General features: G+C 38.9%; 2 protein-coding genes across 3 annotated transcripts; both read left to right on the forward strand.

Annotated features, from left to right (window-relative positions):
- Positions 1–25,658: 25,658 nt before the first annotated feature.
- On the forward strand, positions 25,659–32,676 carry glrx2 (glutaredoxin 2). Of its 2 annotated transcripts, none has more exons than XM_041790717.1 (4): positions 25,659–25,861; positions 27,062–27,125; positions 27,813–27,989; positions 31,840–32,676. In XM_041790717.1, the coding sequence occupies exons 1-4, from the start codon at positions 25,752–25,754 to the stop codon at positions 32,002–32,004; spliced, it is 516 nt and encodes a 171-aa protein (XP_041646651.1). In that variant the 5' UTR covers positions 25,659–25,751; the 3' UTR covers positions 32,005–32,676. The 2 variants fall into 2 exon arrangements, with proteins under 2 accessions (XP_041646651.1, XP_041646652.1); XM_041790718.1 differs by lacking the exon at positions 25,659–25,861 and adding an exon at positions 26,639–26,965.
- A 684-nt stretch (positions 32,677–33,360) lies between these two features.
- On the forward strand, positions 33,361–53,391 carry uchl5 (ubiquitin carboxyl-terminal hydrolase L5). The gene is made up of 11 exons (XM_041790644.1): positions 33,361–33,552; positions 34,009–34,072; positions 34,151–34,256; positions 40,294–40,419; positions 41,063–41,124; positions 45,047–45,177; positions 45,396–45,459; positions 45,760–45,862; positions 49,013–49,126; positions 49,413–49,511; positions 52,967–53,391. The coding sequence occupies exons 1-11, from the start codon at positions 33,477–33,479 to the stop codon at positions 53,009–53,011; spliced, it is 990 nt and encodes a 329-aa protein (XP_041646578.1). The 5' UTR covers positions 33,361–33,476; the 3' UTR covers positions 53,012–53,391.
- Positions 53,392–72,089: the final 18,698 nt, after the last annotated feature.

A 72,089-nucleotide genomic window follows, 5' to 3' on the forward strand; every position in this document is an offset into this window, starting at 1 on the left:
TGCAGCCCCTTACCAAGTTTGCTGCTTACAGCGAGTGAGAGGAAGAGCCACCGGTCAGGTCGGATTCAGTCAGTGTCAGTCTAATAAAGTGAACAATCTAAAGGCCTGCTTGGTGGTATATTTGAAAAGACCTGGGAAAAAATCTAACGATTCAGTGCTACTCAAATAAAACTCACCTGACATAAGGATTATTTGAAAAAATATTTTAAGAAGGGCTAAAACCACTAAAAAGAGAAACAGTCCAATGAGAAGTCATGGTTATGAGACGGTTTTAGACTTAATTTTTTGTATCAGCAGCAGTACCAGGGCCCAGCAGCATGTTGGGTGCTATTGTTGATTTCTAAAAGTGACCGTTTATGGTTTTTGAAATTCTTGAATTGTTGGAAAATATAATATTAAGTATACTAAATCCACAATTTAATAACTCCAGTTCAAGGTTGTGAACTAAAGTGGTCTAGTCTGAGTCATGACACTCCTGGGCTGAAAATGAGTCCCCCTCTAGCCCTGAATATGGGCCTTAAAAAATGTATAGAAATATTTGTACTTTAATGTGACTAATAATGCAGTTAAGCATGATTACCTGTGGATATTAGGTGATTCATCATGTTTTTAAAAATGTAACTGTCGGACAGCCCTAATTAAGTCACATTTAGTATGTTCTTACATATGGATTATGTAACGTTAATGTATTTTTCTCCTGTAGGCAGAAAATAGCTGCTACACAGGCTTTCTGCTCCCTTCTTCGAGGACAATGAGGCTCAGCATGCTGAAACCTTGCCGTCTTTGACTCCAGGCCAGCAGCACGGTAACCTCACAGAGCCAAACCTGCAGACCTGCTATACCGCAGCTCGTTTATTTCCTCGTTTTTTTCTGCTGATGCTTTCCCGCAAAGAAGATTATTGTGCTTCTGATAAAGTGTTTAAGTTGCCGCAAGGTCAACGTAATTCCTCCTCCAGATAAAACGACGAATAGAGACCTGGAGCGCTCTGCTTCTGGGCTCTGACGCCGGCTGATAAAACTGCACTGGTGGGGGAAAAGGATTCTTTGGAAAGATAAGGGAATGGGGAAAAGAAGACGAGGAGGAGGAAGAGTTGGGCGAAGATGGATCGCCAGCTTCTACGGCCAACAGGACGTCATTTGTGACTGCTGCAGGCCACCGACGCAGGAACAGAGGCAGGGACAGGGCGTTTACTTATCTACCTTGGCCCAGTGAGCCTTAGGGGTCGAGGATTATTACAGATAAATGCTGTACTTTCCCAAGACGTGTGGTACCACTGCACACTACATAACTCTCAGAGTAAACCTCATATTTATGCATGCTTTGCACTGAGAAATCTGCAGCTAAATGAGGAAAAAGTGCTTATCAAAGAAAGGTGAAAATGTTTCAAGAGTTTGTGCTTTTCAGTTTATAAGAGCCTTTATTAAACATTCAGTGTCAGGCTGTTCTCTGCACTTTGACTGTGGCAATACAACAAAGCAAATCTGCCCTCTACAGGACAAAACTACAACTACACCAAGCACCCGTTGGCTTTGACTCATTTTTGACACAGCAGTGAGGAAATAATGGTTTAAGTACAAGTAATACTTGAAAAGAATTAATTAATCTGTCAAACATTTATTCAAGCTTTTGCATATTTGAATAGCTTGTTCCACACATGTTATTTAAACTTGAATCAAGGTTACACATCAACTGATACATTTTAATGAAACCACTGAAAGTGTTACGTATCTCAGACTGTAGAACAGGAATATAATGTTTAAAAACAAAAGACTGCATTTAATTTTAATGTCAAATAAATGTAAAAGAGAGGGGAATATGCACAGCCAAACAAGTACACCGACAAGTATATCACCATCTAAAGGGAATAGCATGTGAAGTTTTCATAAAAATGTTCAAATGGATTGAAAAATTACACACAAAAAAAAAGTTTTTGGGCTTGTCACGCAGTGGAGAACTCCTGTTGGGGGGCAGGTAGTAGTTTCTGCATAGAGAAATGCCACCATAAAGGTCATAGTTTGAGAATTTGATTGCCCAAAACTCACCTCTGTGCCATTAATCCCCCACAATCTGCATTTCCAGCGAGTACAGACAAGCACTGATCAGCTCTGCAGCCTCCTTCTTACTAGCTTCTTTTGAGATGATGTCACATAGCAGTGGAGAACTTCCCTCAGGACAGGGGGTTGATGATCTCTGCATAGCAACATGCTACCAAAAAGGCCATATTTTGAATTGCTATGCCGAGCACCTAAAGTTTGAAGTACAATTCTTGCACGGCCTTATATGCTTGTGTATGGCCTGTTTCCACAAAGTGATCCAGTTTGGTTCAATACAGTTCTGACAGAAAATCTGTCTCTTTAAAGCAGTGGTTCTCAACCGATCTAGCCTCAGGACTCACCAGTCTTTTTAATGACAAATTAAATTGCAATTTGTATGAGCAGGCTGTAGCCTTCGTCTGTTTCACACTGCAGCTAAACATTCAGAAATTCATCAGATTGAAAATGATAAAAATACAGGAAAAAAAAAACAAAAACTTAAGAACGTCACTTGGCACACTTGCTCCCAAAATCTGCATGCCATGCCAGCCCTGTATCCTGGCTGCACAGCTCTTTGCTGCAGCCAAGTGATCTCGCCAAGTGATAGCACTAAGCAGTGCTGAGCACCTCGAGGCTCAAGCTCACAGGAGAACAAGTTCATGCAGGAAGAGTATGTCAACAACCAAGGGAAAATTATTCTGCCTTCCTGGGGGTGATTTGTCATTCATTCTGACATTATCCCATGATTTCTTTTTCTTGGATGTGTACCATAGGAGGTTAAAATGTTGAGGTTTGCTACAAAGGATGTGGTTTCATGTAAGATTCTGTGGCTGTCCTCCTCAAAAGGAATTTTTTACTCGTCAATGGTGCCATAGTCTGTGACCCTCTGACAGACTGGTGACCTGTTGCTTTACTATTGGGAGTCTGTGAATTGTCTTGAAGTTGACCAGAATCATTGCACATTTTCTGAATTGTTTGGATCAATCTGTTTTAGATGGATTGACGTGGTTTGGGAGCCCGAAAGTAGACCTGCTGCATATCTCAAGCTGTGCGGAGTGGCGCCTCTGGGACATGCCGGACAGACAGACAGACAGACCAGAGCACATGCAATGAAACTGCTAAGACTGACCAGAGAGGGAGGGAGGGGTTTGCTCCACAGTGTGCTGTGAATGAATCACAGCGCAGGCGGAGTATGTGGAAAAAAGAGGTAAGAGACACATTGAAATGTGCATAGGACTTCTTGTTGCTTTTGTCCTGGTGAACTGAACCTGAACCAAAACTACAATATAAACAGATTGTTTAAAGGGTCCCTGCATGTTTAGATAAATTCACTTGATTGGATAGATATTTGTATGTCTCATATGTATATTGAACAAAAAACTCACAAGATATCTGCATTTTGAGTGAATTTGAGCTTATGAACTCACGAGGAGGCCGCCATGCTTTGGACGGGACTGGTAGTGTGACGTCACTTGGCAAGAGCGCTCCTCGACTGGTAGCCCGTGTGAGCGCTGCAGCTTACAAGCTGATACGCACGTCTCATGAATTTTGAGATTTGATGTTGTCTCTCGAGCACGAGAGAGACACGAGGCTACAGAGGAAAGATGGCAGACTTAGAAAAAGACTGAATAGTCAGACGTGAAAGTGGGGCTCGAGGACCGGAGCAGGGACTGTTGACAACCCACTCTAATAGATTAGTAAAGGAAAGTGTCCAGTCTCCTGCCCATCTGGTGTGAGTGTGTGGGGTTAAGCTTAGTCACTGAAGAGAGGTTCTTTCCCGCAGGTGTGGGTGCGAGGGTCAAGGACGTCCAGACAGGAGCCGGGCCGCGTCGAGACATGGAAGAGGCTTGATACAACGCTCTTCATAGCTAAGTAAAGGAAAGAAATCAAGCCTACTTTTCTTAGAGAGCATGTGGTTCTTTTTATTTCCTTTTGTGCTGAAATTGAGCCACCCTACTTTCGAAGGAGCTGCAGCTAGGCGACAACGAGGTAGAGCTGCATGGAGGCCCAAGAAGGAAACGGCGCTTCGGCGCGGTCGTACAGACCCTCGTCTTCTGCTCCCCTCTAAAGCGCTGTGGAGAAGTGACTTTAAAAACTCTTCTCCAAAATAGTTTTAATCCATAAGACTTTGAGTTACTTTTAACTCTGACTTAATTTTAGTACTACAAAGAAAAAGAAGTTTTTATTTTTTAGCATAAGAACTTATTTTATCTTGTCCATTTTCAACCTTTATAAAAATCAACATTTTACTTATATGACCAAGTGGCCTTTTAATTTTTGTTTGTTTGTTTGTTTGTTTGTTTTAACAGTGGAAAACAGTTTTATGCTGGTGAAAGATTGAACCTTTTATCCATTGTGTGACAAAAACACTTCCAGTTTGTGCTTTTCAAAGTAAAAGCCTGCCATATTTCTTTGGATAAACTCCCTTCGTTTGTATATAATACTTTAATTTTGAAATGCTCCAGGCACAGCCCCACTTTACACTAAATCAAGTCACTTGTAGGGAGGTTTATTAAGGTAAAACTTGCTTTGCTTTGACGGCCAGGGGACAAAGCTAACATGCATGCCATCTTTTGTTAATGTCTTGAATTCGAGCCCCCTGGCTGTAGAATTTATGTACTATAAATTTAATATGCAGCTCACATAAAAACCTACTTGTTCAAAGTAGTATTTAATCATTTTAGAGAAAACAGCACCCTATAGCAAGGTGCTGTTGACCTTATTTGTGGGGGATGCGAGCACTTCACGTGGAGGAGCGATACAGATCAGTGGAGGTGGGTTCAGTAAGTGCTCCAGCTTCGTCCAGGGGGCCGTTTTATTTGCCATCTTGTATCAAGAGCTCCAGGATTACTGTGCTCAAGGAGCTGTGAAATCTCTTCCGACACCTCAAGCCACAGAAACAACTGGTGTCCGCCTCTCCTATCACAGAAGCACACACTGGCCGGCGTCCATCCTGAATAACAAGAAGACTACCTACCCTCTGTCTCTCTCACTCCCACTTTCTCTCTTTCACCACACACACACAGTCAAAAGAATTTGGACCTGTCCTTTTTAGACTCCCAAACACTAACCTGACATGCCACCAATCCAATTTGCGTCAACAGCGGGTCCCTCCACCCGTCCCTTCAATTGTTGCAACAAAAACAGCAATTCATGTTGACAGCAGTCAGGAGAATACTTAGTTGACACGTTGTCCTAACCTTCCCTAAAACAAATGCCGCTGTCAATCGTACGGCCCGTCTGAGCTGACATGTCCAATCTTTCAGCAGACTTTTAAAAACCAAAGATGACACAGCGCAGTTTCATTTAAGGCCTACAAATACAATTGTAGAGACATGTTTCTGATTTTCTTCTCTATAATCTCTCATCCAGATGACAACTTTCTGCAAAATAAGAAAAGCGTTCTGCCCTCACTGAACTTTTCTGCTCTTATCTCAAACAACTTGTCCACATTATTTTATTCGCCAAAGGCTCATATTTTGATCTTAAAAATCGGCTTGAGTTTGGTTTTCTTGATAACGTATGATTGAGAAGTAAAACAGAAAAAAGAAAACAAAAGCCCTCTCAAAGATGAGGAAAACTTCCAGATGTATAGAGCTGCCCCAAACATTTTTGTTATCACACAAAAACAGCACTCCTAGAACTAAATAAAAAAGGCCAATTCACCAAAAACTGTTTTTGTTAATTCTTGGCATGCAGTGCCTTACGCATGGGGAAGATTTGAACAGGCGCTATCCACGGTCCTGATCCTCTATTATGTCTATATGCAGGTAAGTAGATGTAATTCCAGGTGTTTGCTTCAGCAGAACCATCTCCTACTTAATCAAACATGATCTAAGATCTTTTAACACACTCTTTCTAGATAAATGTTCCTAGTATCTAACTTTATCATTCCAGAGATGTCAGCTCTTTTTAGGAACAAGACTGTTCAATTCTGCATGTCTGTCTCTTTAATTGCATCTTTAGACACTGAGGACTTTGCTTCGCCTCCTGAAGCAGCCAAAGATTACAAGCAAGGACACTGATGTTGTGATTACTCTTGAATTAGATTAAAAAGAAAAAAAAGAAAAATCTAAAAATGAACATTTTGTTATAAATATTGTACTGAAGATCTCTCTGGCACACGTCAGGAGCTGACAGCAGGTTGTCAGAGTTTAGTGCCTCATTCTGAGTCAGGCTTTAAAACCGGAGACGCTGCGATGCCATTTATAGGTTAGTTAATTTTAAGAAACGCTCTGAAGATGTCAGTGATAAGTCAGACCCAACAAGCATTTATGGAGATGATGAAGAAAGTTAAACTTAATGCGAACGTCCACTTACATGCTTAAATGTCAAAAGCAACAAAGGATTATCTGTTAAAAAGTCTTATAAATCCAAAGCAGGGTTTCTTGTTTTCACAGCAGTTGAAAAAACTTGAAACAAGATGAAATAAAGGCTCACCATAGCCACAGACAGTCTTTGCTGGAGTGTAAAAGTGATTCATGATGGCCAAAGACTATAATTGGATATGGCCAATGGTGGTCACTCAGGATGCACTGATTGACTGGGAACAGATCATTCTTGGTGTTATGAATGCAACTTAGACAACCCCAATTAATGGAGTTGTGGTCACTGCACCCAAACATGAAAACACAACTATGAGCTGAGCAATAAACCAGAGGTGAATAAATGGCAGCTGTGTGTACCTGGCGTGAGGTCTGGACCTCGACCACAGCGTCATGCCTTCTGTAAAAGTAGGAATTTAAGGTCGTTTGCACACCTGATGGTCCGAGGGACTTGGTTCAGTTTGAAACTCAAATTTGAATTTATTTGAATTCATTCAAGGATAGCCTCTTGAGATGCAGCATCTCATTTTCAAGGGGCTCCTAACACAAATACATAGAACAACATTGTTGAACTTTCCTATGGTTTGGTTCTCATTCACATTGCCCTTGGTCATACAAACCAAACCATGAGTTTGTGACACTGTTGTTTCAAACAAAGAGCAAGGAAGAAGAACAGGAGACATAGAAGACAAAACAGGATACCCATCTCCTTCCACTGCTCCTTTTTTTCCACATAAACAATAAAACAATACAAAATTCATGCTGTCCTGGGATTTTTGCTTTTGATTTGGGGTGTTATGAGCAGAGAACAAAGCAGCGAGCTGTCCAGCATGTTGTTTTTACACAAGACAAATGAATCAGAAACGAAGAAAAAAGTGAGCCAACATGTGAGCAAGAGACGATGAAATGTTGCTATGGGTACACAGATGCTGAGCAAGGTACTGTTGGTGCTGCAAGGTACATGTATTTAAGGGTATTACATCACATACAAACAGTGCTTAACAAATTTATTAGACCACCATCCAAAGTAAGGTTTATCCCACAGCTGCCCTAAATTAACAGCATTGGTAATTACCAAAATCATTTTTTATGTGTCTGCAATGGTTAATACACCAATATGTAGAAGCTCATAAACCAGAATGACATTTTTAATGCTAAAATATAATTATTATTGTTATCCATGAATTTTCAAATTTACTGATTTACAAAAAAACTGAAAAAATTGTAAAGCACATTATTATTTCCTGATTAATATGTCAAATTATAGTTATTTACTTGCATTCCTGAACAGAAAAATGAGTTTTAGTGGTTGAATGTTATGCTTGATTAATTCTGACTGCTCAGAGAAGCCTAGTGAGCCGGCTCAAATTTGGGTATAAAAAGGTGAATTCAGTGTAAAATTCCTCATTCCTGTTCAAAATGGTAAAATGTGGAGAGCTCACTGAAGCTGTTTCTAGATCTGGGGGGACCGTTAAACCAGCTGCACTGCGAACACTATTTTAGCAGATGGAATTTTTGCTTTCCCCCATCAGACTCATCAAATACACAATCCAACAATTCCAAAACGCTCTCGTGGACAAGTTGTGACCTGTATATTCACCACGCTATGAAATAATCATGGAACATTACGAGACCGAGATGTTTCAAAGTTAAATGCAAAGCCAGAACTACACTCCAGACATGGCTGCTGCACTGTGTCACTCCGCCCAGTGGTTCACTCAAGAAATAGTTCTTAGTATTTGCTTCATGTGTTGTAATGGTACATAATTATAGGTTATTATTTCATAGCGTGGTGAATGTGCAGGTCAAAACTTGTCCACGAGAGCGTTTTGGAGTTATTGGATTGTGTATTTGTTGAGTTTGATGAGGGAAAGCAGAAATTCCATCAGCTACCATAGCATTAGTGGTGCAGCTGGTTTAACGGTCCCCCAGATCTAAAAACAGCTTGCACCAACAACTAAAGGAAACAAACCTATTACTGAGACTATAGAAATTATGGCAATGGGCAAATTTGCCAAAATGGTAAAGTATCCCTTTAAGCACTGTAGATCTGTAAATTATTATTTTTTGTTCCACCTTATGCCTTTGGTTCAAAAGTTGGTCCACTTTGCTTTCAGACCTCAAACAAACCGCACCAGCATTTGCTTGGAAGTGAACCGAAACCCCCGTTTTTAAGCAGACCCAAGTCTGCTAGTTTGGTCTGCACCTGAGTTTGTGTGGGCTTTCACGCATCTCCAAATGAACCGGACTATCCAGGAAACGTACCAGAGTTCGTTTAAAGTGGACCAAACAGCTCTGGTGTGATTGTGCCCTAACATGCGGTGTGCATGTGACTTATAGGGCTTCTATAGCCTGTCTCAAGTGGACACTCCAGGAACTTCAGGTCTTTGCACTTACAAACTAACTTCATTTTTCCACATCTTAGATTGGTGCTCAGTGAGGACATGCCATTAGAAACAATGTAGGTTAAAGGAACGTGTTTTATTTACTAACCAAACTAAGAGGCTATTGACAGTTTTTAAAGGAGTCACATTCTTTAGGGGTTATGCCAATGTCATCAGTGATGGGAGAAAGTAAGACTTGGAAGCGACTGTATTATTCATGTGTTTGTGACAAATTTACAAGCTTATCAGGCAAGTGAAAGCAGGTACACATCCTGACACTTTTAATCCATATTCATCCACATCATATTTGTTATTTCAGGTTTAAAATTGCTGCCAATCAGCTCCATTGGTTTTTCCTCCCTCTGAATACTTTTCAGCTACAAGCAGAATAAATTCAGTCTTTTCTTCTTTTTTTATGCACAAAACATAGATTTGCATTTCAAAACTTCCCTCTCAATCACTTTGACAAAACTTCCAAAGACAATGATTAAAGAAAGGCGTGAAAAGGCAAGAAAAGAAAACAAACTGTATGCGTGATTGCACTCTGACAGCCAATCGGCACCTTGAGTCATGAGTGTAATCAGGAGTGGCTGCTGGATCTGCCATGTCCTGCTGGCGAGCCGGTGATTGTCCATCGGAGGACGAGGGGTTGGTGGGGTGGAGGTAACAGAACAGCCGATGAGATTCATGACAGCCTCTAGCAGAACCTTGTGGACTGATTGCACGTCCGAGAAAATGCATGCGGCAAACGGATATTAAATCAACACAGCTTATTGCTATGCCAGTGCGGGTCGGGGACCAAGCGTGGGCAAAATGCATCTGCAGCTCAGCCCTATAAGCACTTTAGGCAGTGGGAGAATTACATTTCTATGGGGGCTCTGGATGAGTTAGGCAATCTTCCTTTCCACAGCAATGATTAATAGTGATGGCCCCATAAATTGTTCTGTCTGAGAAATATATTGCTGCCATAGTATCTGTTGTTTTGCACTGGAAGGCCACTCTGCCTTTGAGGGCAGTGGTTGGATAAGCATTCAACAACTGGGTTCATATTCTGAAAAATATACTCAACCTACAGCAGAGCGGGCTCAATCCAAGGAGACTGATTGCTACTGGCCATATATATGCTCTTTAAAGTCATTTGATGTCAAATTTATCTTCAAGACACTGTCAACATCAGGAAGAACTCCTAAAGACATGCCTTTGTAGCCATTGCTGGAACATATTCGACTGTGTTTTGAGTTAAGTGGAGAGCTGTAGCTGAGCTCCGACTGGTCCCCTGACCATTTTCTAATGTTGTTAACTTGTCATACACTTGTTTTAATTTGTTCATAACTTGTAGAGCCTGAGTCATTGTCAAAAGTGTGGCCAAAAATACACTGGAAGGTTCAAGGAAAAGGTCAGACAGCGCTAACACAAAAACTAAATACTGCTGCAAGAAGGGACAACACACATTTTGGTCAACTTCCTCACTGCTTATCTTACAGAGTGTAGCGTAGTCTGGCCAAAGGGTCAAGGAAGGTGGTAGGAAGGCGACAGCAGACTTCTTTTCCCCAGCAGTGAGCTTTTTATTTACAGTGTTTAAATTAACACGTGTTAACTTATCAAAAACAACAAAAATTGAAGGAAAATCAAGTCAAATTAAACAAAATCATAACTAAATTAAAGTAAGGCATGTGTTAGAGGCAGCATGGCCTCCCTGTCTCTCCCCGTGCAAATGCAAACTCTCATGGCTTTATAGGCTGCTCAATTACAAGAGTGGCTGCAGCTGATAGAGAACTACTTCCTAAGGGTGGAAACCCACATTTCTCTTCATACAAAGAAATGAATCTAACTCTGAAATTAACCTTAACTCATTTACACAATTAAATGGCTTTTAAATAAACAAATGATACAAATCTAATTGCTAAAAGAAACATTACAAGTTCAAAAGAAAACATGAATCAAAAGGAAAATCCCCACAGTTATGGCCCAGGGATGTCTCTGATGACATCACCAACTCTATATATATAGGCAGGAAGTGCTGGGCCGGCCCTCTTTAGCTGCCAGACCTCATGGCACACTAAACAAAGGAACAAACAAATGTGAGTATACACAAAGAAACATGAAAATCATAGTTAATGAAACTAAGACTAAATAAAGGTGATTTAATCCACTCAAAACTGTGTGTTTGCTTTAAAATACTTTGTGCTTTGGTGTAAACTGTAACTAAATGCTGACACAAACAAACCTGGGATAGTAAGTGCTGCAATGTTACAAAAGCAGAAGTAAATTATAGCTAAATTAACAAATATGAGAAATGTGATATGATACTTAATGATATAAGTGACAATGTGGTGCATAAAGGAGAGGTCTCACCCACTTTGTCACACAGAGACCCATTCCTTTTGTTTCTAAACCACAGGGCAGTTGTATTTTTATGCATGTTCCTCACTATATCCCTTCAAAACTGCCTAACATGGCATGCCAGATTAACTGTTCATATATCCATTACTTAGGATATACGCTCTATGGATGAAAGAATTTGGCCGTCTGACCATTACACCACGATGGCAATCACATTGTATTCAAATAAATGAACTTTCATATGGAGTTGACCCCTTATAAAAGCCTCCATTTCTCTTGGAAGGCTTACCAAAAGATTTTGGAGTGTTTTTCAATCCATAGAGCATTATTGAGGTTGGGAACTGATGTTGGACGGGAAGGCCTAGCTCGCAATCTCCGATCCAGTTCATTCGAAAGATGCCAGACAGGGTTGAGGTCAGGGCTTTGTGTGGGCCAGTCAAACCATGTATTTATAGCCCTTGCTTTGTACACTGGGGCACAGTCATTTTGGAATAGAAAAGGGCCTTCCCTAAACTGTTGCCACAAAGTTAGAAGCATAGCATGGTCCAAAATGTTTTGGTATGCTGAATCATTAAGATTGTCCTTCACTAGAGATAAGGGGTCTAGCCCAAACCCTGAAAAAACAGCCCTATACCATCATCCCTCCTCCACCAAACTTTACAGTTGGCACTGTGCAGTCAGGCAAGTAATGTTCTCCTGGCATCCGCCAAACTCAGACTCGTCCATCTCTTATACCACTCCTTCATACATTGGGCAATGGACTTGGTGATGTGAGGCTTGCATGGCCATGGGAACCCATTCCATGAAGCTCCCCATGCACAGTTTTGAAGTTCTGAAATCACCAGCTCAGGAATCAGCAGATTGTTGGTGACTTGGCAGTCATCTGTTATTGTTGTGGTCTTCCGCTTTTTTGCTGGGTTGCTGTCGCTCCTAAAAACTTCCACTTTCTAATAATATCACTTACAGCTGACTTGGGAACGAACTGTCTTATAGCAAAGGTGGAACCCATCAAACTTGAAGTCACTGAGCTCTTCAGAACGATCCATTTTTGTATCACAAATCTTTGCAAATGGAGACTGCATGTCTAGGTGCTTCATTTCATACACCTGTGGCAACAGGTCTTATTACCACACCCGAATTCAATTAAAATGTGTGACCAAATGCTTTTTTCTGTATGGTGTATTTCACATTCATCTTGGAAACCTCCCATACAAAGTGTTTAGGAAGGGCAGGACTTCTAAAATAGGTCTCAGAAGGTGATTGGACAAACGTTCCTTCTGTCATATTCATTATAGGCCAATCAGAGTGACAAGACAAATGAGGTAGTAAACGTGCAGCTTCAGTTAGTAACGTAAGCTCAGCAGTAACAAGGTATTGTCATACTTAATCAATATAGAACTTAATATAGAACTAAAAGAAAATACGAAGTGCAATATAGCATGCCAAAAAAACTCTCAGAGTGGTTCTGTCTTTGTCTTCAGTGAAGAACTGCTGTCGAGATCTGATAAAAACTGTTGCTAAAGCTACATCTGAGCTAGGGTTTGAAATACAACTAAACACTGTCTGTAACTATCACAAACTCATGTTGAAGCAGGTCAGAAGTGCAGTTCTTTGCAAATGTTTCAATAGAGAGGTGGCTAATTTGTGATAAAACTGCCACTATAGCTACATTCAAGCTGACTGCTACACATCCAGCCATTGTATATTCCATCTTACAGTAGAACCAAAACCCCAGCATTAACTATTACAAACATATGCTAAAGCGGGTGGGGAGAAAGTGAAAGCAACTTTTTCATCATGAAACGCTTTCAGTGTGGTTCTTGGCTCTTTATTTGATAAAGAAATGTGGTCCATTACTGAAAACCTGCTGCTACACTATCCAAGCTAAAAGCTAAACCCACCTTGTTCTCCTCAAATGACACTGACTGCCCATTCTCAGACCTGGCACAATTATTTCAGACTTGAGCTTTGCAAGACAGATCTGCCTGATGACAAACATGGAATCTCGCCAATCCATATGCTTTGCAAGGTTATGCCATGACAGCAGATTCTGAGAAAGTAACAGCAACGTTCATACTCAGCCCCTCAAATCCAACAACGCTTATGCAGAGTGGATTTCAGAAACTAATCAACAATCTGACAAGCACTTCTGAAGAAGCAGTCACTTTAAGAAATATGCAAAGTCTAAATTGAATGTGAGAGTGATGAGTCATGTTCCCCCTCCTTCATTTCTGCAGAGAATAATGCAGAAAAGTGACAAATCCCATGTCTCATGAGGGAATTTTAATGACATGTATTTAGTTGTGATTCATCCCAAACACTGGCGGATCTAACAAGCATTCACACATTAACGTCTTTGATTGACAAGCTGATAGAGATCGACTTCTTTGGGGAGGTTTTCTCTTGTCACTGTCTTTGTGTTATAATAAGCAGATCTTACTGAAGCAGTAATTTGATGTAAGATATTAAAACATCTGGATTCATGAGAGAAAGTCTTACCTTCATTTATTTTGTATTCTCTGAAATAAAGAGTCCTCAGCTGTTTTATTTTTACCACACATCATTTTATTTCTGTCAGCTGTGCTTTTTGGACAGAAACAGGTAAGTTTGCTTCCTCCTGTCGTCTGTACTTTAATATATTTTCTCTACAGTTAGCGCTTGCTTCAGGCCACGCTGCCTGTAAAGAAAAATCTCAATTGTAGTTGCCATTGATCAAAGCATAGCTCTTGGCCATAGATTGATTGAGTGCTGTGGAGTTTCTGCTTAACAGGCAATTGGCAAAGTGCATAATAACTCATTTTTAGTCAGTTCGTCAATAAGCTAACACTAAAATCTATAACACTTATCATGCGGATAAGTAAAGTGTGTGTCACTCTAATTTTTCACTCCATGTGAGTTTCAGTCAGGAACAGAGCTGAGCTCAGCCACACTCTGGATTTTTATGTCGACAAAAGTGCAGAGTCAGGACTAGGTGCAGTCACGAAGGCCAGGGTTTATCCCCCGTCTGTCCTAGAAGGGGTCCAGAGATGTCCAGGATAAGCCAAGACCTATTAAAGGCTAAGACCGGCTGTAAAGCGGTACCATCAGGGATGTCAAATCCAAAAAGAGCTGTTTAACTCTTGCCTTAAATCAGATTCCCGACAGAGACATTCAGTTCAGTCACTCCACAGTGCAATGTCTTTTCATTCCCTTCAGAATTTATTTTTGTAAAGCTATTTTTGTTCTTTTTAATGCCTTAATTTAGCCAAAACATTCAATAGAGAAGAGAAGTAACGTCAAAAGAAGTGAAGGGTCAGGAGCAAAAGGAGTCAACGATATTATAGAAAATTAAACATGCTTCTTTTCCCTTCACAGTGTTAATGCTTGGAGTGGGATCATTTTAAGGTTGTTCTGTACTAACATTATTATTTGATTGGTTATAATTGTCCATTGAGATATGCCTCCTCTCAATCCTTGAAAGTTTGCTCCATATACTTTGACAATGCATAAATAGTGAGCAGTAGGGGTGTATCTCTATTTATTTGGTTGTTATGCTCTGATGCACATAGCCACATGACAAAAACACCTGTACGGAGAAAAAGGCAACCACATGTGGCAGTATTTACTCACCAATCTGGGTGGCAGTAACATAATCTTTATTAAACAACCATTAATGAAGAGGAAGAAATAGGGACAACAAAACCTACTATGAAGAAAAGTTAGATTCAGTAGCAAGAACAGCAGAGCTATGGACCGGTCAGCTTCTTATTCCTCTCCTCACCATCTCTGATCTGATTTTAAAAAGCCTCAGGATGTGAAAGCAGAAAGTCAAAGACATTACTGATTCTAATATACTTTAAAAGCTTTATGCAGACATGCAGGACTTAAGAACACCTGGAACAGGTGTGTATTTAAGTGCTCTGCTCAGGATCCATTACAGCGTCTCATTGTGTGTTTATGTAAACTAGTCTGGGGTCCATCAATAATGTAAAGAAGTCGTGATTTTGCATGATTAACCGCTGCACCAGCTATTTACTAACAATCATGTGACAGTGTCACGCACACAGGCAATCTATTTCTGTTACTTTTTATTTTGCATGTTTTTTCCTAGTTTTCCTCTTTTTTCATGTTTATTACACCAAAGACTGCACCAACTATAACAGGTAGTTATTCATATTTAATTGCAAGCTGCACTACAATTAGTTAAAATTGACTAATTGCTTGAATAACATCGTCACCTTTGTTCTTTGTTTTTAATAAATCCGTACTGTTGGTATCCTTTTACATCTTTCTGTGTGTTTTACTAATTTTAAATCAATTAAAAATGTCAAAAAGATGCTGACTATGACCATAAATTGTTACATTACTTGAAAAATAAAGAGTTTATTTCTTTCCCTGAAAAGTGGTGATTTCAGGGATAGGTTATGGCCCAACAGCTGTGAAATGAGGGGAACCTTGAATAATAAATCTGGGACTTTATGCTGCCTTTTCTAATCAACCAAATCTGTAGTGACCCCAAACCAAGGTAAGAACTGAACCATGACCTTTGTGAACCCTTGAGGCCTTTGCACATGGAGTCAGTTTTTAGTGCACAATTGCCTAACATAAAAATTGGAAATGATCTTGTGCTAGTCATGTTTGCACACTGACACTGAAACTTCCGGCTACCGCTAGTTTTTTCATAACAAATCAGATTTACTTCTGCATTTTTTGCATCCGTCCAAGTCATTTAAATGGGTGGTTGATTATTTAGAAACATGGCTGCAGCTCTTTCTCTCTCACTGCATTTCTCCCACTTGCCACAGCATGGTGAATAAGCTTGTGTCGTATGAAGATGTCTGTCAGGATGGAACCCAGTCTATACTGTCAAACTTCAGTTAAAGCTAGCTACATAGCATTACTACATAAGCCACCGTAGCAAAGTTAGCTTTAGCAAAAATAGCTAAAGATAACATACAGTTTACAAAGACGGTTTGTGAGCTTAGCTTTAGCTATGTAGCAACGTGAGCTTTAGCGAACATAGCTAAAGCTAACTTAGCTACGCAGATAACGTACATGTGTAGCTGCTTTCGTGAGCGCAGATTTAGCTACATTAGCTACATAGTTACGTTATGTGAATAGCTTTCCAGCAACCAGAGATATGAGCTATGCTGGCTGTGTTAGAATGTTTTAGGAGGGCAATCTTTTTTCTCTAAGCAGAATGCTTAAGTTACTCGGCTTTATTAAACGTTTTGTAATCAGGTTTTGCTAGTCAGGTTATGAAATTGTAACTTTTGCACCCTTAAGTTACGGTTACCCTAGGTGGAATTTTTATCTGATTTTATTTTGAAAGTTTTGGCACAAATTTCTGGTCAATAAGATATTCAGTGTCTCAGATGAACAGTCTGTGAGAGTGGCTACCAGAGATGAACAATCTGCTGCCAGACTGTCTTGAAAAAATAATGGAATAATGTTGAAATGAATGACAAAACAACCCCAGAAAGCCAAAGTAATCTGTTGTTTACATGCTATTCTGATATGCAGTCATAGCTTTCCCATGATATCGAGTCTCCAACTGCTCAGGGCTGTGCTAAAATGCATAGTGCTCCAGGAATACTTCCAGTGTGCAAGGTCAGTCAGAGCTAAGTGACTCTAACATACTCACCCATGATAGAAAAAAAAAAATACAGAAATAAATACTGAAATGAACAGCAAATCAACTCCAGACAGACAAAATAATCTCGTTTGGATACTATTCCTGCAAGAATATGTAGTTCTTCCATGACTTTTTTGACCTCATGTCTCACCTAATGTTTCTGGTTTTTAAAGTTATTCACCGACATGAATGCACAGGTTAGTGGTCCATGAGTGGATTAATTGTGCCATCTGTCTTCACCACAATATACGCTGGAACAGGCTTTAACAAATGATAAGGGAAAGAAATTAGATAAACAAATGAAGTCCGTGCAGACGTTGTGATTTGTATCACAAAAATGATGTTGAAACAGACGATTCAGTGCCGACAGCCCACCCCATGCTGGCTCTAATTTGTCACAGTGAGACATCAGCGCCTTAAAGACAACGCCATGTGTGATATAGATCAGGCTAATAGCTGCTCATTCTTTTCTGAAGACAAATTATCCTCAGGAAACAGTACTAGGACTCTCTTCCTTAGCATTCTTTAGGTCTATTAAAAAGTCCTTTCAAATTCATATCACCGCCATCATTAAGATTCTCTTAAGGTGACCAGATTTATCAGTATGATTACTACTTTAACGTTATTATTTGTTAAGGTTTGGGTTTTTCTGTTCATATCATTATAACATTTTGGACATTGGTGTTGGTGGGTATCATATATTAGTGGTGTGTAGATCATCACAGTACATGGGTGCAAACATCAGCAGACTGTGTAGATCTTACAGTGGCATTTCCATTACTTGTATCATAAATCAGATGCTACTCAGCAGTATTCATACGTCTGCCTACAATTTATCAGCAGATAGCAGTTCCACATGTCAGGATGCCATTGCAGCTTGAAATATTTTTCCATGCCTCATTACCAAACTGTTTTACATAAAGTAAAGTGCACATATTTTTCTCACTGTGCCTAAAATGGTAGATAAAATATACTTATCTAAATTATTCTTCACAAGATATTCAACATTTTAAGTTCAATTTTGTCATTAAGTTTGTCATCTGGTGGTTTTGTCCAAAGTATGATGAGCCGAAAGGTTAAATTTGACTGGTAGAGAATTTGTCTTTCATTCTCGAAGAGAAACAGAATTTGAGTGATACCACACAAGTCCAGTTTGAGGTCTGGTCTTTCAGGGAGGTGTGACAATGAAAGAAATCCACACAGGTATTTTTTTCATGATTCTACTATAGATGAACCCACTACTAGACACTTACAATGCCCTATTACTGTGGTGACATCTGCAGGTTTGAATTCATAAGAAGTGAAGCTTTTTCTACCTTTAACATTCCTGTCTATGTAAACTTATGCTTTACAGCAATGTAAAGGACATCATAGGCATGGTGTAGACAATATATTAACAGGTATGGTAGGGAGGCAGGTAGGTCCCACCATGCACTGGAAACAGTTAGGTATCTGATGCCTCAGATTGCATGCAGAGGTGGTCTGGAACGCCTTCATCCTTCATCCAGATGGGATTGTTTGTGTAGATGCATACTGGGACACATTAACCTTTTACCTACTGAGTTTAAAATGGCGATTTGGACACATTCTGTTGACACATTCAGTTTGAAAGTTTTGGTCCCTTTTTTCCCAGGAGTACTTGAACTTGACTTTTCAACATCTGGTTAATGATTATTGTACATTATATGGAATTGTCAGCAGTTTAAAAGAAGAACAATACAAAACTGGTGTTTTCCTATAAATGCCCACGTCATATGATTGTGAGTACCGTAATGAGCCACATATGTGCACATGCCCACAATTCTCAGCTTTCCAACACCATTGGAATTTTTCTGATCAGACAAACTTTGACGGAGTTACGGTAATAATACTCTGGACATATAAAACACATCGCTGGCGCTGGGTCAGTAGGTAAAGGGTTAAAGACTGCCCTATACTATTGTGCTGTTAAACAAAAGCGTGGGTCTATTTAACACTGTTCAATCTCACTTGGAGTGATGGGAATTCCAATTCTTTTTAAAGATCTGGATCATTTGGCTCAGCCCACTTAATGGAGCCAATCTTTTGATTTACAAATGGCTTATCTTTTTAAGAATATTTTAAACAACAAAAAAAAATGGGGAAAAAAGGAAATTGTCTCTCAAAAAAGAGCCAAGGGAGAAAAGCGGTTTAAAAACCACTGCTAGCCTCTTCGTTTGTGGCTTATTTACCCACTTTCATGTCAGTCGTCAGCAGCCTCACTGTATAAAGCATGTAGGAAAGCCAAGCCTCTGAAATGATGTATGAGCTGTTGTTTGCTTGGCAGGCAGGCAAGTGAACTCTGATTCCAAGCTGTCACTGAAGATATTGCCAATTTGCTGTATAGCCGCACTAAAGTGCAGACACTTTGTAACCAAGTGCCCAAAACAGATCATTGATTCTGTTTCCCTGACTTTTTTCTGGTGACCAACTTTTTAGGAGATACAAGCCAATCATAAATTGGCCTGATTTAAAAACATAAGCCAGGGTAATCGTGCTTAAAAATAAAATAAACGTTTTTGACCATGTTAAAACAAGTAAATATGATAATACATGTTTGACAAAGCATCACAACCTTGTATTACCCTTTTAAGACAAGTTTATATTGGTCTCAGAGATTACCAAAACATGACTGAGAAGTCTGTTGCTGGAAAAACACTCCAATATTGGATTTTTTCATGTCTAAAAACCTCCCTGTTTCAGCCCTACTTAGAACGAGCTGTTTCTGTGTCTGTAGCTTTAAATGTTAATGAGCTGTCTGACTCCAACCCCTGACCACACCCCTCTCAGAAAATGGATGTTGCTTAATGGATGTGGCTCTCCTGATCCTCCTCTCTAAGCAGTGAGGGCCAACTCAACCGGGGGGCGGTGATAACTCCCCATATGACATCATGAAGGGAAAATCTCAGAATGGCTTGTTTCAGCACACATTTTCTGAAAGGGTGAGGACGAAAGGGGGAGGAAATGGATTTTTTCTGATTCTTGGTGGGGATTTTGGACAGACCAGGGGCACATATTTTTGCTAGAAAGGCCTGAAAAAGTATTTTTTGCATAATATGTGGTATAATATGTACTGGTAACATAAACATCACATTAAATACTGTAGGGGAAAAAAATTTGAAAACACATTTGGCGACCCAGACTTAGAGAATGAATGCATTAATGCATTATCTTTACAGACCTATAGAAGCTGTGGACCTCTCAGCTGTTCTAGCAGCCATGGTGGCCTTCAACTCTGGAAATAACCCACATGCTGAATACACACGCCATGGAAAGTCCACGATGGAACATAGATTCATTGGCTGTTTTATCTAGTTGCTCATCAACAGGTGATTAATGGTATGATCTTGTAAGACTAGCCAGATGACTCCTGAAAAGGCATTGCAAGGTAAGAGCTGAGAGTGCTCTGAACAGCACTGCAGTGTAGTAGACTTCCTTGGCCATGGCACAGATGGTGGGCTTTGGCATGGTATAATTGTTCAAGTATGTGCACAAGCATGCAGACGTAATGTATAATTGATTCAACTTCCTCTTGAAAATCATTTCAAACAATGGCAGTGTTAGATTGTCTGACCAAAACAATTAAATGCAACAAAGTAGGTTAAGTTACTCTAAATTTGTCTGTGCATTTCTCCATTATGCTGACTCTGTGAGACTGCAGTTCTTGCAAATTGCACATGTTATGTTGTGTGATGATACTGCCATGCACAGGGCCAGTTAGGGCTGGAGAAATGTAAGTGCAGGTCAGCAGGGGGCTGAGGAGTGGGGACAAGCATGGCTCAATACGAGAACAATAAAGTAACAGCAAACAGAGCTTTTCTAACTTTTAAAACTTGTTTTTAAGCATGCACCATTTTGATCTTTATAAAAAAGAAGTCATTCTCATAAGGTAGAATCTTTTTAAACTTTTAAACAGATCCAAACATCACTACAGACCATGAATTTACTATTATTCACAGTATGTGACAAACTTTGAATGTGTTGTATTTTATTTTGTCACATAAATCCAGCCAAAGAGCCGAAGACTCCTGCTGGATGTTAAAGCTCCGTGCAGCCAGACCCAAATGTTCCTTTAACACATGTATCGATGCTGTAAAGAGGTGTGTGAAGCCTCACACTTTTCTCCTCCATCCGTCATAACATTTCTGGATTTGTGCCGGGATATTACCCACTCCAGGGCAGAGCGGCAGATCTCTTTGATGGTGTGAATCCATTCTGAAATGATGCATTTCTTGCTTGACTTTGAAAAAAAAAACTGTATTTGAAGTGAAGCACTCCTGTGCTGCCTCATCAGATATCCTTAGATTTGTGATTGATTCCCTGGCCCAGAAGCCTATTCTGGTAACATGGTTAATGGGAAATAGTTATGTGTGAACTAATGCATTTCCTCCTGCATTTGAAGAGGGAGGTGAAACGAAAACCTTTGAGGATAAAGGAGGGAATAATCTGCATTTGTAGCAGCTCTGAAGCGTGCTGTCAGACAGAAGAGCGTTATCTCTTTTCTCCACAGGAATTCTCTTTACCTCAACTCAGGTGACGTGGTCTTTGCCTCTGTTATCAATATTGATATTATCCATACTTTATCCTGTCACAACAGGGTGCTAATTGTGATTGAATACATCCACAAGTCTTTGTGCTGCATTGTCTTCCTCAGTTATGGGGAACTAATTGGCAGTTAAAGCACCATTCAGCTATGCACCACAGCAAGGTGAAGAAAGTTTTGCAAAGAGAGGGACAGAAAAAGGTCTTAAAAGTTTTGGATAGACTACATGAGACTATGGAAAAAGAATACCCAAATGGTTTGTGAACCTCCCTTGTAAAGCCTCAAATTTGAAAATTTTTGGCATCTTTTCTTTTAATTATTAGTGACCATATTTGGATGACAGGGTAGCATTGCTACATCTATGCTTGCTGACCCTAAGGCAGTGATGTCTAAACTTTTTTCAACTGAGGGCCACATATATAACTAGAAGAGCACTCAGAGAACACAGACCTCTGCCATTAGCCCTATCTCCCAATAGTGAAGAATCATTTAAAAACATTCCTGGATCCAGACGGTGATCTGGATCTCTCCCAATATCTAATTCGCTGATTACTCCCTCCCTGATGGGGTGGAAACACAGTGAGGCAAAGCTTTGGCTTCGCTACCTGTGGAAGTCATGGCAGAGGGTGAATATTCCTCTATTCCTCCCAGCATTGTGAGTATTCTCGCTACAATTCGCTGTCTTTCTCTCTGTTACGCTCCGACTCGTCTCCTCAACTGGGCGTGCATCTTTCAAGCTCTATAAACTCCAAAACTTTGAATAGAAACACACCAAAAAATGCTGCTGGGATTGAAGTTACTCATGTCCGCCATCTCCTGGTGCAGACCTGCGCCATTAGCCCTATCTCCCAATAGTACAGAATCCTTTAAAAAATTCCTGGATCCAGACAGTGAGTCTGATCAGTCCGAAAATCTAGTCAGTTCTTCCTTATGCCATTTCTGACATTTCCTGAAAATTTCATGAAAATCTGTCCATGATTTTTTGAGTTATGTTGCTAACAAACAATCGAACAAACAAACTAGCATACGAACAAACCCACCCGATCACATAACCTCCTTGGCGGAGGTAAATATGTAAGGATGGTGGAGCCATTTTCATATTCCTCGCCTTGAGGATATTTTAAAACAATAAAACCAATCTAATACACTCAGATACGCCAATTATTGAGTATGCCTAAATGGTTAACAACCAGCAAGGTAAACAGAGAATCATTTTAAGGATTTTGGGAGGCTGATCAGATTTCAGGTGGCCCTGTTCGGGTCTAGCTACCATTAGCTCTGCCCCTGAAATGTTACTGGTAGTGCTTTTAGCTACTGTAATCCACCAGGGAGTTATAAATCAAGATATTGTTATGATTTTATGAAATCATCTTTTTTGCATTTTGCAAAAAACTTGTTGGTTAAACTTATAAAAACATATTACTGCTCTGGTTGCCCGGCTCACATGGGCTTGTGAGAGGTTCTCTTCAGAAAGAGTTTCCATATAGAGACTGATCACAAACCCCTGGTTTCTCTTCTTGGGTCTAAGAGTTTGGATGAACTTCCACCACGCATACAATGTTTACGCATGAGGCTGAGGAGGTTTTCTTACACCATATCTCATGTATCTGGTAAAGACATTTCAACTGCGGATGTTCTGTCCAGAGCTCCTCTCAGCAGCAGAACAGAAGGGCTGCATAAGGAAAAATCAACCTCTTTGTGGATGCAGTCATGACAAGTCTGCCAGCTACAGAAAAGAGACTAAAGAAAATCCAGACACACTAGGACAACGATGCTACACTCACGAAGTTAAAGAAGTACTGCTTGGAGGGTTGGCCTGACAAGTTCTCAGTCGAAAGAGCATTTCAGCTCTATCTGCCTTTCTCAGGTGAGCTCACAGTTCAAAACGGTCTGCTACTCTATGGTCGCCCCATCGTGATTCCAACCTCACTCAGAGCAGACATGCTGATCAAACTGCATGGGGGACACTTGGGAATAACCAAATGCAGAGAGAGAGCAAAACAATCTGTGTGGTGGCCAGGCCTCAGCAAAGAGCTAACAAAAATGATAGAAGACTGTGAGACCTGCTGCCATGTGAGAACAAACTTCAGAGAAACACTGTTACCCACCCAGTTCCTGTCAAGACCTTGGTCCACAGTGGGAGCAGATCTGTTTCAGCTCAACAACAAAAAATATCTGGTTATTGTGGATTATTTCTTAAGATTTTTTGAAGTAGCCAAGCTAACTTCCACAACCTCAGAAGCAGCTATTGAGCACTTTAAATCCATCTTTTTGCATCATGGAATACCAGAAGTGGTGCGCTCGGATAATGGACCACAATTTACTTCTGAGTCTTTCACCAAGTTTGCACAGGAGTGGTGCTTTAGCCATGTGACATCCAGCCCACATTTCCCGCAGGGCAACGGGGAGGCTGAGCGAGCGGTAAGGACAATCAAAAATCTCCTGAAAAAGTCTAAAGAGCCTTATCTGGCTCTCATGGCATACCGTGCTGCTCCTCTAGCGAACGGATACAGTCCCACTGAACTTCTTATGGAGGAAAATCAGGACCCCCCTGTTATTCCTTCCCTGCTCAAATCAAGATGCACAGATCCTGCAGATGTGAACAGGAAAGAGCAACAGTACAGACAGAAACAACAAAAGAGCTATAATCGGTGACACAGAGCACGAGATGTATCACACCTACAACCTGGTGATTCTGTGTGGGTCAAGGATATGCTGGAGAGAGGAACTGTGGTATCTAAGGCCAACACGCCACGGTCCTACATCATCAAAACATCTCGGGGAAGATGGATAAGAAACAGATCCCATCTCTCATCATCCTCTCAGACACCGGAAACACCTCCCAAAATACCTGAGGCAGCACCCGTAAACACAGATCCCAATGCAGTGAGTGCACCTGTCACTCCTGAGATCCAGCAGGACCCAGAACAACAGACTCCTGCATGTGAGAGACGCTTCCCTGCCAGAATCAAAAAGGCACCGGCCTATCTGAAAGACTTTGTGTGCCAATAACAAGTAGAGTGGCCATTTGGGCAGAATAATCCTCACACTCGGGTGATAGTTTGGATAGTCTACTCCATCCCTCATAGAAGAAACTGTTCATGTTGAAATTTCAGTAATTCATTATTTGTTGATGCTATATGCACAGGTTCACAAAACATTTGCTAAAGAGTTTCGCTGTTAAGTGCTCAGGTAAAGAATAGTAATGCCTTAAAGGTTCATATTGATGATGTTGATATTCATCGGGAGATGTGTTACTTAGATATTCCCAGGCAGATTACATAACATGGAAAGGTTTAAAATACTATTGTTATTTTGCATCTTTTTTGTCTAGGAAGGGGAATGTGGTATTAGGTGATTACATGGGTAGGAACCTTTGTGATTGTACCTGTTGCTCAGGGGTCAATAAAGAGTTGGTCACTAAGAAACTAAGTCGGTCGTATGTCTCCATTGATTCAGGTTATTATTGTACCCGTAAACACAATTAGGGTGTAGAAACATCTCAGCAATGATCAAGAGAAATGGGAGGAACCTAAGCTCAATTTCAGGTGTTCTGCAAAGGGTCTGAATACTTATGTTAATGTGATATTTTAGGGTTAAAAAAAAAAAAAAAAAAAAAAAAAATATATATATATATATATATATATATACACACATATATATATATATATATTTTAATTCTGTTTTTACTTTGTCACAATTGGGTTAAGGGGGCAGTTTAATAAGAATAAAAATGTATTTAATTGACAGAATAAATCAATTATCACACAAAAATATCATAAGCCTATCTCTATATGAACTTAAATAACTTTTTCCTGTTCTAAATTAATCTTTGTTCACTTTTAATTTCTTCCATAGTTTCTCATTTAAATGTAATTCTGCACTGTATTATTTTGAAGTTGTGAAGCACTTTGTTACTTTTTTTAATGACATGTAATATGTAAAAAAAAAAAAGATGAAACTGCTCAAATTTAGTGGTGTAAACTTTCTTTTCTTTCGTTTTGTGTGGTGAGGGTTAGGCTAATGCTGCTCAGTTTATTCTGTTTTTATTTCTTGTTTCAAAGCACTTTATAAACCACGGTCTTAAGAATGCTGTATACTTTTGTTATAAAGTTACTGTCTAAAGGGGAAATGTGTTAAATGTGGATTTGAATTGTCCCTCTTAAATAATAATAAAAAAGGTTAAAATAGAGTCTACAGCTCTGTTTTATACAAAATTTTGAAAATAATTATAGTTTGAATCACTGGACTATTTATGACCAATATTATGCCTTTATTAATGAAAGCCAAATCACCATGGCCCTCCACAATTGTATTGTTACGTCATGACGCTAAGGTTAAAATCCCGTCTCCATGCGTCAGAAACTGCTTCCGGTGGTCACTTAAAGGTAGGCACACCAGACATAAACAGTGTATGTATGGGGGAAAGCAGGTTTACAGTAATAGCGAGGGTTGGTGTAAGACTTTAGACTTGTTTGTACACTAACCGCATGATTCACCCAGGCCTGCAGTTCGATTATTTTTGGGTTTTATGTTATTTTTTCACCATGTTTGCTCGAGCAGGATGCCTTTCCAGGGTGGCATGGACCGGCTGCCGAAGGTCACTCCCACGAGCTTGACTAAATTTAAAGCTAAGCTAGCCAGTATTATAAGTCAGCCATGGTTATTATAAACATACTAGGAAATGTAGTGAGTGCTGTCAGTGTAACAAACAGTACACCATCGCTTGACAATGATATTTTATACACTGAAAGAAGAAGCCATTCACTGCCGCATGCTCACCTTACCACGCTGAACAGAACTGTATGAAAAACACACAATTCAACGTTAGGCTTATTTTAAAGATCCTCTCTTAACCACATACACATTTTTCGAAACTATAACGATTATTTAAGGTCAGCTGACGAATTCGGCATGATAGTCATTTGTGAATTTTCAACTATATGATAAAAAAAACACTCATTTTCTGTGGCATTCCGTCTCCCCCGTTAGCTAACGTTCGAAGTGTTGCGCTTTAAATTGTTACCTTGTTAACTGGTGACTTCCTGCCGGACGCGTTAGTGGCAGATGTAGGTTCACCGCCTACGAAAATAGACTCGCCGATATCGTAATGCGTTCAATACACGTAAAAAAAAACAAAAAAAAACAAAAAGGCATACGTGTGGAAATCGTCGACATTTGTTGTACCACTGATAACCATTTAGCATACGATTGAAAGTCGCCAGTTAACACGGTCACAATTTAAGCCAAGACACCAGCGCTAACCGTACACTAGAAAATGTTTAATCAAGCCAAAGGAAATATTTCAGTGTAACCGGTAAAAGATCTAGTTACAACCCGAATTAACAGCGAGGGTTTCACCTTTGATTCAGCATATGCACGAGACGTTAGACAAAATGTGATTTATTTAAGAACAGCGCTCTTAAAACAGCATGCTTTTAACTGGAGTTTGCCATCGACCACAATGCAATCTGAGCTAATTACAAGTGCATGTTAGGAGTATTTGTACTACTAATCCTGGATTACCCAGCACATGGACTGCAGTTGTAGATCAGCTCTAGCAGTCGTGGCAAAAATCAAGACTTCGATCTGTAACGATGCGTGTTTGTATTTTTAAGCCAACAGTTTTCCTTCAGCTTCATATTATGTTGCTGATAATTAACCTTAAACCCGTCTCTTCTAGAAATCTCTTCCCGTTTTTCAGGTCATTATAAGACTGTGCCTCTGTGTGATTTCTAATGTAGAATAGTAGACCCAGTGCTGGTGTGTAATTTTGGACAAAATTGTGCTTTTGTTTCAGAATGGGGAACTTCACATCATCTTCTGCAGGGTTGTCCAGCACATCATGTATACAATATGTTCAGGTTGGTATATGCTCAGAAATTTTATACCTCTTCATCATTTGGTTCAAAAGTGTGCTTTGAATCTCATCTGATCTTTTTGTCTGTGCTATATGGTTGAAATTGACAGTGATAACTGGCATTTTCCCACCATTCCCAGACTCAGTTTTTTATTTAGTTTCTTGGCTTTTTTCTAGTTTGCTCCAGAATACCAGTTTCATGTTTATTAATGTTTATCTGAACATTTTTTTGTCCAATAGTCAATAATTGATGCCACCCAAATGTTTCATTCATTGCTTTGTTTAGCCCTTAAATGCAGTACGGATAGATCATTGTTCAGGAAATTGTGTTTATTTTAAGGTAAGCATAAATGATAATTATTTGCTGATGATGGTTAAATTTGAATTGTTGCTTTTATAATATGTTTGATTAAGAGAGTTGCATCAAAACCCTCAGCACTTACAATGATTGAATTTAAATTGACGAAGATATGCAGCAGCTGAAAGAGACAAAAGCATTTCAGCCAAAGAAAAATGTTTCGTCACAGATAATCAATGCACCAATTTCCTAATTTTTCTCACTAACTGAAAATTAACCATTGAAAATGCAGAGTATAGCTTGCCTTTCCCTAGAAACTGGAGCGCTGGCATGTACAGTCTATTTCAGTGTACTACTGATGTTAACATAAATCATTTTTTGATTATCTTGCAGGAGGTAGTGTCTCAGAACTGTGTTGTGATATTTTCCAAGACCACCTGTCCTTATTGCAAAATGGCCAAGAATGTTTTCAATGAAATTGGTGCCACCTACAAAGTGGTCGAGCTGGACGAGCACAACGATGGGAAGAGACTGCAAGAGGCCTTAGCTCAGATGACCGGTGCCAGAACGGTAACTGTCTTATGATGTGTTTTGGGAATCTGGATTAAAGTGGCTACACTTTACTTTGTTTTACTTCATCATCTGTTAAAACAGAATCAAATCAAGCATGTTTGACAGCTTGTTCATTTTGGCAACACTGCGTTGAAGGTAAATTTAGACTTTAGGTTTGACAGAGATAAAGCCTAAAACTAGGACTTTGTTTAGACTCGCATTAACTGAATGAGTCTCAATGAAGGTCAGAGCAATGTATATTCAAGTCTCTGATATAAGTAACATTTCAGAATTTTGAAAGAATTTAAATTTTTAGATTTCCTGTTCTGAATCATGTATAATAACACCAAGGACTTAAGCACAGTTTTAAAATAGCAGTATGTACATCATTGAAGACCGTATTCATGCTCAAAGGACTAAATCACCCAAGTGATATTAAGGATATCAGATTTTCAACTGCTGATACTAATCATCTGTGGATGCAGATCTTATTTTGTGTTTTGTTGTTGCAGCTGGTTTAGTGGTTAGTCATTCTACTTTGTAGTGTACTGAGACCTCTAACAAGTCAAAGAGTAACCTGATAAAAGGAGTTCAAAAGTCATCATTCTTCAGTCAACAACATGTTTTTACTTAGATTATTCAACAGAGCAGTGCAAAACCCTTCCAAGAAGCAATGCAATGAGAACACAACAGTAAGGACAACTAGATAACACAATCCAGGGGTGTCAAACTCAAGGCCTGGGGGCCAAATCTGGCCCGTGTTACAGTAATATACCACCCGCAAAATCACATTATATTTTTATCATAACTGTCCCACTAGTATAAGGTCTGCTGATTTTCTCCAGTATAAAAAATAAAAAACTAAACCTTGATGATTTAAAATATCCCTGTTAAAGTCGTCAAAATCTGAAAAAGTAAAAACTGAAAATCAAGAGATTAAAAAAAACAGGAATGTTGGAAAAGAAAATCTGTTTTTATTTCATGTTTTCAATTTAGCATCTCAAAATTATGACTCATACTTATGATTTTGACTCTTTATTACACACTTTGACCTTTTCAATTTGTATTTTTTTACTTTTTTTAAATCATATGTGACCTTCAGATTTAGTTTCAAATTTTAGTTCTTATTTTGACCTTTTTAACTCATTATTACAAAATTTTTGTCATTCTGACCATTTCAACCCCTAACTTTGGCTGTATAATCCAATCTTTTTACCCTATAGACTAACAATTTAAAATTTAACTCATATTTTGACTTTTAAACTCATGATTTCGAATTTTATCTCACGTTTTGACTTTCCAAACTCATGAATTTGACTTTTGCCTTTAAAAACACAGTTTTTCCTTTTTTTGTGTGTTTTGACCTTTTATCTCACGTTTGAGCTTTAAAATTATTGTTTTGACTAATTTTTACATTTCAAAATGATTTATTATCAGTACTCTTTTCATATTTTATAACTGGCGAAAATTAGGTTGACAATTTATAACTAAATGTTGGCCCTGTTGGGCTCTTGGGTTAGACCTATAAATCAAGAACCCGGCCCCTGCTGTTATTGAGTTTGACACCCCTGACACAATCTGATAGAACTGAATACCTATGTTATTGCGAAAGACAGTTACTTACAGGCTGGAAAAAATAAGCCTATTAAACAAGCTAAACAGTGCAAATCATCATTAAAAGCAGTTAGTCTCAGAACAGTGTCAACTGCATTATACAACAGGTGGAGTTGTTTTGCTTACTAAACAAAAAAAAAAAAAAAAAAACAGACTTAACCCCCAAACAACAGTATTTATTAAAGTTTTTCCTCAAAATCTGAAGTTAATTTTGATGATGCTCTACCTCCCCCTTCTACCAACCCTAGCACGACTCCAACTACAACAGGACTACCATTCCTATCACTGACATGGCACATGAAACTACAACAGTTATACAAGAGATATTTAGGAGAGAAACGGAGCTTAGCAAGAGGTTGGGGGAGGTAGAACTAGCATTACGTGCCCTTACTGGGGCTAGCACTCGCCCTGGCTGGACGAGGCTGACGCTCTATCTCCCCCTTCTACCTACCCTAGCCCAACTCATAATTACAACTATTAACCATTATTTGGCCCCCTGCTGGTATTATTCCTCCTTATCCAAATCCCTGACCGGCCTGAAATGCTCTATTTGACATCTCCTTAACTTTCTTTCGCTAACTCTGTCCCTGAACTCTCAGCTTTCTAAATAAAGGATCTGCTGACCTTGCCACGAACCCCCTACACCCTACTTCCACTAGACAAACCATAACTTTCCATCCTCACTGTTCAACTTCTGCTCCTGTATCTTAAGCTTGTAATAATAAGCTTCCTCCACAGAATCCTCCCAGGGAACCATCAGCTCTATTAAATAAACTACACACTGACTGGCAGACCATAGCACTATGTCAGGCCTCAAACTAGTGCAAACTATTTCCTGTGTCACATGTTTTCCTTCCAAATCTACCTGCATCTCCCAGCCCTTAGCACCTGTTAGCTGGACTGACTGCTGAACCTAAAAACCTGCCTCCTTTAACTTTCCCACCTTCACAAACTCAACAACTGTCCTCTCTACCTGATAATGTCCTGCATTCACCTGTTGCCTTCTGTGTTCAATTCCTGGAGCTAAACTTTTCTAAACTCCATTAGAAAAGCTGCCATGTAAATCTGCCTTAGTACAAGCTGATCTTTCACCTTGTCGCAATCTAACTCAAAGCTGCTATCCCTGATCACTATGGGCATGATGGGTCCCCCGTCAACCCAGCATTTTAGATTCTGGGGCCATGGTAGGACATTATAGGTAGCCCCTACTCCAGAGGTTCCTCCAACTTAGTTTCCTCTTCTCTACACCCTCCTAGTTCATCCACTATCCCTGCTTAGCCTGAGAACATATTAACCTTTGCTGATTAGTCATTTTATCAAGCTGACCTTAAATGTATTATAACATAATGTTGCTTGTTTAGGTAGTGAACTCGAATTTATCTTGTCAGTTTCAATGCAGATTCCAACACTGGATTACTAGTTTAAAACTAACAAGACCTACTTAAAAGTTTGGGGATTCACCCCTGGCAGTTTTGGCCAAAAAAAGACAAGGAAAAACTGACCTGCAGCAACAGCAGACAAGGTGACAGCTTTTATTATCTAGTGAAAAGTCAAAGAGGCTGCATTTAGGTTTAATTTGATTCACAAGTGCTGATGTGCCTGATAGTCATTGACTGGAAATTCATTTAGCTGATATAATTACATCCCACTGCACTCACAGTGCTTCTCTCAGCCACAGACACCACAGTATAAACCACAAGTAATCTATTCAAACAAGCATTAATTAGAATCTACCTATTCTATATTTTTAATGGAAATGGGCTGATGATTCTTAGTTACTGATCAGTCAGAATGTCTCTAACTGATGTAAAATATGTGCATTATTTTACTCCTCTTTTGTCACTGAGAAACTTGAAAGTTGTTGATAAGCTTTATTGGATAAAAGGTGCAGCTCAGTCTTTAATGTATGACCAGGTAAACTATTCTTACATCTGCTAAGACACATGTTCCTCCTAGTGCAGCTACAGAGAAAAGCAAACCCATTTCTCTCTTTAATTTTTTTTAAAAGAACAAAAAACAATTGTATTTTCTGACTGGATGCATTGCTTCTAACGGCCCACAGGGGGTGAATCCACTTATTGCTGAAGGGCTGACCCAATTTCTAAGCTCACTAATAACTCAATATTTCTGTAAGGAGTTTATTATCTCAAAGCATGATGTCATGGTGGTCACACCACCTTTAGCTCTGCTAAGCCCGTCTGTTTTTTTAAGAACATGTTACCCATTGATTAGGTTATGATATTGTTTTCTTCAGGTACCGAGGGTCTTCATTAATGGAAACTGCATTGGAGGCGGCTCTGACACCAAACAACTCCATCAGCAGGGAAAGTTGGTCCCCCTCATCGAACAGTGCGCCCCCTGCTGTGCCGGGAGCGGCTCCGATGGATCAGGGAGCGGACAGTTTGAGACCACTAAATGACTAACCGTTCTTGTCATTTTTTTCAATCCAGTATTGATCAAATGTATGCTTGATCTTGTGTTACAAGTTCTACACTGCTTGAGCTGGACTATGTTATTTATTTATCAAAGTGCATCGGCTACATGATGTACAGATATTCACATTTTTTTTATCAAGGAATGTACAGAACTGTTGTTAAAGTTGCTGTCTTTTAAAAAAAAATAGGGATTGTTAAACTGCTTTTCACAACCAAACCGTGAACATAATTTCATGATGCTTTGACGGTCATGTTGATGAAATGTTTTTACTTTAAGTGTTCATATCTTGGACGAGTTAAAGGACTTCAGATTTTTCAATGAGCAATTTTATTCAGTTTACTATGTTAATATTTCATCTTGTGCGAAAATGTTAGTGATTTGCATAGAATAGATGAAAACAATCTTGCCATATTCATTTATTTTTACTTGCTTGTCAAATCATATGTAAATTTATCAGTAGCAGTGTCTGATTTTAAATTCCTTTTTTTATATATATTTTAGCATGTTTCAACAGTTAAAATAGCCTTATTTATCATTATACCGGTCAGTGTTATGAAACCAGTTTATTTACAAAGCCACAAACACTCTCAGAAGTTTTCTTAAAGCCTTTACGATGTATTTATACTCCTAAATAAAAATGAATGAAGGACCACTATCAGCCTCCCATATTTTGTTGCACTCCTCTCACCAGTGCTTCATTTCAGATTCTTCTCCTGGGAAAAGGGTGGGTGTTGATTAAAAATTCGGGAAAGCTATTTGTGAGACAAGTAAATCGTCCATAATTTCACATTTTTTTAATGGAATGAACATTTCATGAAAAACAAACGGAGCAAATAATCTAGGGTTGCATCGGTTTCCAAGTAAGCACCTCATTTGGCGGTGTACGCTGTGGACTGAAACGCGCGTACCCAGACTGTCCACATTGCACCGCATCCCTGTCTGCATTCACGTACTTCTCAAATGCTGGGAGTTACCAGATTTTAAAGTAATTCGTCCAACCGTTCTTGGGTTTTGGAGCTTTTACTTCGTTTTGAAGGAACAACGTGCTCTATATAAACCGATGTTCTGGTTGCCACGATTTCTATCTTTACCTAATAAATCGTACCTATCAAAACACATCGAAACCTTATACCTTACTGAAAGCGGAGAAAAACGTGACATGCCGGCTGTAAATCAGCCATTACATTTTCAACTATTAAGACAATCAACCTCTTCTGATTATGTTGCTGTGCGATTTCATGCTAAGCTATTGTCTGGATTCAAAGGATTTTATATATGGATTTTTCCAGCGGAATAATTATTATTCCGATTACTCCTAGAGCACCTGAATGCGTGAACTGTGAGGTCACTCCTGTGCCTCAGTGAAATTAGCTTGAGTAGCGGGTGCACAGCTAAGCTAAGACATTAGCATCTTGTTTATTTGCACCATACGTTTAATTAACGAAGTTGTAAAGAATGGCTGGAAGTGCAGGAGAGTGGTGTCTGATGGAGAGCGACCCTGGGGTGTTCACAGAACTGATTAAAGGTTTTGGTAAGTGACGGACTGCAGCTTTGATTCGGTATAACGTGGCTATTTGGCTGTGCTAGCTAGCTGTAAAACGAACGTTACATTCTAGGTAAACGCTGACCTCTGTAAAGAACAAATAATCGTACAGCATGTAAAGTAATAAGCAAGCTTTACACTCCTGATATCCACTCAGACACTGGAGTATTAAGAACCTACAAGTGATAATTGGGCAGCCATGCTCAACTTAATTAGGCAAGCTAACTGGCTAGCATTACTCAGCGTTCAAAACAACGGCGCGTGAAAACAAATCCTCGCTCATGAGTAATGACAGGTAATGTGTTTTGCTCTGTTGGAAAGCTGTCACACTTGTCAGCCTGAGAATATAGGTGTTGTATAATCAGGAATTTAAACAGATAGTTTTCTCTGTACAGTAACTATCAACGTTTCTTATGCAAATTAATTTTGGTGCTTTCTTATCAGGATGCAAAGGCGCACAGGTTGAAGAGATATGGAGTATGGATCCAGAGAACTTCGACAACTTGAAGTAGATTAACACATCATTAAAGCATACACTGTGTGTTTATCCAAGGACAGGCTTTTTAATTCACCTGTTCTGTTCCAGACCAGTTCATGGGTTGATTTTCCTCTTCAAGTGGCAGCCAGGTGAAGAGCCAGCGGGATCAATCGTTCAGGATTCAAGGCTGGACCACATCTTCTTTGCTAAACAGGTATGGTTGAAAAATGTAAACACTTCCTTATTATTTGAATATTAGCTTCTGTCTGCTTCTACATCTTATTTTGTGTGCCCTTTATGTTAAACGCGACTTAAGCAGTTTGTCTCACAGTTCACCCCCAGTAAATCCAAAATGCTATGTGAACTGGCAAAACAAAATCAACTGTTTGGGGGTTTATGGTATTACCCCACACTTGAGGTTAGGGAGTGATGTTTTCATTGACTAAAACTATCACTAAACAAAAGTTAGTTTACAGCCTTTTTTCTTGAGAAAGACTTAAACTAGCTAAAAATAGGTCCTTGATGACAAAAACTCTGAGAAAAAGTAAGTTTAGTTTTTATGAAGGAGACTAAAACAAGACTAAAATGTAGTATTTGTTTTTGCTGGACATTCAGAATCCAGTATTGTCCCATTGTGGGTACATTGGTCAAAACACAGGATGCAGGTTGCATAAAACAGTAGGTTGACCGATTATCAGGCTGGCTAATCATTGAGGCCGGTACTTTGTATTTTATAAATTTTACAGATGGGAGATATAATTAATTAATTGGAAAGTGTGCTCCTTTGGCTCCACTGCAAGGCTTGTCTTCTCCTCTGGCTTTATTTTCACTCACCAGATGTCCTGTATACAACATATCTGATGGCTACATGTCACAGCAAATCAACACTTAGCATGGGTGCCACTGACACAGTGAACATATGACATTACTGTCTGTTTTCCAGCTGTGTTGCTCTCGATTTTACTTTGCCACATTAAGTACAGTGCGGTAAAAAAGTATTTGCCCCCTTTCTGATTTCTGATTTTTTTTTTTTTTTACATATTTATCACACTTACATATTTCAGATAATCAAACCAATTTTAATATCTCACAAAGATAACCCAAATAAATACAAAATGCAGTTTCTAAATGATTGTTTTATTTATTAAGGGGGCAAAAAATCCAAACCTATCTGGCCCAAGAAAAAGTAATTGTTGAATCATGAGTCAACTGTTATTAACCACAGTTCTTGGAAAGCGTATTTCAATTTCTCTGGCCAAACTCAGGCCTGATTACCGGCAGATTTGTTGAATGAAGAAATCCCTTAACTAGAAGCTGCCAGACAAAGTGAAGTCGGCTACAAGATCCCAAAAAAGAAACGCATCATGCCACAATCCGAAAAAATTCAGTAACAAATGACAAACAAAGTGATGGAACTCTATCAGTCTGGAAAAGGTTACAAAGCCATTTACAAGGCGTTGAGACTCCAGCGAACCTCAGTCAGAGCCATTATCCACAAATGGAAAAACTGGGAACAGTGGTGAACCTTCCCAGGACTGGTCTGCCAGCCAAAATACCTCCAAGAGTGCAACGACGTCTCATCCAGGAGGTCAAAAAAGAACCCAGAACAACATCCAAAGAACTGTAGGCCTCACTGGCCTCAGTTAAGGTCAGAGTTCATGACTCAACCATAAGAAAGACACTGGGCAACAATGGCATCCATGGGAGAGTTCCAAGGCCAAAACCACTGCTGACAAAAAAGAACATAAAGGCTCATCTCACATTTGCCAAGAAACATCTTGATGATCACCAAGATTTTTGGAGAAACATTCTGTGGACTGACGATACAAAAGTTGGACTTTTTGGAAGATGTGTGGCCTGTTATATGTGGAGTAAAAATAACACAGCATTTGATAAAAAGAACATCATGCCAGCAGTCAAACATGGTGGTGGCAGTGTGATGGTCTGAGGCTGCTTTGCTGCTTCAGGACCTGGACCGTTTGCTGTGATTGATGGAGCAATGAATTTTGCTGTCTACCAGAAAATCTTGAAGATGTACGTCCGACCATCAGTTCATGCCCTCAAGCTCAAGCGCTCTTGGGTTATGAAGCAGGACAATGACCCAAAACATACCAGCAAGTCTACCTCTGAATGGCTCAAAAAAAAAAAAATTGTCCCCTAGATAAATAAAATCATCATTTAGAAGCTGCATCAGTAATCAGAAAGGCTGTAAATGCTTTTTCACGTCACTGTACATCTTGTATGTCATAATAAATGCGTATTGGTTTGAATTATCAGTTATCAGTTTCATGAACTACTAATAACTAGTATCTATATTAGCCCTGAAAAACGGATACTGGTCAACCCCTACATAGAACACACAAGTTTTGTAAAGCTCAAGATTCAGGCAAAGAGAATGAATGTTTAGAGTAAGAGGTTTTTCTAAAGGTATAAACTTTTTATTGAGTAAAACTAGAAAAAAACATTTTTCTAGTTTTCATAGACTTAAACTAAACAAACTATAAATGACGAAAAAGTGACAAAAACTAATGAAGACTAGGACTAGCAGTAAAAGTAGCTGTTAACACTGTTAGAGATGCACAGTATTATCAGCAACATATTTGTACCTGCAGATTTTACCTTAAAAAGTCAATAATTGGCTTTGTCAGATCTGATATCAGCCAACATATCAGCCATACATATTGGCAGTATACATCATTGTGAGCCCTGTACATTTTGAATAAAATCCCAAACGTTAAAACGGCTTCCAGTCTGTCAGCTTCTTTGCTCCTCTCAACTCCACTTCACTCTGCCTTGCACTGGAGACACTTGCCTAATATTCGTCTTTAAATTTCAGCTTATCGGATATCAGCAAAAATCCAATACTGTGCATCCCCACCTGGTACAAGGTACAAGGTACAAGTGGAGGCTCTTGGTACTTGAAATTAACTACAAATGAGGGTATGAAAAATTACGGGTGTCAGCTGTGATCAGCTGTCAGCCTATAGTTCAACTTTTGAATACAAAAGCCTGTCTTTCTTTAAGATTGCTCTAGTTTGCAAATCAAACCGTCAAATGCACCAATGTTTTTGATTTCCAGTTTGTATATTTGTAAAGTGTGGAAAATGCAGTAAGGGACTGGACTGGAGCGTAGATCAGACCTAAAAATCTGTCCCCACATGCAAGCCTCTGAATGCGCTCTCTGAGCTCGGTCCACTCTGTCCCATTAAATGTGCATAGGTCTGAGCCTGATTTTAACCCAGCATTTTTAGTAAGTCATAACTACAGTTTTGAAATACAATTGAAGTTGTTTAAGTGGCAGAAATCTGTCAGATGTTTCATAGTTTTGCTCAGGCTTGGGCAGAGATTACAACTTTAAGGATGAATACACCTGCAAGGCTTTGTATTTTATCTTCTCCCAAGGAAAGCTCATGATAGAACATAGAACTCACTTTTTATTTTTATTATTTATTTTGCTCTCTGTCAAGGCATTAGATTCTATCTGCATTGATCAGAACTAAAGAGAAACACAAGCTTATTTGCACTATGTTATTATCCCTATTGCAGAGTAGCTCAGCCAAATTGGATAATGAATTAGATAATGAGTAGCTTTGCGTTGTAATAGTCTGAGCCCATTACATCAACAGACAGCTCACATCAAAGTGTGAGGGTGCCTCTTTTCTCTGGCAGAGAAAAATATTCTCCTTTTATGTTAATTTTTGAATATACCTTTTAGGCATTTATAAAGCAGCTGAAGAATTCAGATGGTTCCTTATTTTTTGACATGTTTTTTTTTTTAGACATGTATTGTATTTTTCTGTAACATATTTTAAAAATGTATTCTGTTTTTGATGTTTAGATGAGAACAAAAGGAAAACACCTCCCAGAGCAGTTCCACATTAAGAAAAAGCCATTTTCTGATGCTGTTTGGCAAACTCAGCATTATTTTTGGAGCTCAGTATGTTTATGTTAATACAGTTTTATTGAGTCCTCTGTATTTCTTTGGCTTTTAACAGGGTTCTCATTAACCAGAGAGGTCTACCTCTCTTCATACTAATGGGCCTGGTAGTTAAAACCTGAGTAAAAGCACATTTACAACAGCCTCAGTTTACTAAAGTGCTTTACAGGCTTGGAACCCATTATAAAAGAACAAATATGAGTACAAAGAACAATATGGTAATACTATAAAACAAAATGAATTGAAGCATAGTAAAATTTAAAAAAATGCAAAGCTCATTTTGTTGTAAAATCCAAGCAAAAGGTGGGTCCTATGCAAGCATTCAAAACTTCATGCTTTTATTAGGGAACACAGGACATCATGACTTCAGCAGCACTCACACAGTCCAGCACTTTCCTGTACGTCTGTGTGGAGGGGTCGATATGTTTTATGTGTAACCTGAGGGCCTAACAGGGTCAACGTTTAATAACCATAAACTGTCAACTCATTTTCACCAGTGACAAATTATGGGGGAAAAAAACCCCTGTGAAATTTAAAAAGTCAAATGATAATTATAAGAGCTTATATTCTGAGGTTAAAAAATTAAATGAATGAGTTCAAAAGGTGAGATAGAAAGTCAAAATAATGAGTTTAAAAGGTAAAATATGAGTACAAATCATAGATTTTGAGTCTAACAGGTAAAAATATGAGATTAAAAGTGACAGGAATTGGAAGGTCAAAATGTGATGAAATTAGAATTATTAGGTTAAAAAGGTCAAAATATGACTTAAAATTTAAAATTGTGAATCCAAAAGGTCAAAATGCAGGGAAAAAAGTTACAATTATGAATTGAAAAGGTGAAGATATGAAATAGAAAGTCAAAATCATAGGTTTAAGTTGTGATTCTGATATGCATTATTGAAAGTATGAAATGAAAACACACGAATTCGCCCTACATTCCTGACTTTTATCCAGTAAGTTTTTACTCTTGTTTTTTTAGATTTTTTTATGACTTAACAAGGACATTTTGGATCATTGAGCTTAAATTTACATTTTTATAGTGGGCCAGTTATAATAAAAGTATGATATGATCCTGCAGGCCGGGTTTAACTGTACTTTGGGCCGGATTTAGTCCCTGGGCCTTGAGTTTGACACCCATGCACGAGGCAATCCATACTGTGCCCGAGCCTGCCTGAGCCCCAGAGTCCAGTTTGTTTGACTTGTGTGAGTGCAGCATACCATGCTCAGGCATGGTGCATTTACTTGGCCCTGGCACAGATGGGAGAGGTGGGCTTAAGTAGCGGCAGTTATATGGTTTTTCCATCCAACGATCATTTTGAACGATGGAGGCGGGCCACATCTGGCAAAAATGATTCAAAATAAGTTACAAAGTTAATTCAAGTTTCTGTCATGCTTAAGTATTTCTCCATTGTGCTGACTCTGTGAGATTCACATCTTGTGAACTGTGTATTGTGAAATGATTAAGTGTCTGTGCTCAGACCTGGTTGGGTTTGGAGCAATGTGAGTTCTGACCAGTTGGGGGCTGGAAAAGGGTGACAGCCTTGATTCAGCATGGTACAGGTTAACAGGGCCTTGTACGAGTGCACCCTGAAACAGAAAATGTCTTGTTTCTTTCTCTTTATCACTGCTTTGATGGTAAGTCGTGGTGCTTGCTTGCTTTACTTTATCTCAGTGTTAACTGGCTGCCGCTGTGGTCTCTTGCTATCTTATCACCACAGGTTTCGGTTGAAAAGATGACTGTGTATCTGATTTTTCTGCCACAACTTTGGTGATTCTTAGTAGGAACGGATATTGCATCACTTAAAGCATGTGTTATCAGAAAAAGTGTGGATGTTTTAAGAATTGTAGCAATTTTAGCATTTAGCAAGTAATAAATGTCACCTTGTGGTTTTTGTCTAAACATTTCCTTTCAAGACAACACAAGTTCATTTTTTACCTTGCTTTCATATCTCTCATATGCTGTCTTTCTCCATTTCTCCTTTCTCTTGGCCTGTGAACAAACCTTCTGTTTTTGTAGTGGAAAATATGTTTCCCATGAGTACAAGCAAAAAAAAAAAAAAAAAAAAAGACAAACAGGCCATTTGATGCAGTTTCTGCAGTGTGATCTTTGTATATTCTGGAAAATTTCTAGTGCCTTACCCATTAGCTGTCATTTTTTAGAGCTGTCCCTTGTTTTAATAATCTTAAGTGAATGTAAAGGCCTGTGGATTTGATTTATACAGTTTTTGCTTTGAAATGCATATCATGAAATCATAAATGGCATCTATTATCTGTCCTAAAACTATTGTGTGCTTTCTTTTCTTTGTGTTTTCAGGTCATTAATAATGCCTGTGCCACTCAAGCAATAGTTAGCGTTCTGCTGAACTGCTCCCATTCGGACATGATGCTTGGAGACACACTGACAGAGTTCAGAGAGTTCTCACAGAGTTTTGATGCTGCTGTAAGTTCATCTAATTTTTGTGAAATCCAAAGAACTCTTGTTTTTTATTGTTGGCATTATTTCAGGAATTTAGTCTTCTGAATGCATTTTGTTAGTCTGTTTTTCATATCGTAACGAGTGAAGTTCCCTCTCTAACTATGGTGACACCAGCATTTGTCTTCTAACTAAAGAAAGTTATGAATTATTCATCATTCTTTCTAAAAATAGTTTCAGAACTGCTCCCCCTCTGCGAGCTGTAATTTATAACACCTTGAGCTATAGTAATTTTCTTTTTCCATCTCTAACACTGACAGTTTTAACCTCTTACCTTCATGATGACTCAGTTGCCTTTCCCCAAAATAGTCCAAAGAATTCAGTCGGACTGATTTCATGATTCTTTCTGGTATTTTTATTACTGTTTTTTGAAGCTCAGAAATGTCTACAACTGATGATGTGGGAAAAACAATCAGGCCTGGTCATTGTAAGAAGAACCTGTATGTTTAACAGCCTAGTGCTATATTAAAGGACTTATTATGGATTAATGATGTATAACTTTGAAAGGAATGTATGTTTTGTGCCATATGGCCCTTTATAACCCTGCTGCATCTTAAGGGCTAGGGTTACAGAGTCGACATTATAATCCTAATCTCCCCTCTCTCCTCAGATGAAAGGTTTGGCTCTTAGCAACTCTGAAGTGATCCGACAAGTTCACAACAGCTTTGCCAGGTAAGCTCCTGCTCATATCATATCCAGCTGTAGAGGCTCTGTTTGATTGGCTTCATGTTATTTTTAGCTCCTCATTCCAACCCAAGTGTGAGGTGTTTGACCAATAATGCACCAGTCTGTGGTTTTAAAACCAGGCAAATGTGAAGCGAGTTCAGTTAGTGGTCACATTAAAAATTTACAGATTCTTTTATTCGGGAAACAGCTGAATAAAGAGATGAGGAATTCTTATCAAGGACAAAAATGTTAATCCTTTGGCTAATCATGTTCACTTATTCACTTTAGGCATGTGTCCACAGGTGCCGATTTTTAAAAATGTTCATAATAAACTTACATTCTCTAGCTTTTTTAGTGCTCATCCACCTGAGAATAAAAACACCCTCACGTTCAGCTGGGTTTTGCAGCGCTAACAGCTCTGTCATTTAATTAAAAAAGAGTTCACTTTGGAACAGTTCTGCTTGTTATTATCACGTCTCCCTCACTGACTTGTCAAAACCAAGAAGGGGCAGGACCTCTGGTATCAGCTTTTTGAACAGCAGCACTACTCATCTTTTTCAAGAGTGTAAATTCAAATTCTATAGCTAGGACATGATATGTGTGCAGTCTTTTGTTTCCAAGTTATTTTTCCTTAAATAGATGAAAATGTTAAGAGCATGGAGCTTTTTATAAATCACTTTACAGACAATAATGAGAAGTGGAGGTCAACTTTTGTAACCTCATAGTAATAAATGATGGTAAAGAGCAGTAGAGGCTACTGGGACAAAATATACTGGTCTTGGACACAGGCCTTTATGAAATTTTCTTAAGCAAGGATCAGTTAGTTTCTTCATGAAGAACACTATCTTCCACCATTTGATTACCTTGTCATTTCTAAATACATTTATTGTAATAGGCTGACATGGTGATGGTAGAGCTGTATTATAATCAGCAAACAAGGAATAAAAGTGAACAGAGAAGAGGATGGGAAAGATTTATAGCTTAAACATGAAGCCATCACTGAATTTTCCTCGGAGTTATACAAAGCAACAACATGATTCATTACTTTTGTTTAGTGTCATTTTATTAGTATGCTAAAGCTCTCTGTCATTCGTTCTCTGTCTCCATTGCCGCCATTTAAATATTCAATTAATATTCACAGCCCTTACCAGTTGGTACATAACAGTATTGTTGTTTGTGATTTGAAGCTTTGACATACCGTAGAAGTTTTTTGGGGAGAAAAAGAACAAGATAAGTGATGTACTGCTTGGGAAAACCCAAAAATGATATCTTGAATTACAGTGAAGCTGCTGTTTGCTTCGTTACGTTTCTTGTGTAACACTAAACCAAAATTTCTCATATGTTTGACCATTAAAACTGTTCAAGATTGTCCAACAGGTGGCTAAGCATTGGCTCCTGATATCTGTTTATGCCAAATTATCTGCCAATGTTTGTCAACTGAGCTACAGTGCATCCCTGCCACAAAAAACTGTCTCAGCCACTGAAGCAGGGAGGCAAAGAGATTATGATGCAGTCAGAATTTGAGAAGGATGTAATAGTAATTGCTTAAGATTTTAGGATGGTTTCCTTGGTCTGGAGATGGTTCTGCAAAGATATAAATCGACAAAGGACAATCTTACAAAGTGAGATTATTGTTAGTTATTGGTCAACAACATTAAAATATTTAATTAAAGTTAATTTTGTTTTGTAAAAGGTGGCTTATTCTGTAGGTAATCGCACAGCTTAGGTAAAGGAGTAAACTTCTTTTTAATGGGCATCAGACTACATTTGAATAATGATGCTTACAGTCTGCTATAATGTGAGAATTACCAGGCATTTATCATTTAAATTAAATAAATGCATTTTAAGAAAAAAATAGTTTGACCCTCAAAATTTTGAGTGTAAAAGAAGAAATTAGCTTTCAGTTTGTACCGTAGTTACTTTTGAACAGACACGTTTGTTGTGTTATAGAACAGGCTTTTAACCTTGCAAAGCAGATGAATACGCCTGTTACCTTGTTTTTCACTGGCGAATCCATCTTGCAAAGCTCCCCTGTGAACCGTTTGGGCCCGGTTAGAAAGTGACGGGACCAATCAGCAACGAGGGGTAGTACTTTCAGGCGCAGCAGAGTCGTGACGTAAACAAGCAGCAGCAAGAGCTGGTGCAGTTATGGAGGGAGAGATTAGTGTGGATGTTGCTAAAGTGCTAGTTTTAGCAGAACTTGACAACATTTCTTCATTAAAAGAAGAACAAAGAACAGCAGTGAGTTGTTTTCTTTTCAAAAATGACAAAAGTCGAGTACTTACATGTCTATAGTCGCCATGTTTCGCGTTATTCCTCAGTAGCTGCGCAGCCCGATAGCAGCTACATCACAGGTTTTGTTGCTCTTATTGGCCTGTGGAGATGTGATAGACAGAACGTTCACCCAATCACACTCCGAGTTTTTTTTCAAATCTTCTGCCTTTTTTTTAAATGTTTCCTATTGAAACTTTCCCAGATGGATGTGTGAAACAAATCCATCAGGCATGTCAGGTTAACAGGCTTTGGTATGAGAAAATTTCCTTTCCCAGTTACACAACAAAGAGCCTTTGCAGGATCTACAAATCTCCATGAAACAGAGAGCATTTGGTGCTGAAAAATGTTTTACAAAAGCTTCATTGGATAACTGTGTTCAGTGCTGGTGGGAACATTGTTCCTACAAAATAAAAAACAGACTGGACAGGGTTGTTTTATCTATCTAGGTTACATGTTAACTGGGACACAAATGTGCAGCATTTCCCACCTGACAGTCAGGTACACAGTGAGTCTAGCTGACAAGATAAAAGCAGACCCACAGTGCCCCCTCTGGTCTCAGTATGATCTCTTAACCTCAGAGGTCAGGTACAGAGAGCCCAGGACAAAGAGAGGCATCACATCTTCAGTACCACAGGGCGTTCAGCTGCTTAACAAGCCTTAATTCAGTCTTAATTCTGAGCTCTGTGCTTTACTTTCTATAAACTTGCTCCCTCTTAGTCATCACATGTTATCATGCAATGCTTTGTTGATTTATTTTTTTAATTTGACCATCTCTGCTCTTTTGTGGTTTATGTTTTCATATCTTTGCTGCAAGACACATTCCCCAAGGGGAAATTTAGGTCTTTTCATTCGCAGTTATTAGAGTTTTTATTTCTTTTTTTTTTCAATGTTCAACATGAATACAGGACAATACAAATATTATCCAAATATAACATTAACAGAAATAAGAGAATTAAAGAAAATAATAAAATAAAAAAAGAACAAGAAACAACAAGACAACCCCCTTTTGAAAATGGCAATGAATAATCTAAATAATAATCATAATTGACTTTGGGAAAAGGCAAATCATTTTATTAAAATGCCCCTAATCATCCTAAGAGGAACCTTGTAGTGAGACATAGATGATAATTGGTCTAAAGGCTTCTTAATAGTTTTTAGAACATCATGAAAACACAAAGTCTATCTTTTGGCAGGGCAGTGATCATGTGAAGTTTACCTTGAGACTAATATTCCCAGCACCCCTTTGTAATATTTGCTTGACTTTAACATGACCCAACCCAACAGTCCTGAGAACGGTGCACAAATGTCTTAATAACATTCACCTATCCTTTTTAGTTTGCAAGTTAGTTTCTCCATGGTCTAACAGCCGCTCATTTCTCTCAGCCACTGACTCGCCTGTGGTCTCTGATTAGAATTCTTAATGCTGATGATTTTGTAAGCTCTCAACCTGTGTACATGTATGCAGTAAAAAGGTACCACCACTGCCTTGCTTTGAGCCAAGACAACCCCTGGATTTAAGTGATAATCATGAGCAGAATTCAGTCCTACTCCCTCTATGTCGCCTTTTAAAAGATGAAGGCCTTTTCCCATCTGTCTTAAATGTGTAGAAATTGTCTGTGGAGATTCTAATATGGTATGCTTGTTGTCTTTGCAGACAGCAAATGTTTGAATTTGATGCCAAATCGTCAGCAAAAGACGAGGATGCCTTTCACTTTGTCAGCTATGTTCCTGTAAATGGCAGACTATACGAGCTGGACGGACTTCGAGAGGGACCAATTGACCTGGGTAAGAGGAAAATGTTCTTTGTTGTTGCTTTTTTTATGGTCTGTGTTTGAGGTCCCTCTGTGTGTTAGGTCCTGCTGTGCAAAGCTGCATGTTGGCTTGTTTGCTATGGCCCATTTCCCCCTAAAACTGTCTCCTTTGTGAGATGTACGGTGTGAACTTTGTTACTGTATATACAGACACCTGCAGTGTTGTTTATTCCTGGCTGTGTTTTCTACCAGGTGCATGTAACCAGGACGACTGGATCAGTGCAGTTCGCCCAGTTATTGAGAAAAGAATACAGAAGTGAGTGTCCTTTCACATTCGTTTTTGATGCATTGTATGGTAATCCCTCTGTGAACGGATTCTAGATGTGTTATATTTTCGTTGACATGTTGGGATCATCTTCTCCTTAATGTCTCTCTTTAAAGCTTCATTGATCAGCAGAGTTTTTGGTATTTACAGTAAAAAAAGAAAGGTTTAGGATTCTAACCAAAACAAAGTTTTTCAGTGAGAAAATGCTGTAGCTTTTTTTCCCTCTGACACCATATCATTCTATAGGTGTATCAATTCTTAACTCGATAAAACTGTCGTTTCTCTCTTCAGGTACAGTGAAGGAGAGATCCGATTCAACCTAATGGCCATCGTGTCAGACAGAAAGATGATATACGAGAGAAAAATTGCAGAGCTTCAGACCCAGCTCACTGAGGTGAGTGGCAGCGAAAGAGCTGAATCCAGAGCAGACATGAAGAAGAATAATGTATACTCTGACTTTCTGCTGCGAGGCTACATGTGGAATTCATCAGCTGTCAGCTTTCAGGAGTTTGAGATCTTAACTGAGGTTGTGTTCAGATAAGATGGAAACCAGAGATGTGTTTGGTTTAAAATCCAAAACCACAGACTTATTTATGATTTTCAGCACTTTTTATTTATCCACTGACTGTGATCACATACAGCTGCAGTGCTTTTGATGAATTAGACTGGGGTGTAACATTTAAAAACTTGGATCTCAAATTTGAGCAGACATGAGTTAATAAGATACAGAACCACTTTGGATTATGGTAATCTCTATGTCCAAAAAGGACCTAAAGCATCCTTGCAAGGATCAGGGTGGATATAGAGTCCAGGATCCTTGCAAGCATCCTTGTTTCGCCCACCTTTTCCTTCATGCTTTGCTTCCTTTGTTGTACTGGGTTCTATAGTTGCCTTCGGTCCTCTGATCCCCCTGTAAGAAACACAACTAACAGTGATGCTTTGGTGTAAGGAGCACCCTAAGTACCAGGCAGTCATACAACTTAAATGTCGGTGTGGAGAAGAGTAAAAGGCGGTCAAACATGGCAGTATCCACTCCCAATCCAGGTGCCAGTAACATTTGCTAACTCTTTGCTTCTTCTAAGCAACAGACAAAGAAGAAACAGACAGAACAAACCACACAAAGAAAAAGAAGACCAATAGCAAGATGGCACAGAGTGGAGGCATAGCATAACAATACTGTTAATTTACTGCAGGGAGGTTTAGGGTTTGTCATGTGCAATTGGCAATACTGAGAAGGACAATGCACATTAATGGCACTTAGAGGAAACCTATTGGTGCCATTTAGAGGACTTGGTGAGAGCAGCTATGGCTCTGGGGATAAAACCGTTCTTCATCCAAGAGTTGCAGGCAGGGAAGGTTCTCTATCTTTGGCCTGAAGGTAGGAGTTCAAATTAATTGCAGTTAATTAATTAACAATTATTCAGTTGTTTTGTTACTAAGTAACTTTGCAGTTGTGACTAGGTGAATATTGAAGGTAGTTTTAAACAAACATGATGAAACAAACAGTAACTTACACTAGGGCTGGGAAATTAATAAAAATTTAGATTAAGTCCCAATTTGTCCTACTGCAGTTTTTAAATCACCAAAGGTGCAATTTTTTCTTTTAACCTGAAATTTTTCAAAATACCACTTTAGTCCATTTTTTCTTTTCAGCAGATGTTTTGCTCTACACATCATGCAAACATGCAAGGGTAAAAAAAGAATTTGTATGTTTGCATGACGTGCAAAAGTTTCTTTTTATAAGTGTAAAATGAGACATAAAATTGTCATTACCTTCAGTAAATCATTCATATTTTGGAGTGAGTCAAAAGAATTACAATAAGATTTTTTTTTTTTAAATTGTTCAGCTTTAGTTTCATCTACCAGGTATTGTGTTCCCTATAAAATAGAATGATTTATTTCCTTTTTCTTGAGAAATACCAAAGAAAAATAGTCACATATTAAATTGCAATTGCAATATTAGGGGGCAGTTAGATTAATTTCCCAAATTGTTCAGCCCTAACTTGCACCGCAGCCAGTTCTAAAAACATTTAAAAAAAAAACGTAGAATTCAGGGGAAGCAACACAAATTAGTCAGAACTATCAATCAGTATCAGTTATCTTTATTCTAAAGTAATATTAAACAAGTAATCACAGAAAAGTGTAAATGGCTGAAGTCATTCTGGTGATCTCTGCAGAAGGCCAAGCGAGAAATAGAGGAGGAGGATGACTCTGGCTTTTGTAGAGAGCCTGCAGGTGATCAGGGCTGATGGCTGTATAAAGGTAAGCAGTGCAGCCATGAAATTGATGCATGGAAATCAGGGAGTGTCTCAAAGAAAATAAAACAGAGTGAGCTCTGTACATAACCCCTCCTTTGATAGATAGGTTGCACTAAAGCCAGTGGTTCTCAACTGGTGTAGCATCAGAAACCACTACTGCTTTTGTAATGATATATTGCGTCATCAAGTTTCTTACATTTTTTTTTTCAATCCTAACCAATCTTTTAAATGAAAAATGGGGCAGTTTGAACTTTAGATGGAACAAAACACAGCCACGCCAATTCAGACCAAGCCGTGCTGGTTTACTTTCTCATCATTGACACACCCAGAACGGCCCTGCTCTGGAGCAGGGCCCAAGTGCACCCGCCCTGCCTGCAAGAGCACTGCATTGATGTCACAGTTCGTCATTATTTGGAAACGCCTTGTAACCGGTGCACCAAACTTTGAAATACCTCAGGACAACAGCATAGACAGGCATGATGTGAGTAGAAAGCTACACCAAACGCTGCTTTTTTTTCTTCTGGTGCAACAAAAGGCGCAGCTATATAACATCAATAGCTCAAAACGCTGCGTCATCAGCTCTAGACTTGTCCTCAAATGGATAGCTTAGTTGTGGTGGAAAAGCAAATCCCCTGCAGCACTTAGCGATGGAGAGATTGCCTTCAAAATAAAAGCACATCATGGAGTTTTGGACATATTTTTCCAGGCACACATGCAAGAAATACTGAAAAATGGCGTTGTGACCCTCTTTTGGATCCTGACCCACCAGATGAGAATCAAGGTTCTAAAGCAGCCTTTTACTCAACTGCTACTACTTAACACAATTTTACATTGATGAATAATGATCACCTACAAACTTACCCTGAAACTACTGGAATATACAGAATCAGATTATGCAACTATGTATGCTTTCGATTTCTAAAACGGCAAAACATTGTGAATCTCCCTTCTATCACAATGTTGCAGGGCCTAGATTGATGCCACTAAATGTTTATATTTTGGGAAATAAAAATCCCACAACCCAAAGACTTAATAAAATGTTAAAAAGAGGAAATCTTCAAAGTGTAAAGGCAAGAACCAGCAAATTTGAAAATGAAAAATAATCACAGAACAAATTCTTCTGCCATTACAATACAAGCCAACTAATGTATTTCTTAAGACTTCTAGATTAACCAGTCATTTTTTCATCTGTACTGATGTCTTTTTTTATCCTTGGCAAGATCACTTTGAATCTCTCCTGATTTATGTGGTTATAAGGCAACTTTTGTTTTATCTTCTGTTCCTAGGATGAACCGATGGACACAGACCAGAGCAGCACGTTCCTCAGCTCCATCCAGTCAGAAATTGCCAAGTACCAGCTCCTTATTGAAGAGGAAAACCAGAAACTTAAAAGATATAAGGTGGGTTTCTCCTCGACAAAATGTGTTAAAATCTGTGTCTAATCCGACATCAACTGGATTAAACAGTATATGCAGAAAAACTATTTACACTACACTTTGTTTGTTTGTTATCTGAATAATGTGTTTTTATTATTTAAAGAGACTATACGCGGGTGGAGGCTGTGTTTACTGCAGTGTTTCCAACCACCTTTGAATAATTTAACCGCTGAGGTCTTTTTCATTTCATTCTTACACATCCATCATTTCCACTTCCCCTCACTTGTTGTATTTTTTTGTTTTTTCCCAGATTGAAAACATTCGACGAAAGCACAACTACCTTCCTTTCATCATGGAGCTGCTGAAGACGCTGGCAGAGTACCAGCAGTTAATACCTTTGGTGGAGAAGGTACTTTATTTTTTTATTCTGTGCTTTTCACAACGCCACACACATCAGGGAGGTAAAACCAGGTGAACAAGATGATCCTGATAGGGGAGCTGGATTAAAATTATGTTGTTAAAAGATCAAATTTAGACATTTATAGTTTATATGAGTGGATGAATTTGACACAGCAACAACAGTATTAAGTATTACACTGAAGATTGAGAGTAACAGTAAAGGATGCAGATTTGCATCAATTTTGGCACACCCTGCAGACAAAGTCATCAGTCCTCATTCACTCACTGTTCTAAAGGAGAAATTTGTTCTTAGACGTAGGGTTGGAGGTGGAAAAATATCTTTACAGGACTAAAGTCTGCATTTTTCAAAACTTAAAAATGTTTTAGCTCATTGATGCTGTTGAGTCTTGTGGGCTCAGTGAGGTTAGGTCATTTTATCATCAGTGCTGAAAAAACATATATTATTTCTTGAAGGAAGAAATATAAGCTCAAAGCAAGTGCTGGGCAATTAATAAAGTTTCAGTTTTGATTATGATTATAGCTTCCCACGATCATAAAAATAAGACAGTCAAAGAAAGCCATTACTGAGCCACATGCTGTGACAAATGGAGCAGATCCTCCCTCGCTGTAAAGCACAGCTAGTGCTTGCAGCTTTTTGCAGCAAAAGTTCAGATTTTTGGTGAACAGTGAATTGAATAAGCCCTGTGATTGACTGGCATCCAGTCCAGGGTGTACCCTGCCTGTCACCTAATAGCAGCTGGGATTGGCTGTAGTCCCCCAGGACCCAGAAGAGGATACATGGTGTAGATAATGGATGAATGGAGAGATCGATTTAACATTTCAGTTCACACGTAATGAGTGACTATGTGAGCATAGTTCAATCTGAAACCACTGAGAAAGCATTCATGCTCAAGGTACAGAAAGTTGATACCTGTGTTGTAGCAGTTTCACTTCCAGCATGCTGCTTGTCAGCATGTTACTGGTAAGACTACGCTATGGTACACTTCAGATTACATGTCAGAGTTGAACAAAAGACTGCAAACCTTTTATTTTGATTTTTCCAGAGCAAGTAACTAAAGTTACTTTGCAAAGTTGTATAGACCTTTCTTCAGGTTCCTGTCAACCTTCCGTCTTTCATAATCACAAAGGCCGTGTGCATATGCCATTTTAATTATTTAAATCATCATTTTAGAGGTGATCATGCTCTATTTTTCCCCCATCTGTTTCTAAGCTCAAATTTTGTAAATGAGATCATTTTCTTAACAGTAACTTAAACCATCACTGTAAGTTATCACAAGTAGTTGGTTAAATGGAGAGTGATTAATATGTTTCCTTATGTTGTTATTATTAAATCCATTAAAACAAAGACATTTTTGTAAAGAAAGAAAGCAAGCTTACAGTCTTGCATTGCTCATGTTTTTTGTGCATTTTGTTTTGCTGAAAGTAGTTGTAAGGGGTTGGAAGTTAGACAAATAATTTCTTTAACAGAATACAAATAAAAGCACAATCTTCCACCGTTAAAGGCCACTGCATTCATCACACAGGTGCTAACAACTCAGAGCTCCCCCAGGAGTCAGGGATCCCTGAACAGTGTTAAAAAAGGTTAAATCAGATTTTCACCGTTTAAGGTCATAAAATAAAAAAAAAAAAAACCTCTTTTGCTGGTGAGAGCTCTTAAATTTTAGATTGACTGACTGAGACTTGTTTGCACTGTTTTGGTAGCTAGCTATGCTAGCTGTGATATGTCCTCCTCCCTATTAGTGGATTTAATGGTTCAAATGCAAAAACAAATATGGCTTCTGTGGCGCCATATTGCTTTCTTAAGAAAGATGGGAAAGTGCATGTTCAAGGAAAGGCTTCAAGAAGAAAAAAAATACAAAGAACTAATTAATTTGAAAATTAAAGACCCTGTAAAGTGAAATCCAAAATTTGTGTCTTAACACTAGGGACTGAGATCATTAGTTTTTAATGATATTGATACCCTTATTGATACTCCTTATTGACCTGAGTCCTTATCAATACCACTGTCAATACTTTCTATAGTTCGGTGGAAAGATAAAGTAAGGGCGAATATTTCAACTACAAGTGGTCCATGCTGAGTAGTGCTGGAGTTAAAAATCTATTATTCAGTCTGCCCCATCTATTTTATATCCCTCAAATACAAACACATTCTTCATATTCACAACTGTGTTAAAGTTTCTCATCAGAAACTAAATTTTACCATTTTTAATTGACATTTGAACTCATAACATATAGAATACAGTTGTCTAATTTACGTAAGTTACCTGAAAGCATCATATTTTCTGTCTTCAGCTCGTGAAGTTCACTAGTTAGCTTCAATTTGACCGAATTTCTACACTGCATTAATACTTAAAACAAACAGGACTTGCTACTAAGATTTGGAGCACTTTTCAGCATTTTTCTGAACAATTGAAGAAGAACACCGTCCTGAAGCAGCTGATTTAATGTGATGTGCTATTATGTTCCCCTTGCAAGAACTGATGTATTTTTTACACCAGTTGTATCTTAAAATGACGTTACATTACAGAACCTGTGAGACTCAATAAGCTAAAACATCATTGATTTTCGGGTATTAGAAAAATACAGAACCGGGTTTCGACCTCCATCCCTACTTAACACACTAGATATGTTGGAATATGGTAGTTGTAAACACAGGAAAATACTTGAGATCTACATGTGAATGAACTTTGGGTTGGAAAGATTTTCACCTCTTTCCTGGCTTGGTTTAATTCAGGTAGGGAAAATATGTGGGCTGGTTTTTGTGACTTAGACATGTTTTATTTATTATCACCTTACAGGGTCTTAAACATAAATAAGATTGGGATGATTGGAATCAAAGTTGTTGAGTCCAATTTGAAATAAGAGAAGCATCAACCCGGCATGGTGCAGAATTTGTATTATTGTTATCAATGTTTGGCTCTTAAAAAGTCTGAAAGTCTTGCATAGTATTTCACAAAGTCTGCAGAAACCCTAATCCAGCTGTGTAGGAATGCATCATGAATCTGACTTTGGGTTTTCTTCAGAACTTTGTTGGGAACAAATTCAATCCAAGTCTGAAGGGGAAATTTGTCAGTCAGGCTTTTGTGATGACAAAAATTCATCCTGCTTCCTTTAATAGTCTTTTCTGTGGAAATTCTGAAGGAGACTGAAGCGCCTGTTTGGCTCATCTTCTTGCCAGAGGTTACAGAAATTAAAAATAAATGGGTACAAAAAGTCAGTTTGTCTCATTTACTTTGAGTTCAGTTAGTTTGCTTCATAACTGGAAAAAACTACAGGATTTTAAAGAAAATTGAAACAAATGAAATTTTCAAAGCACTTTTTTAATTTAAAAAAGGTGTTAAAAAAAATGTTTGTGTCCACTAGAGGGCATCAGTGATCAGTCATGTTTTCTTCAGTCATTGTTTGTAAAGTTTTTGACTAATTAATGCATGTTTTTCTTCCCAGGCGAAGGAGAAACAGAGTGCCAAAAAAGCCCAGGAAGCCAAGTGAACAGCAACACACACTTCATCATCAGAGAAGCCTCCAATCACACAAACACTCACACACACTATCACACACGTAACCAGACTCATACAGTCCCTCTTTCATCACTGAGCCACATACAGATACATCATCTGTCATTTTCATATTAATGACCGTGGATGGTCTGCAGCACTTTCCTCACTGTGGCATCCTGTGAAGCTTCCACACATGAAGAACTGCACTGCAGGTGTAGCAGAGAGACTGTCTGACTAAAAGCTCTCTACGTGTGTGACATCCATCTGCTCTACTGCATGATAGAAGGAAACTCAAATTCTGCTCTGTCTTATTTTCATAATAAAATGTTTCGATGTTTGTGAAATGTTGTTTTCATGGACACATGAATGAAACTCTGTTTTTTCTTCTTCAGTCATCAAAGTGCCCCTCACTGTCATAGCACCACTGAGTCAACAGATGTAGAAGAAGATCTTTGCTGCCATCTAGTGGTTTTAGAGAGGAAATGCAATCATTTCATTTACAATACACTACAAAACCATTTCAAAGTATTCTTGCCAATATCTGGCTATTCATTTTGTGAATACTGATAAATGTAGTTCAAACCTCAAACTTCAGTCCTGAGAAAACACTTTAGAACATGGTTTTACAACTGATTTCACATCAGGGCCAGCCACCACCTCCTGAATGACAAATTGTGACCCAGATTTCTTATGTTTCTTAGTCATAATCAAATTATTTTAACCACTTAGGATTCCAAGTAAGAATTAGTCATTTTTCTATCTGAATTTGTATTGTGAAACAGGCCTGTAGATCAGTGATGCTGGTGAGGGACACTGGTGTGCCCTGTGGAAAATCTAGGTGTGCCTCGGGAATGTGTACAACCATGGGCAATTACGATGAGTTTAAGTGTTAAAAACATGGACAACCTCTTAGAAAACTTACATTTCTGTAGCATTTCTAGTACTTTCTTACCATAGCTTTCCTTCATATGCACTTGTTTATAATTTGGTGTAAAGTGGCCCGTAACAGGTACTAAAAGTTGTGGATTGGCTGCTGTAGATTGCTTTAATTAAGAACTGTAAATAAGGCTGATATAGCTGAAAAGTATGCTGCAAAAATATACATTTTTGCATGCATTTGTGCAATTGAATTGTTCCCCAATGATGCAGCATTGTGAATTTGAACAACCGACAACTATTCTTCAACTGAAGATACTGTAAGAAAATTTTAAGAGGCAGTACTGCATGCATATGAAGATGGTGTGCCTTGAGATTTTGGCTTGATCTCAGGTGTGCCTTGGGCAAAAAATGTTTGGAAATCACTGCTGCAGATGACTGTAGCTGGATGGTATTAGCTGGAAAATTCAACTGGACTAAATAATACAGCCTTACCTAATTTATGTTCAAAGATGATAAAAATAGAACATAAAATGACTATTTTACACCAGTGTTTATGAGGAAAAGCCCAGGGTTTTTTAAACTGGAGACTCCAAAAAGAATCAAGGTTGGCTGACATTTTTCTATATAGCAGGGCTAATAAATGCCTTCAAAAAAAGACATTATTACAGCAAATACAGTAAACTATTGAGAACAACACGTGAAAATGAAACAGTCCATTGATCTTTATGGTTGCAATCCTGTCTTTGGACCAACATTTGACTGTATTAGATTGTGGGAACTCTACCTGATGCATCAGGACTGCTTTTTTGATGGATAGTATAATTAGGAGAACTCCTATTGGTGAGCTGTGTGTCACTTTTAGATTGTTAGATGAATATCTAATGTCTCAGCATTGATGGGGTAAGCTACTTTGAAGGAGTTTAACTACAGTAACAATCCAAGAGAGAAATCTAGTTTGATAAAGCAATACTACTACTACAATAAAAAAGAAAATCTGTACCAATGATCCATTTATGTTTCTACCATCAACAATTTCAACATCACACAAAAAAAGATGCCTGTCAGCAAGAGATGTCAATAAATTCAGTCTTAAGCAAAAAAAGCAGCCATTTTCATCAAATATAAAGTATCCCACTAACCACTGGAAATTGTAAGAAATTTCCATCAGTTAGATGTCTCCAAGAATCCAGTAGCAGCAGCAGGTAACAGTAGTTATGCATGTTTGAACTAGGGAGCCAAGGGATTAAATTAGTTTATCAGATTAGCTGGCGCAAGATTTATGAGCTGGTTAAACTAATTACCTATCATTTTTACCAACATGGGCTTGAAATCCAGATCTATAATACTCTTTTAAACTGTAATGAACCTCCTGCCACTAGAAGCCGCTGTAGCTTCAGTGAATGGCCGCCGCCTGTCCATAAACATTGTCTGAGCTTTCCCCCAGCTCTTCACCGGAGGTAAGTATGAGAAGCTGTAGTAGGAACAGTGTGGTTTAATGGTTTTTTAAGTAATAAATGGAAGTAAAGTGGTATGTAGGCTGTCAGAGGCTGATTTCACGTATCTATTTATTTTATTTAACCTTTATTTAATCAGGATAAAACCTCATTGAGATTAAAAATCTCTTTTTCATGTGTCCTGGCCAAGACAGCAGCAGTGAACAGAGTTTCAGACAAACATAAAAACAGTCATACAACATAATACAAGATATGTAGTCCATATACAGAAAAAAAACCCCAAACACATAAGAATTTAAGCAGCAGCTTACCAGAATCAGCCAGAATTAAGAATTAATCAAAGCATTTGCATCCAGATGTGTCTGCCTCCAAGTCTTTCAGCTTTCTCTTAAAAGTGTCCAATGAGATCAGTTAATTGAGTTTCAACTCTTTTGTAAATCATTCCAGGCAGAGGGAGCAGCAAATTTAAATGCCCTTTTTCCCAGTTCAGTTCTGACCTTTGGGACGGACAGCAAATAAAGATCCCAGGAACAAAGACTATAAGTTCCTGTGTTCTTCTGAATGATGTAGGCCTGAAGGTAGGAGGGTAGAAGGCCAAGAATAACCTTGTACCTAACATATAACTACCCAACTGAAGTGAACTAAAGCCACATATCAAAGCACAATATTAATCTGTAAAGAGGCTGGCGGAGCTAGCTGCTAATGTTAGTGTGCATGGCTAACACAATGACCCTGTGACGAATTTTACTGTTTTCTAAGTATTTTCTTCTCTTCAGGCCGGTGTAATACTTTAATAGATCTCCATCGAGCTTATGTACTTAAATGACAAAGAATTTCCTGCTCTTCACTTCTCAAATTGCCATGAGTTGACACAGACATATCAGAAATACATAAAACTGTCGATGTTTTTTTTGGACTTTCATCCTGGCAGTGGTGTAAGAAGAATTCTTTACTATTGTAGATACACCGATATGTAAGCATCACCAAAGCCAAGTCCTGGCTTGATCTTTTCTCTCCTAGCAGTTTAAATAGTGTCCATGTGCTGTTTACATGTACAGTTTAAATTAATTTCTCCATCTTTTCTGTGAGTTTAAGGTGATGTAAACATGCCTGTTTTTAAGGTCAATGAGGATTAAATGCCCCGTGCTGCAGCTCCACGCAGTGGTCAGAAGTAGCAGCGACTGTCCTTAGCTCTTTTGTCTCTCTAGGCATTCACATCAGTTACATATGACTGCAGGTTATGAATTATCAGGCCCAACTCACAGCCTTGCCATCCACAACAGCAGGCTGTCCACACCGTTAACAATAATTTAAGGTAGAACTTACAGAGCTGGTGCAACAGGCCGCATGTGAGGATGTTTAACTAAGATACCTGAAATAGCATAGAAAACCTTAACATTGTTCTATAATCTCAGCATGGCTTCAAAGAGGTCCAATGAAGGCCAAAGCTGGTCATGAAAGGGTTTAGTTCGATGCCTTCCCATTTATTACCATTCCATAATGACCATCAGACAATTCTTTATCTAGACACACACGTTATGTAACTCTAAAGCCTGTCATTCAGACACACACAGTTTTCCCTCCTGTCCTACATGTGGTGAACATCAAACACTCTCCTTGGTGAGGTTTAGGCAGAATGCCTTCATTGTTAAGGTTGGGAAGAATCATCAAGGGATAGGTTAAAACAATAACTCAGTCTATTTTCGGTTTCACTCGGGAGAATCCCGCTCCTCTGGTTAAAGGTCTGAAGGTCTAATGTTACATCACTAACAGCAGTTTCCTTTACCATCAAACACTGTTAGAAAGGTTAAACTTATAGTAAGGCAAGCCTTTGAGTCTGAATGAACCGCACGGGGCTGTGACAAAGCATCGGTGTTTGAAACCATGGAAATGAGAGGAGGCTCTTAACCAGTGGAGAGGTTATGGTGTAAAGGCTATTAAAATAAAAGACTTTTTCCTTTTTTAGCCCTAAATGTTTGTAGTTTCAGGAGGTCATTACACATATGCTACCACTTGACTCCCAATCAGGGAAGTAACAATACATTCAACAAGTGATACAATATATATCATCATATTGGGTACGATTTTTGCTCTTTTTATTAGCGAAATGAGACTGGAGGTAATTTTTTCAGAAGTATGGTCAGTTTTTCATTTTTCTATAATAGCACACATCCTTTCCTTACTTTTCCTATTAAATATAAGTTATACTTTTGCATTTTGAGACTGTATATTAAAATCATTTTCACTTGCTTTTTTTGCTGGTTAAACAAAAGAGAATGTAGTATTTATGTATTGGTTTAAATCAATAATATTCTACATATTTATATTGAGTTTAAAGTGTATTAAAAGGTATTTTTCATCTTGTGCATCAACATAGAAGAAATACAGCAAACTACTAACCTTGCGAAGCAGATGGATTTGCCTGTTTCCATGTTTGTCACTGGTGAATCCGTCTTGCAAAGCTCCCGTCTGAACAGTTTGGGCCCGGTTAGAAAGTGACAGGATCAGTCAGCGTAGAGGGGCAGTACTTCCTGGGGCGGCAGAGTAGTGACATAAGCAAGCAGCAACAAGAGGCCAGTGCAATTATGGCAGAAGACATTAGCGTGGATGCTGCTAAATTGCCCGTTTTATCAGAACTTGATGACATTTCTTTGTTAAAGGAACAAAGAACAGCAGGGAGATGTTTTTTATTTTCAAAAAGGACAAAAGTCAAGTACTGACATGTCTACGGTCGCGTTATGCAGTTCCCTATGGAGTTTAGTTCTACTACTACTACTACTACTAGCCAACTACTGCAAAATGCAGAAAATGTTTTTGCAGTCAGTTCATTACACTTTGGTTTTATAGCTGTTTTAATACAAATTAATGCAAAATTAAGGGCTTCAATGTCATTAACCAAACACCACACACCCAAGCATGTTATTAACTAATTCATAAACTCATAAATGTTATCAGACAAACGCACCAACCACACACTAAATAAACATGTTCATAAATCTTTTACTGCTGTGATTATCAAAGACAGCGGGAAATACATTAGATACGTAAAATATGAAGAGAAGAACAATGCATAATAGAAAAATCAAGTTTTTATTTGTGGTAAATAGTAAAATAGTAAATCGTTAATTTGTAGTATAGGTTTATATTCAGTCTATGACATGACCCTATACCTTTATGTGGGACAGGAATTGATACAAAATGGTCCTTTAATTATTTTCAAACAAAACCTATACACAGCAAAGATTGTGAAGACCATAAAATTGTACTTTTACCCTACATAGAGTATTTATCTTTGTTTGAAATTTATTTATTGATAGCTAAATTACATTGCATATCACTCTCTTGATCTTGTCTCTTGGCGTGGCCCATGTTCTGTATGCTGACCTGCTGCGGTATAGAGGGAGAAAGAGGTAGATATCACTGCCTCAGTCTCTATACATCCCCTGTACATACCACTTAGCCCTTCTCATATGTTTTGTGCTTTCATCACTAGGGCTAGGGTTGATTGTTGAAATGGAGGGCAGGGTGAAGCGCTAGGGCTCAAAACAGGGATTTTACAGAGGCAAAGCAAGCGTCATAGAAAATCTCCTAGAATACCTTGGAAACCGCTGGCAGAGATGACTCCTCTACGGTTGTATAATGTCATGGTTGTTTTCATATCAATCAAGCATTTTTTAAAAAATAGGTCAAAGTAGAAATGCTGGTGTCATCGTCATGTCTGATGACTACTGATGAGGTATCAGGAACTTGCTGAGTTCTTGTTTTGAAGGGGATGATTTCACCACTACCTCTTTTAACTCTTGATATCAAGGAGCAAAGAGGCAAAGGGTAGGGAAAGTTCTGGGGCTTTCCACTGACTTTTAAACCAAGCCATGATGATTTACTTTTCCATCACCGGTTTGGCTGCGCCGGACTACGCCAAGCTTTTGCCTAGAATGGACCTGCTCTGGAGCAGGGCCCAAGCGCAGCCGCTCCACCTTCAAGCACGCCTAGTGACATCACAGCAGTTCATCATCATTCCGGGACGCCACACGGATGTAATCTGGCACGTCAGATGGATTTGTTTCACACATCCATCTGTAAAACCACTCACAGACAGCGTTTGGGAAAGGGCAGAGCCTTTGGAAAAAAAACTTTGGAGGGTGATTGGATGAACATTCTGTCTGTCACATCTTTACAGGCCAATCAGGGCAACAAAACATGTGACGTAGCCGCTAACGAGCTGCACCCCTACTGAAGGAGTAAACTCCATACAGAACTGCGTAATGCAAATCATGGCGACTGTAGACATGTCAGTGCACGACTTTTGTCATTTTTAAAGAAAACAATTCACTGCTGTTCTTTGTTCTTCTTTTAACAAAGAAATTTCATCAAGTTCTGATAAAACTGATGCTTTAGCAGCATCATTGCTAATGTCTTCCACCATAATTGCACCGGCTTCTTGTTGCTGCTTGCTTATGTCATGACTCTGCTGCGCCAGCAAGTACTGCCCCTTGACGCTGATTGGTCCTGTCACTTTCTAACCAGGTCCAAACGGAAACGGGCATATATGTCTGCTTTGCAAGGTTAACACGGATGTGTTTAAGTAGCAACCATTGCACCAAACTTTGAAATACCTGCCAGATAACCAAAAGAAGAAGAAGAAGGAACTTTGAGGTAGAAACAATGGCCAACTCTTGGAAAGCCGAAGACATGCAGGCACTCATCGCTGTCTGGAGCTGTTAATCATCGGCGTTATCAGCTCAAGATATGCCCTCACATAGGTACCTTGGTTGTAGTTGAAAGCAAATCCCTGTGCTAGGCTGCCGTCCTGAGTCAAACCAAGTAGAGCCAAGCTACTCAATATAATGGAAAATCCCCATTAGAAAGAAAATTGAGCCTTGGTCTTTCTTTGTAATACAGCCCATGTATGCCAACACACTGTGCTGGCATACAGACCACTGTCAATACCATCAACTGTACATGGTAAACACAATCACACAAACTCAAGACACAACATTGAAATGTATAAATACAAAAATACATCAAAGGACAACTGAATGCAAAACCTTCATTAACCCTTTATGGGTAACTTCCTATGGGCCTCCCACCAACTCTCTGAAAAACAGTAGAACCAGAATGATGTTTACAATCATCCAGTGTTAAATTTAACTAATTCATAGAAATTTCCAAGATATAAACAATAAAATAGATGTGATTTTTGGTCAGTTTGATAGCCTTGTAACAGTTGCATTGTACTCATGTGGTTTCTATCAGTTTTTTGTTTTTGCTGTGAGCCTTATTTCTGCTTGAATTAATTTAGACATTTAATATTTGTAATGTTTTTCACGTTATTTGGTAAAATTATAAACAAAAATAAGTGTATAAATAATAAATATATGGGATTTTAGTCAGTTTTACAACAAATTTTATTCAAATTTAAAAGCATAAATCAGTTGTTATACTTATTGTGAGCCTAACCACTGCAGAAATTAACGTAGTTATTCAATATTTGTGATTATTACAGCTGTCCTTTCAGAATAATAAGATAAAACTGGTGGTGCCACCAGTATGTAAACATTAGTCTGAAACCAGTCTCTAAAAGAGTAATACTCCTCAGACTCCATTTGTGTTTATTTTCCATTATTAACATGTACTTTTTGGGGCAGGCTGGGGGCAACATATATCTCAATGAGTGCCCTAGAAAGGGTTCAAAGTTTAGACGTCTGTGGTGAAAATAAAGTGCTTCATATTTGATTGGTTTTCAAATTTACACTGTATGACACTGTATGATGTTCTGAGCCTTAGATGTTAGCCTCTTGTAAAAAGTTATTATACATACAGTTGTCACGTGCAACCTTAAACATATTGTAGCCACTTTTAATCTCTTAATGAGAGGATACCAAACCAGGGGACAATGGCTTTGGTCAGGACAGATTCAACCATGGAGATATGAAACTGAAATTAGTTTGCTGCACATCCCAAACCAGTGGAGGAATCAGGTGTTGTGCTGGCCTATAGATCTGTGTAAACACATCAGAATGTCTTTGGTTGTTTAAAGATGATATTATGGTGTTGAAATTAGCATGACAGAGAGTAAAATATGATCACTCTCATTTTAGACATCAATTTCTATCTCTACATCCTGTTAAATCTTTTTTCTCTTCAGTTTTGATTTACAGACAGTTTCAGTACTAAATGCACAGGGGCCTCTAATTAAGACTTGCCTATATTTTGCAAAAAGTGCCCTAACACCAGGCTACTAAAAGAGACCGGCCCACACATTAGAATGTACTTTTCTTTGAAGTTTCATAGTTTTCACTGCAAAGCCTGACTAAAATAAATGTGAAATAACATCTAAATTAAGTAATGCAGCTGCTTATTCCCATAAGCCTCATTAAAAACTGCAGTCAACTTTTGAACACTGCTAAGCTTCCAAGTCCTTCCAAGTTCACCATTAACAAATGACCAGAACAAATAGGTGACTCCTTTTTTAGTTTCTTGGAGAACTTCCCGCAGCAGTATCTTGATGTTTTGAACACTGGGGTCCGTAGTGTCCTATAAATCTCTGCTTTACTAACTGAACACACTTTTCTGGCTCCACAGCCGTGCCTGAACACAAAGTTCGTCTCACTCCTGCGTAGTCTGACGTATCTGCACTCTGCCGACCAAAGCAGAACGTGGCCCTCTTCTATTTTTGGCTGCAGTGTTTACATACACACCTTAAGCACTCTCTGGAGCTGATCCCAGCAGTCGGTTGCCAAGATCTGTCATGGCAACGCAGGTTTTACTACCAGCCCAGAGAGAAAGAGAGAGCGAGAGAGCAAGAGAGAGAGAGAGAGAGAAAGAGAAGAATAGTGTGTCTGTTTTAATGTCATATGTGAGGTGAGGCCACGTGAATGAGCAAACAGAAAGCGTTCAGCATGACAGTTTTCCAGTCCTGCAGGGCGCTCATGAATACCTCAATTATCACACCATGCATGCTTTCTTCTTAAACATGTCATTATCTTTTCATAGCTTCTTCATCCTTCATATCTCACTGAGGTCACACAGCGTAGTGTGTGATGTGGTGAGCAGACTCTGATGTAGACGCTACAAAAAGATGGAAGTCATAAAAATAGCCAAAGACTGCTGCGTAACGGAATGTTTGCTGTGTAGGCCCACTTTGAAGGTCAAGGCGAGTTTATTTGTACAACTCATTATCACATGCAGTCTCAGAGGGCTTCAGAGGCCCATAAAAGCTGCAGCTCCATAGCCAGACAAGGGAAAAGTCCTTGAATAATAACATAAGCACTAAGCATGGAATGGCTTTTTTTCTATGTTGATTATTTAACTTATAAATTTAGTTTAGTCTATTAAAATGTCAGGAAAGGTTTGAAATTGATTATTTGTGTTTGGTTAAATGCCTGGTTTATTATACAATGACAAAAACCAGAAAAGCAGAAAGGGGGGACTGGGGCTTAGAAGTGTATTTTTGTTGATATGAATGGCTAATACATTTTCAGAACTGCAGTTTAATGGAAAAAATTGAATAAAATGTGTCTGAGGTTATTTAAAAGGGAAAATGAAGAGAAGAAATAACTTACAATGTTGGTCAAAGTGGAAAAGATGAGACAGGGTCTGTTTGACGATTAATACTGTAAATGCTAATGAGGAGTGAATTGGATTTTTTTCCCAAATTGCATGCAATTGTCAATGTCCCTTAACTATACCAGTCCTTATACAAACTGCTATCAATACTTTTCTGTTACATTATAAAATTGTTTAATTGGCCACAAGTCTGCTCATAAGGGGGGATAAAAGGGAGAGCTTTCTGGGGCCAATGGAGATCAGCAAAATCAGCATCAACTGTAAAGTTAAGCTGTGATAAGCATATTTATTTTTAACCTAAATGAGAACCACTCGTATCAAAGCAACAAAACGTGAATTTCATTTATTCATGCTGTTGTACAATATAGCCTTTTTCTAAATATAAAACCCTTATCTTAAAAAAGAATGACCTTTTTACAAGCGATGTTAATAATGTGGACAGGCACAGTGAACTGAATGAGGAAAGGAAAGTAATGTCAGACTTCATAGCTAGGCAATGAGGCACAAATGTCAAATGTAAAAAGGAGAAAAAACTGACATGTTTTTAAGGAATAGAATAATTGCAAAAAGAGACAAAAAATTGGTTAAAATAGTCAAAAATGGCATAAATGGGTTTAAAGTGGCAATAAGGGCAAAACTGGTCAAAATGAAAAGTGGCAAAATGGGCAAAAGGTACCAAAATACAGTTTAAAAAATTGGTAAAAATTGTCAAAAAAAGAGCAAAAAGCTACAAAAATGGCAAAGATTGACTGGAAGTGACACAAATGGGTAAAAAGCAACCAAAATGGGTAATAAAATGACAAAAAGTGGCTAAAATGTGCAAAAGATTGCAAAAAGATGTCGCAGAAATGGGCAAAAAGTGGTCAACATTTGAAATATGGGCAAAAGTGGTTAAAAAAACCAAAAGTGGAAAAAGGGACAAAAAACTGCATAAGTGGCAAAACATTTTTTCCTTTTCTTGTCTTTTCACTTCACCGGTACCAAAACATTTTTCCTCCTAGCAGATGTATTTAGGGGCGTGGGTGACTTGCTGACTGGGAAGCCCAGGTTTGGGTCTGCGGTTGGCTCCTTTTCTCAATTTCTTCGTCACTCTAACATTCCTATTTCCTACTCCATCCACAGCTCTATGTCTATAAATGGACATAAAAAGCCCAAAAATATTCAAGTGTCTGTCAAAACCTTATTTCTTCTTGAATTTACCTGGATCCATTCACAATAAGGTTTCAGAGCAGACTTACAAAAGTGCCAGCTGTCCTGTACTATGCTGAAGCATGCTCACATCTCTACAGATGTGATTTACACTGATGTTGTAATATGACCACAGTTTCACAGAGTCAGCACAACGCAGAAACTCAAACACCATGACAGTTACTTACTCACTTTGTGGCTTATTTTGACTCATTTGGGTCAGATATGGCTCGTTTAAACTGCCATTACTTAAAATGATTGTCAAGAGGAACTGTGGTATCAGATATATGTCACATGGGGCATGTGGTTGTGCGCATGCATGAGCAGTCATGCCGTGCCAAAGCTCACCTTTTCCATCTGTGCCAGAGTAAAGGAAATTTACCATGTTCTGTGTGGTTAGGAGTGCTCAAACAAACTGAACTGATGGGCTCAGGCATGCTCTGAGACAGTGTGGACTGCCGAAAGTGGGCATTTCCTTTACCTTTGCTGTAGCCGTTTTACAGACCAGATCCTCAACACATTGTGCAACCATATGCCACTTGCTTAGTTAGCTAACTTATGTTTTTCCTAATGGTTTTGACACAGATTTCAACATTAAACTACTGATTTTAACTGACAGGACTCGCTACAAAAACTGACTGACCTTACCATGGATGCTTTGAGTTTAGGAGGATCACTGTTTTACAACAGCAGCATTGGAGGTTACAGTATTTTTTCAAGCCACACAGCTACACTGGTTGCACTCTCTAAATCCTAATGTCAACTTGCCAACAAGCAGAGAGAATCCTGCTTTGCCTGCTGATGTTTACCTGGTATAATATTTATTTACCTTGTCTTTACCCAGAGGAGCTGAGCAGGGACGCAAATGTCCTTATTAGTAGAACCTGAAATGAAACAGGCCAGGAGCCCCTACTGAAATGCCTGTGTAAGGTCTGACTGAACTGATGTGGGAACAGAGTAGTCAACTACATGGAGCATTTAAGTGAGTAATGATTTGAGCTTTAGAATTCCTTTATTAACATTTTTAGGGCAGTGTAGTCACGTCATACGTGTTTGCAGAGTCCTGCAAAGTGCTTACAGCTGCAATTCCCATCACTCCAAGAGAGGCTGCATGGACAGAAATAAAGCCATGCTTTTTGTTGATGTCATTGATGGGATGTTTCTTTGAGGAATACCATGAATTACTACTACACAATTAGTCCGATCTAATGTGATCTTGAATGAAGGCATCCCAGACCATTTCCGTGTGCAATCTGAGCTGTTCAATATCAAACTGTTTTCAGTATCTATTGAGGTCCATCCACACAATTGCATTAAGGATTTTCAATCGAAATCTCTGTCTGCGAATGGTGAGAGCATGGAAGTTGTGGAGCAGTTCACCTATCTTGGCAGCATAACCCATTAGCCTGTTAACTATGAGGCTGAGATCAACCGCAGACTCTGTCAGTCCTTGGTCCTCCTGGTCTTTCTATACTCTTGTGAGGCCTGGATGCTGACTGATGGCCAGAAGTACTGGCTGGCCTCTCTTGTGACAACACCTCTACAGCGCATTTTTGGGTATTGCTGGGAAGACCATGTTTCTAATGCTAATGTGCTCAGGAGAGAAGGGATGGGAAGGGTCAGCTGCTGGATACAGGCTACAGGCCTCTGATGCGCCGTCCCAAGCCTGATCCAGCTCACTGCATACTGAGTGCCCAGAGCATTCATGGGCTGGACCAGACCAGGGGGCGGCTGCATGCATCATGGAGGGGGTCAGCTGGGAGGATACATGGAGAGATGAGGCATGGGCCTGATTGATGGGCATGAGGGGGCAAGAGCAGTACAGGGCCAAGGTTGACACACAAAGTGCCAAACTGGCATATGCTCCCATACCTGACCTGACTTAGTATCCGAGAGCCAAAAACATAAATAAATCTGTGTTAAACATACAGAATGTGAATTCTGCCCCCAGTGCACGTACAATCAAAACAATAACAAAAGAGGATGAGTAAATGCTCTGACTACTCAAAGCACTTTGACACTGCAGGTCACACCCTTTCACTCCATTCACACACTAATTGCTAGGGAGGATTGGCCATCAGTAATAGCAAATCCCATTCATCCTTACTCATTTAACCACAACTAACAAAGCAGTGAGAGCAAATTGGGGTTAAGTGTCTTTCCCAAAGACACAGCCACCTGTGAGGATCTAACCCACAACCTTTTGGTTGTAGGACAACTGACTCTACCTACTGAGCCACATCAAGGTTGCTGAACTCCACACATCTCTGCTGTTGTCCTTCCTGGTTTACACTGGGAACAGTCCCAGAATGCTTTCATTGTAGCTTGCAGCACAAACCAGGAAAGCCACTTTTAGCAGCTTTTCTCCCTCACTATGTGGAATTAATCCATAAAACTAAAACATCAGTTTGCTGTTTACTTAATGCGTCTTTTGGAGCAGGGTTTTTAGTGCTCAGTTCAAATCAATAATCAAGCCACAGAGGTAGGCAAGCTGATCAAAATGCCTGGTCTCTACTTGACCTGGAAATGTCTAGTAGTGTGGGGGATTCTGCATTACATGGGTGAGCTTGGAGGATTGAACTCACAACCAATGGCAGAGAAAAACCATGGTCCACCTGAAGTAAGTAGCACAAAACATGAATGAGATACAGCAACAACATGACAACCTCCAGAAGAGAGTCATGCTGCATTATGTAAAAGTATTTTCTGTAATATCCAGTGTTTAATTCACAACCAAAAAAAAAAAGTCTTGTCTGTTACGGTGCTTCTGTAATGACAGCCACTTTAACAAGACATATCATGTTACCATTACAAATATAAGGAATTTCTCTGGTTTTAAAAGTGTTGGAAATATTTAAGGTAATGTAAGAGCTCAACTAAAAAAATACATATGACAGACGAGTGATCATTTTTTTAATTAATGGGCTGTCGAGACTAATCAACATTAATCATGATTAACTAAGATCCAAAATTAGGGCTTTATTTAATTATTTATTTTCAAAAATTGTGATTAATCTCATGCTTTATTGCCTCTTCCAGTACACTTAGGATTAGCCACATTTCCCTGCAGTCACAGTGATGAAAAATAAGTCTACCACTGCTCCTTAATGTCTCATTTCACTTTAAAAACTCACAGACAGCTCAGTGGACACATTGATAATCATCTGCACCCTGGGTTATCAAACATGTATCTCTTTCCTGTTCCCTTACTTCCTTTTCAATCCATCAAAAGTTCCTTTGTCCTTGGTAAAGACCATGTTAAGTCTCAAACAGGAAGTCTTTAACTTCTAGTTTTTTTTACAGTAAATCCTAAAAGACACAAAAACCATTTTGAACACAAAATAAAGAATTTTAAACAGCGGTATAAGGATGCATTTGGTCCAGATTAACTACCAAATTTTTTAGATAAATCATTATAACAAATTTTGAACATATGCCCCAAAAAAGCCCTAAAATACAGGCATTACAGTTCAAAAAAATTCTACATATTGTCGCTTAAATGTGGATGTCAATGTGGCTTAAAATAACCTGGATACAATGTTGAGGACAGTTTGTTTGGCTGGGGCCATGCACAACACAACTGCTGAGCTGGAGTTCGCTAAGCTTATTTAACATCTGTGACTCTTTGGTCTGAAGATGTAAAATCATACAATGCAAATGATTAGCGACAGCATGCAGACAGTTGAAAACACAACAAAGTTCCCATCGGGACATCACACGAAACAACAGCTCGTGTGCATAAAGCTCTCTGTCTTATCTTTGTTTTTTCCTGTTGTCTTCATGCATGTGCAGCAGAGAGAATGTAAACAAAGCTTTGCGTGCTGCCTGACTTCATTGGAATTTAGCAGCTTTTAAAAATGACTATGTAGATAATAATAATCTGCTAACTGATGTTCTTTGCTTTTGTAGGTCATGCAGAGGCCTGAGTACTAGTTTCTGTTGGTTTCAGGATTACGTTATAGAAAAGTAGACATCGAGTGATGCTGCTGTCTGTAGAAGTGAAACAGGGTTATGAGGTTATTCAATAACGTACTCTTTTTTTAGTACGCTAACTGTCTGGGCTCAGACCATTAACTCTGGAGTCCCATGCTCCTCTAACCTGTGGGAAAGCAGGGCATATGGCTGTGAAAAGGCAGTGGGTGTAAAAGATGATCTCATTACACTGAGACAGCAGGCCACAGGTCTGAGCTGTCAGCCTGTCAGGAGCCACGTCCGGGGGTCTGGACTCTGTCAGCCTCTACTGTGAGTTCACGGCTGGAAACGGCTTCGGTATCAGAGAGCAGAGGGAGGAGGACTCTCTGCTGTCAGTCAGACAGTGTTCTCTTCTTCTACACTTACAACTTTAAACATTGTTAGAGTACAGGAAGGTGGCTCAGTGACGTGGCCCCCCATCAGCTGCACAAAGAGGAATGAAATGTTCTAAATGGAGGAATGTTGTTTTTGTTTTGCAGCTTAAACATCCAGACAATGTTTCTAAAAATATTTCATTCACAGACTACTGTATGTTTATGTGTCTAGACATTTCAGATAAACCAGCATCCTGCAGTATGTGAATGACCTCACAGCTGTTGTGATAGAAACACAACTAGTTACTCACTAGTTATTTACTTTAATGGTGAATATGTCTAATTACATTTCATAGTCATATGGAGGCTAAAACCTCTTAAAATAATGCCATGTTTGCCATTTCTGTGCCATCTTTTATTACATCCTCCCCTGTCTCCTAAGACCCCTCCACCTCCCATGTGACAGTGAGCTTGAACCATAAAAAACAGGTGTATGCAGGGTTTCTGTGCCTAACCTGCCCAAGTACTGATCCATATAAATGATGTTGCTACTTTTCTGCAAGTTGTTATGCAAGAAATGCGTGCTCACATATTAACCTTATCAACTGACAGGTATTAGCGTGTCTGTGTTGTGCTTCTCTGGTGCTAGAATCATGAGCAAATGCAGCTTTTAGCAAATGGTCATTCCAGCATTTTTAACTTGAGCTGTAATGTAGACCAGGGGTTCTCAACCTTTTCAGCCTGTGACCCCCACAATAAAAGGTGCCAGAGACCGGGGACCCCCACTGTACCTGAAGATGGTTGAACACAGCCATGCACATTCAAGAATTAGTGGGGGAAATGGGAGAGATTTCTGGGGCCCTGCCAGCAAAATCATGGTCCATTGTCAAGTTAAGCTTTGGTGTTTTATATTTAACCTGAATAATAATCACTCTTAATCAAGAAAAAAATTTCTATTCATTTGTGTCGTAAGTAGCCCTCTTTAAAAAATGTAAATTCTTTTGTTGAAAACAGAATTAAAATACATTAAAAAAAAAGCTAAATGGGTTAATAATGGCAAGAAATGGTGGGAAAGGTGGTGAAATTGGATTTTAAAAGTAGCAGAAATTGTTTAGAAATTGCCAAAAAAATAACAAAATGGGTTAAACTGGCAAACATTGGCATATTAAGTGGTAAAAGGGGATTCAAAATTGGCTGAAATGGTGTTAAAGTGGCAAAAATAGGTGGAAATTTGGTGAAATGGGATGAAAATTGATATAAATTGGCAAAAAAAGGCTTGGTTGATGCAGAAAAAGTCAGAAACTGGCAAAATTAGGCATATCAAATTGTGAAATGAGGCTTAAAAAGTGGTAAAAGGGGTTCATAGTGACAATGTGCCAACAGAGCCAACATAGGCAGAGTTGCAAGATTTGGGTTCGAAGTGGCACAATTAGGCAGAAAAATAGTGGTGGGAAGGGTTTAAAATGGGCAAAGAATGGGTTTTAAGTTGCAAAGACATGTTAAAATTGATAAAATTGGTGGGAAAAAGTGATGAAAACAGGTTCAAATTTGGCAAAATTGGTGTAAAGTGGCAACAGTGTAATTTAAAAATTTTCTTAGTTTTTTTAAGCCATCTGGAGACCCCATTTCAGTGTCTCGCGACCCCAAATAGGGTCCCAACCCCAACATTGAGAACCCCTGATACAGACAATTTAATGGTTAAAAAGGTTCAAAGTTATGCCCAAAAACAGATATCACATCCCTTACAGCACCTCTTCCAGACTCCTTATTGAACTATAAACACTAAAAGTATTTCACTCCATTTTGTATCACAAATATTTGCAAATGGAGACTACACGGCTAGGTGCTTGATTTTATACATCTGTGGCAAAGGGTCTGATTGAAACACCTGAATTCAATAATAAAACTTTATTTATACAGCACTTACAAATATATAGATAAATCAAATGTAATAGCAAAGGTTTACAAAATAGAAGCAAAAAAAGAGATTTGTGTATATTGAGGACTCTACTGTACGCCTCCTCACCCACACCCACTCATGTGACCACATTACCCCTGTCCTGCAAAATCTCCACTAGCTTCCTGTCCCATACCGCATCCAGTTTTAAATCCATCTCCTCACACACAAAACCCGTCATCACCAGACTCCCTCTTACCACAGCGTCACGTTTCCTACCTGTAGCCTCTGTTCTTTCAACGCAAACCTCATTTCTCCACCATTCAACACCAAGCACTCAACATGGTGGGGGCAGAACCTTCTCACCAGCAACCCCCTGTCACTCTGGGACTCAGTCCCTCCTACATACCATATTCAAGACTGCACTGACATGTTTTGAACCCCTGCTCAAGCCTCACCTTTTATAAACATGCTTTTGATATGTGATTTGAGGTTTTGACCTGTGTGTAATGTTGCTTTCCAGCATCTTTGGGTGGTTGAAAAGTGTTTAGTAAATAAAATGTATCATCATTATCATAACACCTTGACTCAGTCCTCTTGGGATCGTGAATCTTCATATCTGCAAGAAATTTTCAAAGCACATACCGACTCAAACGACTATGAGGAAAGTTAAACCTCATTGACTCTGGTGGTTCCTGTGAACGACATGGTTTGCATATTTCATGGTTGTGTTCGTGCATGTGCTGTGTTCTTGAGAAAGACTTGTGAAACGTCAGTTGTTACTGATAAACTTGTCATTCATGCTGAAAGTATGCTGAAGAGGATGCAAAGAAAACCTCTTCTGGCCTTGTCAACAAAAAAATTAGAAACACAAAGATGTCTTTTGATTTTCCCCCTCACACACAAACAAAAAGCCCTGAAACAAAATTATCTCTTTTTCCTTAAATTCAAACCCAAAGAGAGAGCCAACTGATGGTGTTGACCCTCACACACTCACAACCCAACCGAACTGAGCAGCAGCCTGTTCCCTATATAGCCTCCCAGCCCTGCTGATTACCAACAGCTCTCAGCTGGGAGCAGCCACCTCAGGTACACCAAGTTTGCCTAAACGGGCAGGGTGAATTTTCACTGGGTTTTTGTGGGGAAAAAAGTCATCCAGTTTCTTAAAAATCTAAGATTACATAACACATGATTGGGTATAAAAGGAGCATTTTAGGCATGAATTCCTGCATGGGCTCAGGAACACTTCCAGAAATCATTGTCTATCAACACAGTTCGCCATGCTATCCACAAATGACCGTTACAGCTGTATAATGCAAAGAGGATGCCATATGTGAACATTAGCTAGAAATGACCATCATCTCTGGGCCAAAGCTCATTTAAAATGGACTGAGGCAAAATGGAAAACTGTTCTGTGGTCAGTTGAATCAAAGTTTGAAATTCATTTTGGAAACCACAGACGTCATGTCCTGTTGACTTGATAAGAGAGAGAAAACCCGGCTTGTTATTAGTGCCATCATGTCTGATAGTATGGGGTTGCATTAGTGCAGCTTACACACCTGGACAGCTGCAAATTATATAGCAAAAACAGAAGCAACATATTCTCCCATCCAGATGTCATCTCTTTAAGGGAAGGCCTTGCATATTTCAAGTCCATACCTTTCATCAATGGGAAACATTTTGCGCATCACACAATGTAAACTCCATAAAAGAAGACCCAGGACTGTTAAGCAGCTAGAATGGGACAACGTTCCTCTCCTAAAACTCCCAGCACCTGTTTAACTCAGTTCCCATACA

The sequence above is a fragment of the Cheilinus undulatus genome, linkage group 7, assembly GCF_018320785.1.
Source record: "Cheilinus undulatus linkage group 7, ASM1832078v1, whole genome shotgun sequence".
Lineage (NCBI taxonomy): Eukaryota > Metazoa > Chordata > Actinopteri > Labriformes > Labridae > Cheilinus > Cheilinus undulatus.

Excerpts from the sequence above, each read along its gene's own strand:
- glrx2 (XM_041790717.1), top strand. The coding sequence starts at position 25,752 with ATGATTCACCCAGGCCTGCAGTTCGATTATTTTTGGGTTTTATGTTAT. Across the intron at positions 25,862-27,061 it reads GCATGGACCGGCTGCCGAAG|AATGGGGAACTTCACATCAT; the intron begins GTCACTCCCACG and ends CTTTTGTTTCAG. Across the intron at positions 27,990-31,839 it reads AGATGACCGGTGCCAGAACG|GTACCGAGGGTCTTCATTAA; the intron begins GTAACTGTCTTA and ends TGTTTTCTTCAG.
- uchl5 (XM_041790644.1), top strand. The coding sequence starts at position 33,477 with ATGGCTGGAAGTGCAGGAGAGTGGTGTCTGATGGAGAGCGACCCTGGG. Across the intron at positions 33,553-34,008 it reads AGAACTGATTAAAGGTTTTG|GATGCAAAGGCGCACAGGTT; the intron begins GTAAGTGACGGA and ends CTTTCTTATCAG. Across the intron at positions 45,863-49,012 it reads TTCAGACCCAGCTCACTGAG|GATGAACCGATGGACACAGA; the intron begins GTGAGTGGCAGC and ends TTCTGTTCCTAG.